The sequence below is a fragment of the Lactuca virosa genome, chromosome 5 (genome assembly GCF_052849685.1).
Source record: "Lactuca virosa cultivar CGN04683 chromosome 5, Lactuca_virosa_CGN04683_v6, whole genome shotgun sequence".
Classification (NCBI taxonomy): domain Eukaryota; kingdom Viridiplantae; phylum Streptophyta; class Magnoliopsida; order Asterales; family Asteraceae; genus Lactuca; species Lactuca virosa.
Window position 1 is genome coordinate 245,633,986 of NC_136430.1, and position 72,089 is coordinate 245,706,074.

Below are 72,089 nucleotides of genomic sequence, written 5' to 3' on the forward strand. Positions count from 1 at the left end.
CTAATGTTATGTGGTAGAGATAGCTTTTACAACTAATGTGATATGTGATATGTGGTAGAGATAGCTTTTATAGCTAATGTTATGTGGTAGGGATAACTTTTGTAGTTAACAGGATATGTGGTATGTGGTAGAGATAACTTGTATAGCTAATATGATATGTATTATGTGGTAGAGATAGCTTTTATAGCTAATATGATATGTGGATTGTGTGTGGGGTATGCTCTGGGGAACTCACTAAGTTTTGTGCTTACGGTTTACAGTTTTGGTTTCAGGTATCATCGATTTGGAAAAAGGAGGGCTCAGATTGATCGCAGTGCACACACTTATGATTTCCGCAATGAATGATTTTGGGATAAACTCTGATAAATGTTTTACTTAATGATGATTTGAAATGTTCGAAACAAATGGTATCAATGTTTTAGCTATATTAAAAATGAAATTTTTACCCTTGATTTTTGGGTCGCTACATTATTTGTCTATATTGAAATATATTGTATTTTTTGATCGAGAGAGCCTATGTTTTCACTGTTAACTCAACACTATCAATCTTACTTTAAAGAAAGATATGATGATTGTTTTCTCAATCAGATTCTACACTCTTCCAAAATTTTAATGGCTACTTTTATCGGCTTAAGTTAGTTGTCAAGGAACGATTATAATATAAAAACTTGGGGAACCTGCATATGCTAGTTAACCACTTCCACCAATATAGAATTTTAAAACGTACAAAGTATAAAACCTAAAGGGACACGATCTAAAATCCACAGATTCAATAAGAAGCATAATTAGAAAATGGTCTAAACATTCATGTGGTAAGCCTATAAGAGAGGTGTTGGGCCATTTGTCCAAGAAGGAGTGACATGTGAGGAATTTCTCTAGTTTGCTAAAAAATTTACCATCCTCTCTAATCTAAGTGAAGCAGCGACAACCCATAAAGAATATAAATAAATTAGCATCATTAATGGAATTATTGAAAACAAAGGAAATAAACCTCATAGAAGTTTGAATTAAGACGATCCTTAATTATCTAGACCTTTTTGAAATCCCCAAAGAAGATCTATATGCAAGTTAAGGATTTTTTTAGAGAAAAAATATGACTTCATAGCCTAGTTCTACCTATTAGTAATTGCCTTTATACATGGTTGATGGTTGAGACTCATCTTTTGACAAATTGATCAACCCTCATTATATATTATCTATTTGTAAAATATTTTAGGATCGAGTCTAACAATTTCCTTTTTTTACCTCAATTTCAAGAATTACAGGAACACCACTTATCAGATATCGTCTCTAAAAACACCAATTATTTTCAAATTAGATGTATCATTTTCATGTATGATGGTTTCCATCTCTCGTACACCAACCACCTCCAAAATCTTCCCGAATCTTGGCATCATCAACAAACAACACCCTCTTCATTATAATCATCAAGGACCTTCCATCTCTTCCTCTCAACTTCATCAAACAAAAATATTGGAATCACAATTAGTCTCATTACTCGACTCCTCCAACAATCTCAACCAAGCCAAGCAAATTCATGCCCACATCATCCGTAAGGATCTTGATCAATGCTCCTATGTAATTATAAATCTAGTTTGTGTTTTAATTGCAAAATTCGGCATCCCTATGGACCTATACCCCCTTCACATATTTCACCAAACCTGTTTTTGTTTACAACTTTGATACGTGGTTACTTTGTATAAGGACCCTTTATGGAGTCTGTAACTTTGTATAATCGAATGAAACGACAAGGGATTGGTCCTCCTGTGTCGTTTACATTCACAACTTTATTGAAAGATTATAGTGGTGGTGGGGTTAGTGTTAGTCTGGGTATGCAAATTCATGGGCAGGTTACAAGTCTTGGTATGTTTACTTATGATTTGTTTGTGGGTAATACTTTGATTGATATGTATGTTAGATGTGATGTGAGGAGGGTGTTGAAATTATTAAAATTTTACAATCTTAACATTGTGAAAATAAGTGTTGTTACTTATTATTGTATATGTTGGCATTGTATTGATTATTGTCATTGTTTAGCCGATATTGATTATTGTCATTGTTTAGTCGATGGTATTAATGAATGGATCACTTGGACCGATCTTGAAGTAGAAAATAGTTTTAGGGATGGTTTTGACAAGGTGTTAAAAGTGGAGGATTGAGAAGCTAAAGTTTACAAGATTCTGTCTCTAAACGTCATCTAGAGTTAGAGAAACTTAGGGTTTGTGAGTTCAATGTATGAGAGGTTTGAGTGTTTTGGTTTTGTATGTTGTTATTGGATAATCTTTATGTTTATTGATGGTTCTCTTTGTTGGTTTATAAAACTTGTATTTTTTTAACAGCTCATGTATTATATATCAAAAGGTAGCAAAAGCTAGCAAAGAAAAAACATTTGCAAAGGGGAAGGTAATAATTGGGTTTTATAACCAAGAAACCCAACTATTTTTAGCCTTCCTAGTCCTATTTATAAACCAATATAATGGATAAACTATCCACTAAGGTGTTATTTATTTTTTTCTAAAAAACCACTTCTGACCACTTATTGTTGCGCCGCGCAGCACAGGCGCATCACTTGGCCCTTCACAACTGTTTGTTTTTCAGAAGACTTTTGACTTAAAAACTGTTGTGTGTGTTGCGTAGCGCAGCACTGGACCATCTGCTTCAAACCTCTTCACACCTTACTTTAACTTTTTGCAGCAGTCTGTAGACGTTAAAAAACAAACAGACTTTTTATTACATGTTGCAGCCGTTTGGTCCACCTCTTCTGCTATAGTGGGTTACAGATGTGGGCCGCAGACTTCAGACATTTTCGCTTCAGTAAGTTTCCCCAGAATACCCACATTTGTTATCTGTTATGATTGGATTATGAATCTGTGAATCGCATGCTAGTTAGGGCTAGGGGAGATGCATATATATGTTGTATGAGCTGGTAGACATGCATGCTAGTGCTGAGTAGTCAGCAATAAGTTGGCATGATATGTGGTGCTTGTAGCCATGAGAATATCGAGTAGCAAAATACTCCGCTCATAAAGCTCGCGAGCTTAATTGAGTATTTTTAATATTACATTTGTACCCTTTATTTATTTTTAAATTAGTAAAATATTTCAATACTTTTAACTTTTAAGCACCGGTAAATAAATAAGGACTTAAGTTGCATTTTAAAACTTTTGAGGATGTTTCTTTTGATGTTTTGGATGTGTGTAAAATGCAATGAAATATATGGTTGATGGTACATTGACATTAGATGATTTATTTTGATTTTTTTGTTATTTCGAACAATATAAAAGCATGTTGAATGTTTTTAATTTTTGATGCTTTTAACTTTTTTTTAAAATAATTTAGTGGAGTTTAATCGAGCTCGATAGTATCGAGTATTTCACGAGTCGAGTTTGAGCTTCAAATTTAGGCTCGAGGGGAGTTCGAGTTGAGCTTCGAGCTTGGCGATACTCAGCTCGACTCGACTCGTTTACACCCCTATATTTCGGTCCACAATTGTCATTTTGTAATTGGCTTCTATAACATAAACGTGCATTAATCATTTTATTCTTCATTATACTTTTGGGAACAATAAGAACAAAAAGAAATTACCAACCAGATGTTATAATCAACTCAACCAATAAATCAATTATTTTATTTTTGATTTACGTTTGTCGGATCAAGCTAGGGATGACATTATAATCTTCTTTTGGATCATCCGATTATGAATCCATGAACGAAAAACCAAAATTACAAGATATGTTCTTTTCTTTTTTATTTTTGAAAAACTCAATTATTCAAATTGTTTTTAATATTAAAAAGAGATAATTACTTATCATGGCAACAAATTTCCATGAATGAAAAACCAAAATTACAAGATATGTTCTTTTCTTTTTTATTTTTGAAAAACTCAATTATTCAAATTGTTTTTAATATTAAAAAGAGATAATTACTTATCATGGCAACAAATTTCCATGAATGAAAAACCAAAATTACAAGATATGTTCTTTTCTTTTTTATTTTTGAAAAACTCAATTATTCAAATTGTTTTTAATATTAAAAAGAGATAATTACTTATCATGGCAACCAAAATTTGTAATTGTTCACATTTTTTTTAACAAATTTGATCAATATACATACATAAAATGCTCAAAAAGATCATTACAGATTTTCCAAATTACATTTAGTCACATTCTTTTTTTTTTTTCAAATTTGATCAAGAAACAAGAAAGAAATTATGAGCAATAGCTTATAGGTTTTCACTACTTCTCCATCATTACACACAGTCACACACATCATATATTGATACATACGCAAACAATACATCATACCATACACGTTAGTTATATTGAATAAAGTGAAGAAGTAAATACGATACTTGCAGTTATGAAATTCTAGAAGTGAATATCCATCCAGCAAAGTGCATGATGATCCTTGAAAACTTATTTCATTGAGATATTATATACCACATTCTATGATTTGGAGTAGGTCCCTTCCCTATTAGTTACCCATTTATAATCATGAATCAAAATTGGTAATGAGTGCAAAAATAACCAAAATTGGTAATTACTACTACTTCCTCCCTCTGTTGAGTCTCTGCAAGTGATAATTGAGGGTTCCCCAAGGTTTTCTTTTTTTGCCAGTCTGCAATGCAAAATAATAAGAAATATGAAATATGATATGAAATTTAAAAAATTAGAGAGACCTGGGATTCCAAACAGGTGTCTAGTAGTTGTCGTTGACGGGTGCATTTTTCATCAGAGTTATGATTAAGTGACAAACACCCAAGAAATGTAATCATATCCTTCATACAAGGTTTTGAAAGTCCACCAAACTTCTTTGCGTTTATATGCAGCTCACCAGCTTTTCGCCCCATCTTTGGACTTTGATCAGATCTACAACCAATAACCTAAGTTGCATTCAATGTATCAAATAAGCATCTAAAGAATTTCATTGATAATTGAAGCACAAACATATACACAATTGGCCTTAGAGGGTGTTTGGCAAAGTTCATATCAGATACATTCACATTCACATTCAAAGTTCTGATTTCATATCAGATACAGTAGTCAATTATCATTTCAAAGTTCTGATTTCACATTCACATTCAAAGTTCTGATTTCACATTCACATTCAAAGTTCTGATTTCATATCACATTGAAACTTCTGATTTCATAACCAAAAAATCATGCAAATAGACAGCAAATTCATATCAGATGCAGAAGATGGAAAAATCGACAGCTCCAATTCAAATAAAAAAATCGACACAACACAAATTCAGATAACCAAAATATCGACACAGCACATGGTTTTGATGCTAGGGAAATCGACAGCAGCACAAATACGAAGGAAAGCAGAAAGAGAGGAAAAGATGGAGATTCACGGTATCTTACCTGTGGCTGCGACGATCTCCGTCCGGTGGGGACGAGAAGGCTAACGGCGGCGAGCAGGGGAGGGGTGCGATTCACGGTAGACAACAGCAGCAGCGATGAACAGATGCGATGGAGAACGGATGAGCGATGGAGGCGTTCTTGTGTCGATGTTAACGTAGGTTAAAGGCTATATTGGTCAATTTGTTATAGGGTGAAATTAGGAGTTTTTGATAGTTTAGGGTAAAAGACTTATGGAAAAGAACAAATTACGCGAATGATCCTTTAGGTTTTGGTTTTTTCCCTAACGTAGTCCCTACGGTACTTTTTCCCCTCAAATAGTACCTACGGACGATAAGTTGCACGCGTTTGGTCCCCGAGTTGGATGTTTGTCCATTCCAACGTTAAGCTGCCCCCATGTGACTTGCACATGAGGGTATTTATCTCATTTTACCTTAAACGACTGAAACATCCCAAAAATACGGTCCAAAAATTTCGTTTTAAATTATTAAATAAACCATAAAATATTGTTGAGGAATAAAAATCATAAGTCGTGTCAATCCCAAAAAAATCATATCAAAACCAGTATCAATGTATCCAAAATCACATATAACATATCAGAGTAAAAATCTCAGACTAAGTTGTGGTGTGTCATGCGATCATCCCGAGCCCTTCCATTACTAGTGGAAGTGCCTGAAACCAAAACTGAAAATCGTAAGCACGAAACTTAGTGAGTTCCCCAAACTACCACATACCATACACATAACAAATAACATATCTTTGGGACTCCGCCCAGCTGCATCGGGACGAATCCCGGCATCGGGCTTACCCCAACATTAGACCACGTCTAGCATCGGGCCCCGCCCGGCATCGGGCTTGCCCCAGCATACAACATCTCATAAGCATATAACATAAACATGTAAATATAACATATTATCATAAACATATAAACATTTATCGGGCTTGCCCCGACATCGGACCGGGGTCCGGAACATATAACACATAACATATAAGCTAAACATACATCGGGCTTGCCCCGGCATCGGACCAAAGCCCGAAACACATAACATATAAGCTAAACATACATCGGGCTTGCCCCGGCATCGGACCAAAGCCCGGAACACATAACACATAACATATAAGCTATACATATATCGGGCTTGCCCCGGCATCGGACCGAAGCCCAGAACACATAATACATAACATGCATGAATCACAAAGACATCAAGCATACATAAACGTTCCTCGGGACTGCCCCGACATCGGATGGTAATCCGGAAAGCATATAACCTAGATCGGGCCCTGCCCGACATCGGACTATAGCCCAGAACTACTAACATCTAAACGGGTCGGCATTGTGGTCGTAGACCCGTTCCTACTGGAGAAAACTCACCTTGAATGCTAGCTGTGAAATCTCGTCTGAGGAATCCCTGACGGCTGCTCCAACGACTCCCCGGCTATCAATTTCACAATAACACTTAATCAGAATATGATAATCCTTCTTAGGGTAAAATGACCATTTTACCCCTGGTCAAAGTCAACATCCTGGTCAAAGTCAAAGTCAAGGTCAACTCCCAGTCAACCCAACTCATCGAGTTATCTCCCAACTCGGCGAGTTCCTGTACTACTCGAACTCGTGGTCAACCGAGTCAACTCATCGAGTCCCTTCGCAGACTCGTCGAGTTCTACCTGGCATACTATCGGGACAACTCGACTTCAACTCACCGAGTTCTCCTGTCTGTTTGGGCTATCTTAATGGATTAAGCCCCTACACTTCAGATCCAAGCTCCATACTTCACATAAACCCTGAAAATGTCCTTTTAAGGGTAAAGTTTCTGACTTTACCCCTTAATACCACTTCTTAAAGGGTTTAGCTCAAACCCTAATTCATTGGGACCTAGAACTTGGTCCTTAAGCCTTCCTTACACCAAAATCAAGCTTACAACCTCAGATCTAACCCCTAACACTACTTAGACACGTAAAGTTCCCACCTTTTTCCCCACACGCATGGCCTTTTGGGCTAAAAGGCTAATATGATACTCTATGGCTTGCATGGGGCTCCAATGGCATAAAGTTTGCACCTTTATGCCATAACAGCCCCTCTAGGTCCTAGATCTGGAAGATTATCCACTTGGGTCGTCCATTCTCCAAAGGTTATCATTCTTGGGCCAAAACCTTCATAAAAGAGGAAGGAAGAGATCTAATGAACTAGAGGTCAAGATAGAAACTTGATTACCAGAAAATGTAGCCAAAGAAGTGTAGTTTCTGGATCTACTCTCTTCCTCTTGAGCCTTCTAACTCCTTCTTCTTCTTCAAGCTTCAAGAACACAAAAGATTGCTAACAAATGGCCCACACACTCACAAGATGCTCTAGGGTTTCGTGGATTAAGGTTTGGGACAAGGAGGCTGTAAATGAGGCTAAGGGGTGGGGGTTAAGGAGCTTAAATAGGGTGCAAAACCCCAAAATTAGTGTTTCACTCTGCCAAGCCTACTCGCTGAGTCGAGGGCTCTTGACTCGTCGAGTAGGTGGCTGAAATCCCGCACATAATCTGCCTTCTACCCGACGAGTTAGGGCCACCAACTCGTCAAGTTCCTCTCTTAAAATGAATAAATAAATGAATTTAATGCATACCAGGAACCAGGCGTTACAATTCTCCCCCACTTGTCTTAGACTTCGTCCTCGAAGTCTGCTGCATCTGAAAACCACTCTGGGTAGTGTTCCCTCATCTCCTCATCGGGCTCCCAAGTCCACTCTGAACCCTTGCGGTGCTGCCACTGCACCTTCACTAGCTGAACAACCTTGTTCCTCAAGGTTTTCGACTTGCGATCCAGGATCGCCACCGGTCTCTTAATGTTGTTCAGGTTGTGGTCAACCTGAATGTCCTCCAAGGGTACAATCGTTGAATCATCCACTAAACACTTCCGCAACTGGGAAACATGGAAAGTGTTGTGGATCTGACTGAGCTCTGTTGGTAGATCCAACCGATAAGCCACCCTGCCCACCCGGGTTGCAACCATGAAAGGACCAATGTACCTGGGGCCTAGCTTGCCCCGCTTTCAGAATCGGATGACACCTTTCCAAGGTGACACCTTCAGGAGGACCATGTCGCCCACCCAAAACTCCATGTCTGAACGCCGCTTGTCGGCGTAGCTCTTCGGCCGACTCTGAGCAGTCTGGAGCCTGCTCCGGACCTGCTGGATCCGCTCTGTACTCTTGAGTACTGATCAGTACTCCCCATGACTCTCTGACCGACCTCACCCCAACAGATTGGGGTCCTACACTTCCTCCCGTATAACATCTCGAAGGGAGGTCGGTCTATGCTGGCGTGGTAACTGTTGTTATACAAAAATTCCGCTAATGGAAGATACGTATCCCAACTGCCACCGAAATTGTAACACTTGTTCCAGGTATTACTTAATTTATTTAATTTTTAGACTATTGGGCATGGACTCGGCGAGTTGGGAGTCCAACTCGTCGAGTAGAGACAATTTTATGGACACGGGATCGGGACCTACTCGACGAGTCGGAAGGCCCCGACTCGGCGAGTAGGAGCTGGAAGAGAAACCCCTAATTTTCAGGGTTTGCACCCTATATAAGAACATTAACTCCTAGGGCTGGCCTCCTTACCAGCCACCCCTGCCCAGAAGAAACCCTAGATCGTTTTCTACACTTGTTCATGGAGTTTTGAGAGCTTGAGAGTGATTCTTGAAGGAAGTCTTGAAGAGAGAAGTACCAAGCTTGGAGGAGTGACCTTCGATCCAGAAAGTCTACATCAAAGGCTGCATCTTGGAGGTATAAAGTCACAACCTTGACTTGTTGATTAGTAGATCTTATTTCTTATAGTCTTAGCCTAGTTTGGGACTATTTTGGGATTTGAGCATGTTATGAAGTTATGGCTTCAAATCTGGACATATCAGGGCATTTGGGGACTTAAAGCTTCTAACTTTATCAAGTCCTTGCCCTCATTCATGCTCCAAGTCCTTTGACAAGCTTTGGTTAAGTTTTTTCAGCCTTGGATGCCTTGCTTGCACGTAAAGTTTGCAACTTTACGTAGTATCTGCACTAGGGAAGGTTGGATCTGAAGTTTGGGACCTTAGATCCCACTGAAAAGGGCTGAACATGAATTGGACTGAAGGAACTCGTCGAGTCCCTTGGCTGACTCGACGAGTCGAGTGGGGTTTACTCGTTTTCGGCTTCATGAGTTTTCGGTTGTCATGAGTTTTCGGGTTCACGAGTTTTCATTTGTCATGAGTTTTCGGTCTCATGAGTTTTCGGAGGGACTCGGCGAGTTACACAGGTAACTCGGCGAGTTGATGAGTTACTCAGGTACTCGGCGAGTTGTTGGAAACACTCGACGAGTTGAGGTCAACATGGACTGTTGACCTTAATTGCTGACGTTGACCTCGGACCAGGAGTTAACTAGGGTTGACCATTCGGTATTTCAGGCCTTTTTGGATTGGGCCTTATTGGGCTTTGTGGGCCATTTTGGGTTTGGACTATTATTCGGGTTGTGGGTCGTTGGACCAGTTAAGGAGGGATGTTTTGATTAGGAGTAAGTTATTGGGCTTTAGGGTAAGGCCCATGCTATGGTTTGGGCCCAATTTGGAAAATTGGGCCATTGGTGGACTTTTATGAGTGTTGTAGTTTTGGGTTTCTTTAGTTTTTGGGCTTGGGCTTTAGTTGTGGATCATATTGGGCCAGGGGTAGAATAGTCATTTTACCCCATGTATGGATTGAGGATTTCAGCATGGAACCCAATTGCTAATAGGGTATATTTATTGGTATTGACAGCTCGAGAAGTGGACAGGGCAGCAGCCAAGGATTTCATTCGGGAAGCTTCTGCATTCGAGGTGAGTCTTCTCACCATACCAATGGGTCTAAGGCACCAAGGTCGGCCCATTCTATGATATGTGGTATACATGTTGTGTAGTGATATGTGACTTATTGTGTAGAGATATGTGGTATGATTGCTAGATATGCTTGGTATTATGCTAGTTATATGTGTGATGCTTGTAGGGAAGACCATGGGGGGAGCCCATGGCGCTTGGATGTAAGACCATGTGGGGGAGCCCATGGCTTTTCAAGTAAAGACCATGGGAGGAGCCCATGGCACTTGGATGTAAGACCATGTGGGGGAGCCCATGGATTTCCAGCTAAAGACCATGGGGGAGCCCATGTCACTTAGGTGTAAGACCATGTGGGAGAGCCCATGGCATCCTGGAGTAAGACCTTGCAAGGAGCCCATGGTATCCTTATATGTTTGTATGCATGGCATATGTGGTAGAGATAGCTTTTACAGCTAATATGATATGCGTTATGCGGTAGAGATAGCTTTTACAACTAATATGATATGCGTTATGTGGTAGAGATAGCTTTTACAGCTAATACGATATGTTTTATGTGGATTGTGTGTGGGGTATGCTATGGGGGACTCATTAAGCTTCGTGCTTACGGTTTACTGTTTATTGTTTCAGGTATCATTGATTTGGAAAAGAAGGGCTCGGATTGATCACAGTGCACACACCTATGATTTCCGCAATGATTGATTTTGGGATAAACTCTGATAAATGTCTTACTTAATGATGAATTGAAATGTTTGGAATAAATGGTATCCATGTTTTAGCTATATTGAAAATGAAATTTTTACCCTTGATTTTTGAGTCGTTACTAGTTGGTATCAGAGCCTTGGTTTGAGGGATTCGGACATACTTTCGGGTGTGTATGAACTCAGACTGAGGATCTGTAAAGTTTTCAAAAAGAAAAAAATGTTTTCAAGGAAAAAGTTTTCTAAGACAAGAAAGGGTGTGGTGCATGCAATCAGCCGAGCTCAAGTAAGTTTCCCAGAATACCCATATATGTTATCTGTATGAATTGATTTATGAATCTGAGAACCGCATGCTAGTTACGGCTAGGAGAGATGCCTTTATATGTCGTATGAGCTGGTAGACTTGCATGCTAGTGCTGAGTAGTCAGCAATAGATTGACCTGATATGTGATGCTTGTAGCCTTGGAGATACTGGATGTCATGCTTGTATGAGAAGGATTATTGGTATTAGTAACTGCTAAGTGTATGTTTTTAAAATTGTATACGGTTAGGATCTTATAGCCTTAGAATAATTGATTTGGCCTTATTTCCCGTTCCTCGTCTGGTTGTGGTCCTAGGGTAGAGTCTATTATTCGAAAGTCTATTAGATCCTTTTCTGTGTATAATTTGCATGCATAAGGAAGCCGACAGTGAGGATGGATGGATGTGGATAGCACGAGTTGCGATATGTGGGCTGAATGTTCTATGATAGTCTGTTGGATCGGGGTGCTACTGCACGAATGCTGCTTGCTTTGTGCTTTGTGGAACTCTTGAGTGATGGGAGTTAGCTACTAAGTGGATATGACGATATCCAGGAGGTGGATGGTTGGCATCATGAGGAGTTCTTCAGCAGCTGATGGCAGCATGAGGTTGGGAACCTAGGAAAGCCTAGGGTATGCTCCAGTGAGTTAGTGGGGCGATCAAGTGAAGTTGGGAACCTATGGGAGCCTAGGAGTTGCTTTGGTGGGTATTGTGATGCTGTTTAGCGGATATTTGGTGCACTAGTGGAGTAGGTGACTTAGAGGATTCGGGAGGATTGTTGAGGAAAGTATGGATAGGTGTGGAAGGTAGTATGGGCCCGTACTACTGAAAGCACATGATCCATACTCGAATCAGTGGGAGTCTTAGAGAATCTAAAAAGCTATTGGGAAAGAGAATTATTGGTTATGCTCTGATAGTGAGGGTAGCTACTATGCAGAATGCGGATGAGCACGCAAGGAGAAGGACCAGGGTTTGGTCCTGGCTCCGGTGGTAAGCCAGTTAGCGGAAGGAATGCTAGGGTTATGAGTTCGCCTTGGATCTTTTGTATCAGGCGGCAAGGATTGATTGTGCAATCTATTACACTTTTGGGACTGGAGACTATGTCTTGGGGGTAATGTGTAGCCCGGCTTAGAGCAGAGGTTGCTCCAGCTATTTCAGTTCAGTTGTTGACGATTGAGCTGGTGAGTGTCACAGGGTGCGAGACCCTGAATGTTGTGGATCCCAGAGCCCGAGGGCGGAAGATCGATTCAGAGTACCTCGAGAAGAGAGGTTCAGTTTATGTGCATTTAGTGGAGGGTCTCGGGAAGAGACCCAAGAAATTCGGATCAGCTTTTGAGTGGCCAGCAGGTCGGGTTCAGTGCAACGCATGTGACAACTACATTATGGAGGTTCGTTCCAAGAGTTTGGAATGTCATTGGGATTGGAAGGAAGTGTTACCCCATGTCCTCAGGGTGGTCGAGGTAACACAGGAGGAGGAGGCCAGGATTCCTTCAGATGTTTGCGGAAATGCTATTTTCTGCCATTTCCAATGGATATCAGGAATTTGCATCGCTTTGGAATTGTGATAAGTTGGATCTCGGGTCGGTTATTTGCTAATGTTTGAGTTATCAAGGGTTGTCAGATTCCAGTCAACATGCAGAGGGATCTTTGAGAGATCTTTGGACGGACGAATCTCGCGGGGCGGGTTCCGCGGGTACCGTGATTGCTCCGAGGCATTGTCAGAATCTGTTCAGTGATCTAGGTTGCTACAGGTGTAGCAGGTTCGGCCACGTCAGCAGGGATTGCCCATAGGGGGCAAGCCCGTTATATTCTTGTTGTGATCAAGTGGGCGACAAGGAAGTCGACTGTCTGATGATCAGAGAGGAGCAATGAGTACATCTGCTCCAGTTATTTTGAGGTTGTTTTCTCCGTTGGTGGTTGAGTTGATTATGTTCAGGAAGAGTCATATTCCATCTACATACCATGGATCTTAGGTGGAGTAGCACGAGGTCGCCTCCTTATATACAGTAGATTCCCAGTGTTCGAATGTCATCGTGGGTGTAGTCGGGGCTGGATCAAGGGCTTGTGCGAGAGAATCATGATTAGTTTTCAGTAGCCTTAGTATTTTGTGATTGGAAGAACCTTCGGGATCGCCGAGGGAAGAGAGAGTTGTTGTTGAGGTTTTAGTTAGACTAGCCGTTCGTTGAACTCCGAGATCTGAGCGTGATTTCACTTTTAAGCGTCTGAAGTCATTGATGTTGTTGGGATACAAGAAGTGTTAGCTGGTTTTCAGGAGTTGTGTTGTTTTGGGAAGAGTTACTTATGGTGCACTCGTTTCATGAGGTCCATGAACGTGGCTGGAGCATTGGTGAGCCCAAACGGCATCACCACAAACTCATAATGACCATAGCGAGTCCTAAAAGTTGTCTTCTGCACATCCTCGTACCTGACTCGCATCTGGTGATAACCCGACCATAGATCAATCTTGGAAACCAAGATGCACCCTGTAGCTGGTCAAACAAATCGTTGATCCTCGGGAGGGGATAACGGTTCTTCATCGTTACCTTATTCAGCTCCCGGTAGTCTATGCACATCCGATGCGATCCATCCTTCTTCCTCACAAATAGGATCGGTGCTCCCCATGGTGAACTACTCGGTCTGATAAATCCCTTGTCTAGCAGCTCTTGCAGCTGTGTAGACAAGTCCTGCATCTCAGGAGGAGCCAACTGATATGGTGCCTTGGCTATCGGAGCCGCACCAGTGACTAAGTCGATCCTGAACTCAACCTTCCTCTCCGGAGGTATCCCAGGTAAATCTTCCGGGAATACATCCGGGTAATCTCGCACGACCGGTACATCATCCACTGTCGCCTTACCCTTGTCCCGAGTATCCATCACATAAGCGACGTAACCTGCGCAACCCTGATGAAGGTAACACCTCGCGCTTGCTGCTGAACATAAAACCGGTCCATGCTGTGGCCTCTCGTCCTGAATCACTAACCCTCCCCCACTAGGAGTCCGAACCCTCACTAGTAGCTATTTGCAGTCGATCACTGCCCCATTGGGGTTCAACCAATCCATACCTACTATAACCTTATTCCCTCGCAGGGGAATAGGAACCAGATCCACTGAAAACTACTCATCGAATAACTGTAATGTACAACCTCTGTGAACCCTAGCAACCTTGACGGTCCTGTCATCCGCTATCTCAACATCTAATGGACAGCTCCCCGAGAGCTCTACTAAATCGCTTGCTAAGTACGAGCAACACAAACGATCGGGTAGCCCCCGAATCAAACAATACGAGAGCAGAGATACCGTTCACAAGGAACGATCCTATAATAAAACACATAAACATAAGCAATAATCAATAAACATAAAGAGATAAGGAGAAGACACATACCCATCACCACGTCAGGAGTTGCTCGTGCCTCCTCTGCAGTAAGCTGAAAAGCCCTGCTCCATGATGTGGGTGCCTCAGCCCGGCCCTGTCGGCCATCCGTAATCCTCAATGTAGCAGGAGAAGGTGTTGGCACCTTTCCCGCCGCTGCTAAGCTCATACATTAGGACCGCTTGTGTCCCCTCTGATTGCACTGGAAGCAAATCAGATCTGATGTTGTCGTGGTGGTGGTGGTAACTGTGCAATCTCTGCTCAAATGACCAACTCGGCCATACTTGTAGCAGCCTGAACTCCCTGTCTTGCATGTTCCCTCGTGCATCTTGCCGCACTTGCCACAACGGTCGCGGCTCTGCTGGCTCCTAGATCTATGACCCGGTACCTTGGGCTCTTGCCCGTACTCCCTAACTGAGCCTCCTCGGGTTTCCTCTTCTTCTCCATCTCAAAATCCAACTCCCTCTCTCGAGCCCTAGCAATCATGTCTTCCAGCGTCTTGCAGCTGGATCGGCTCACAAACTGGCGGATATCACTCTGCAACATCTCATGGTATCAGGGCTTTTTCATCTCCTCGTCCGCCGCGTACTGCAGAACGAGAAGGGCCCTCTCCCTAAACTTGGCGATGATCTCCGCCACAGTCTCTGTCGTCTGCTCCAAATCCTAGAATTCCCTAGCTAACTGTTGCACCTCAATCACAGGTGAAAACTCGGCCCTGAACCTGGTCGAAAAATCACTCCAGGTCATCGCATCCAACACTACATCATCTCCAATGGCTCTCCCAACCTCCTCCCACCAGTCACGTGCCCTGTCCTTTAGAAGATAGGACGCAAGTCTGACCTTGCCCCCATCAGGACATCTGCTGGTGCGGAATACGTTGGCGACATCCACCAACCATCTAGTGCTAGCAATGGGGTCCCGAGCCCCATGGTAGTCAGGAGTTCCACAAGCACTGAACTCCCTGAAAGTCAGCGTACGCGACCCCATCATGACCGCTACCTCAGTGCGGAAAACGCTCAACTTCTCATCCAGAAGCTCCAAAATACCTTCCTTGACCAAACCAAAGATCACAGGAGTCTGGTCTAGGATAGTACGTGTGATCTCAGATGAGATGAACTCCCTCGTCTGCTCGTAAAGCTGCTCGACTCCTATGCCCGAGCCTGATCCCTCACCAGTGCCTGAAGTGCCAACTGGCCTAGTGCGTAGCGTCACCATTCTGAAAATACACCATAACAACATCAGTATACTCATCATATCTCGAGGGATCTAACACTCTACAAGTTTCATGGATTCATCTCAGCCTTCCTTGACTCGAGTACGGATCCTCTGCTTTCAGTAGTACGGGCCCATACTACCTTCCACATCTATCCGTACTTTCCTCAAGAACTGCCTTGACTCCACCAAGTCCCTTCTACTACTACTGCTCTCTGCTAATCTCATCCTAGGCTTGACCTAGGGTAATCACCAACCCACTCTCCGCCATCAGCTGCATAAGAAGTTCTTGCTATCTCCCCCTAACTAGCTCGCGAATACCATTACGTATCACTAAGACTAGATAATTCTTCGAAAGAGAAGTTCTACCCTACAACGATTAGACTCAAACGAGAGCTACGAAATAAGGCTAAACCTAACCTTCTGAAATTATTTAATCCTTGCAATATGTAACTTAACATATTCGTTTACTAGTTAGTAAAAGTTAACTAGAACTCCTAAAAGCACAAAGCAAGAAGCATTCGAGCATCAAGTAAACATAATCAAGCATATCGAATTTAGGCCATCACTAACTAATCTGTACTAGCATGCGTTTCATAGAGCTGAGATACATATAACAGGCACATAAGCCATCCTTCCTAGATCCTTAGTCCTAATCTAGCATGCAGTTCTCATAAAGCTGATACACATAATACAGGCACATAAGGCATCCTTCCTAGATCCTTAGTCCTAATCTAGCATGCAGTTCTCATAAAGCTGATACACATATCAAAATAACTTGTATGGATAGTTTGGGAGACTTACTTGAGCTCGGCTGATTACATGCACCACACCCTTTTCTCTTTTCAAAGTTCTTTTTCTTTTTCAAAATTCTTTTTGTAAAAATGATTTTCTTTTGAAAATTTTCATACCATGTCCTTAGTTTGAGTTCAAACACACCCGAGAGTGTCCAAATCCCTCAAACCAAGGCTCTGATACCACTTTGAAACATCCCAAAAATACGGTCCAAAAATTTCGTTTTAAATTATTAAATAAACCATAAAATACAGTTGAGGAATAAAAATTATAAGTCGTGTCAATCCCAAAACATCATATCAAAACCAGTATCAATGTATCCAAAATCACATATAACATATCAGAGTAAAAATCCCAGGCTAAGCTGTGGTGTGTATCATGCGATCATCTCGAGCCCTTCCCTTTACTAGTGGAAGTACCCGAAACCAAAACTGAAAACTGTAAGCACGAAGCTTAGTGGGCTCCCTAAACTACCACATACCATACACATAACAAATAACATATCTTTGGGACTCCGCCCAGCTGCATCGGGACGAATCCTGGCATCGGGCCCCGCCCGACATCAGGTTTACCCCGACATCAGACCATGTTAGGCATCGGGCCCAGCCCGGCATCGGGCTTGCCTCGACATATAACATCTCATAAGCATATAACATAAAAATGTAAACATAACATATTATCATATACATATAAACATTCATCGGGCTTGCCCCGACATCGGACCGGGGTCCGGAACATATAACACGTAACATATAAACTAAACATACAACGGGCTTGCCCCGACATCAGACCAAATCCCGGAACACATAACACATAACATATAAGCTAAAAATACATCGGGCTTGCCCAGGCATCAGACCAAATCCCGGAACACATAACACATAACATATAAGTGATACATACATCGGGCTTGCCCCAGCATCGTACCGAAGCCCGGCACACATAACACATAACATGCATGAATCACAAAGACATCAAGCATACATAAACGTTCCTCGGGACCGCCCTGGCATCGAATAGTAATCCGAAAAGCATATAAACTACACCGGGCCCTGTCCAGCATCGGACCATAGCCCGGAACTACTAACATCTAAACGGGACGGCATTGTGGTCGTAGACCCGTTCCTACTCGAGAAAACTCACCTCGAATGGTAGCTGTGAAATCTCGTGTGAGGAATCCCTGACGGGTGCTCCAACGACTCCCCGACTATCAATTTCACAATAACACTTAATCAGAATCGGATAATCCTTCTTAAGGTAAAATGACCATTTTACCCCTGGTCAAAGTCAACATCCTGGTCAAAGTCAAAGTCAAGGTCAACTCCCAGTCAACCCAACACATCAAGTTATCTCCCAACTCGGTGAGTTCCTGTACTACTCAGACTCGTGGTCAACCGAGTCAACTCGTCGAGTCCCTTCGCAGACTCGTTGAGTTCTACCTAGCATACTATCGGGACAACCCGGCTTCAACTCGTCGAGTCTCTTACTGGAATCGCTGAGTTCTCCTGTCTGTTTGGGCTATCTTAATGGATTAAGCCCCTACACTTCAGATCCAAGCTCCATACTTCACATAATGAAAGAACCCCTTTCATACTTGACAATATAGTTACTCCAAAACATGCTACATGCATATTCATAAAATAGTATTTTACATTGATAAAGTGATTACAAAGGATATGATACAAACCGACTATGTTTTAAGATTTTACATAACTACCCAGGATATTGTAATTTTATACAAACATAACTGAAGTACAAAAGTACTATTACAAACTATTCTAAAATCTTCTACCAGTATATCACTATACTGGGTGCTTATCTCCTGCAAATTAGTTAAACACTGAGAGGGGTAAGCGGTGACACTTACTGAGTTCAATAATAGATACAATATAACGTTATGCCATATATATACTGTAATATGCCAGAAGCAAAAAGGAACAAGGAACAACAAAGGCATAATGCGAAAAGCTTTCCATATTAATGAATGAGACATAACAAATTCCATACTTGATATAAAATCAATAAAGTTTCAGCACAAATGGCACAGTAAATACTCAAGAATATCATTTTGCTAGAATATTTAGGCTTTCAGCCATATCTTAGCATACTACCGAAGCCAAAGTGATGCCTATGTCATACACTTCATGGTCAACGGTTCATACCAATACCCAAGTGATGCTTATGTCATACACTTCAAGTCAGAGGTACAACCTTGCTATAAAATAGCAGATACAACAACTCGAGATGATAACATGGAAAAGCACATAGCACATATAACACATAACATACAATTGTTCCTATATATTAAACTCACCGAGAAATAACCGGGGGTCAAAATAGTAATTTGGGCAGCACTTCGGCTTTAAATATGACTTTCTTCGTTGAAAACCGGGAGTTTTCTTGAAAACCGGGCTCTGCGAAGGTAGAGCTTCGAAACCGAAAAGATAAATTTTTTTTCGGGCTTCTCGGGAATCTCGGGGCGCTTTTCGGGCTTTGGAATAAGTACCGGGGCTTCGGGGGAAGCCAAAATACCAAAAATATCAAATTTGGGGTGAAAAGTGGCAATTTCCCAAAATTCCCCGGGTAATCTCGCAAGGCTGGTATTTATAGGGGAGGAGATCCGGAGCTTCGGATCCGAGGCTGGGAAGCGAGAGGCTCGCATGCGAGGCTCGGACCAGCTGTCAGCAGGGTGAGGTTCGGTTCGGACACCTGCTCGCTTCGGATTGGGCCTCCTCTTCGGTCGAATCAGAAGCCTACACGCGGGTCGGATCACGTGGGTTTCATGCGCGGATCACGTGGCTTTCTTCGGACACCTGTGCGACACGCGTCGCTCCTCGGGCATGCCACGCAGCAGCTTCGGACACGTGGCCAGCTCCGAGCGAGGGTGACGTGGCAATCACTAGTCATGCGATTTTTCTCGAAAATTGTGCCAAATCTTGTAAAATCCATAACATTCTCATACGGGCTCCGTTTTTGACGTTCTTTATATGCACGCGTAGAGAAAATTATGCTCTACAACTTTCATTTAGACTTCGTTGGAAAATTTTGACTTTATTTTTATATTATTATTTTTAACAGACCGGGACTGGTAAATCCGTTAAAAATTCATAACTTCTTCATCCGACGTCCGTTTTCGTCAGACTTTTTACCGTTGCACTACTAATGACGAGATCTTCGATTCTAGTTTAGTTTGTGTCGGCTAAAAATCACTCGATCTAAAATTCGAGTTTTTAGCTGTCTACTGCTAAGCTGAAACTTGTAAAAATCATAACTTCCTCATACGAAATCAGATTTTGGCGTTCTTTTTATCGAACTTCTCGGTTTAACGAATACTATGACTTTCATTTAGATCACTAAGGCTAAAAAGTAGTTTATCAAAAACTCACTTTTTACGTCATTCGGCACCGTGCCGGTTTTATCGCGGATCTTCGATTGGTCATAACTTCTTCGTTATAACTCGGATTTCGACGAGGTTTTCGCCTACGTGTTTCTAACGATATTATCTACAACTTTCTATAATAAAATTTTACTTATTTCAAATTTTATATTTTCACTAAATTTCACTATTTGACTTTTAATTGGAATCTCATAAGACTTCCAATAATTTATGAGTGATTCTAAACATAGTTTTACTTCATTTCTAGTAAAAACTATCTGTTAGAACTTAACACTCAATTTCTCATAATATTTCATAATATTATTAACTTTTTAATTTACATAACACGATTTCAAAACGTGTATGTTACAAATACCTCCTCCTTTTGAGGATTTCGTCCCCGAAATCACAACGATTTAGACAAATGAGGATATTTCGCTCTTATCTCATTCTTATTTTCCCTAAGTATAATTTAAATCTTATCAGTGGTGTCTTGAATCATTTCAGGACCACCAAGGATTTTCTGTCCTACATTATGCCAACATAATGGTGTTCTCAGTTACTACCGAACTCTAAGACATATGCACGAAGCATATCTTCTACTGCTTGGATTGTTCTCTCCATCTATCCATCTGTCTGGGGATGATAAGCTGTGTTGGGAGCAACTCGAGATCCCAATTCACTTTTCATACTCGCCCAAAAGTGAGAAGTGAAGCGAGTATCACGATCGGAAATAATCTTTAGTGGCACCCCATGTCTTGCAACAATTTCGTCTATGTAAGCTTGTGCGTATTTCTCCATTAGAACCGTTGTACATATGGCGAGAAAATATGCACTCTTATTCAGTCGGTCGATAATTATCCAAAGGCTATCATTCACAGTTTTCTTCTCCTCTTTCAAGGTATTAACTATATAAGTCGGATAAGTAGAATATCCCTTCGACATAAATTTACGAGTTTTTAAGAAAGAAATTTATTATTTTCACCATAGACCTAAATAGAATCTTCCCTTTCGATAGGGATGCATATCATCTCTTCGTAGCATAAGAGATCTGCGTAGTTCTTTAACAACCAACCCATGTCGAGAATAATATCAAAGATAGGAATTAGGTTAGCAGGAAGATTATAACTTTCAATTCCTATAACACTATCTCTATAGACTTTATCAGCAAGTAATAATATATTTGCTATGTTATCTATATGAAATGATTGGACAATTTGCATAACAAGCAATTTGAAAATAATGTGCGAATTTATAAGGCACGAAAGAATCTGAGGCATCACAATCAAATAAGATGTGAGCAGATCTAAAGTTTACGAGAAAATTACTAGTCACAACATTCGAGTCCTAACTTACTTCCTCTGTGGTAATCTAAAATGTACGATATTTAACTTTTGATTTGACAAACGATTGTCAAACTCTTCAAACTTCTTAATTACTAGCGGTGCTCACACCTGCACCCGCTCATCATTCTCTATTGGGCCTTCGATCCTAATCTTTGAGTTAAAACTCAATTCTCATTGCAAACTCCTGCTCTTTCTTGGTTTATAGACTAAACCCAAGATAAGGTCTTTACTTTTGCTATATCAACAACTCGTATGGCCTTATTCTAATGACCTTTGATTTTATAACGCACAAGACACATAACGAACCAAAATCTTGTATTAGAATCAGATCGAATAAATCAAGCTGATGGAATAAAGAAAACAAAAAGAGTTTGATCAACACGTGGATGCTTCGGAATAGAAAGAATAGCACCACGTATCTCTAATTCGTGCTTTCAGACATATACATCTTTTAGCTTTTGGCACCTCCTCCTTTTTAGTTGGAGTACTCTTTGATTGTTGAACAGAAACTTGACTCCCCGTCATTTGAATAGTAAGAATAGGTCGGAAACATTTCTTGTGGCCAGTAACACCACATAGCAAGTCACATCTCTGGCTAATGATTGCTCAATTCTTTAATGAAGATTGTTATATTTCTATCGACTACCTCGACCATTTACTTCTTCAGTATTCCTACTGAAGTTTCGTCACTATATAAGACATGGTTCTCTGAACCAATCAACTCCTTTCGCGGATTTATACTAATCGGACTCGATTCTTTATGACATTAAGATTTGAACGATACTTAATTCCTTAGTCATTACCGAAACGAAGGTAACGACACACATGAATAAAATGGAATCATTTACTAGCTTCTTGGTAACCTTGTGACTTTTCCTGATCCAAGTGTGAGTCATGTGCTTCCAGTAGTATAGGCCTCTACTACTATTCACACCTACTCATACTCGTCCCAAGTATTGTCTCGCAGTTCCCAAGTCACCATTCAAAAGTTTTCACAAAGCAACTTATCACACATGAATGTGTTCAAACAAATACATACAACAGTTTCTCCTAGACTCAACTAGGGTTTTCACGTTTCTATCAAACATATATTGGATTACCTATACTCGCCTTCTAGGATTCTTCTCATGCATATGCTCAATTTAATATATCCTAATACTTTTCCATAGGTCGATAGAAATTTTACTTCTATTTCTTCATATAAACTCTTTCTCGGGTAGTGTCTACTCTACAAGACATACTACACCCAAAATTTTACTCTAGCAGTGTAGAGACAAACGGTCTTCAACTACCTGCATCATCTTCTAATTTATGTAATTCACCATGCACATTTGTTCATTTCAGTATCCTTTCATGACATCGTTATTCTTGTATCTGAGTAAGTCTAAGTCTACTTCATAGGAGTCTATCCTAAGAAGTCTGCATTATAGTTGCATCTCAGCAAGCTCTACTAGCTTCAACTTGGTTCTCTGTCATTCCTAACTACAACATCTCTTCTCATATAATAATATGAGTGTATATCTTCTTCAACTAAGTACTCTACCTTACTCTAACAAGTAAGCCACTCAGCCTTTTCACAACCAAATAACCTATTCCACTATCCTAATCTTGTATGTTAAAGTCGGCTTAACACACAATGGAACTTCAGTAAGGATATGATAGAAGTCAATCATCACTCAGTATTATGAAATACTAAGTCTAAGCATCCTGTATAGGGTTACTACTTGAACTACACACTTCATCATAAAGTCTTGGCCTAATAAGTCTAAAAACTTCATTAGCCTTTCCTTTGATCTTCATTTAATTCTTCTAAATCTTGGACTACATTAATTTCAATACTGTTGAAGTATTTATCACCATCCTCGGTTCTTCCGACTCTATAAACTATCACTGCTTTAATCTGGACAGCGGTGGAACAACTTCATCGGTTATGCCAAAACATTTATCTTATCCAAATGTATTTCAAACGCACATCTTTCTTCCAAAGATGTTATTATATTATCTTATATATTTTAAATGCATAATACCACTCTGTTGGTATTAATACACTATTTACGATTACACTTCATATTTATTATTTCACGATATCCTTCGATCGTTCATCAATAAACTTATCAATATCAACTATCATAAGTATCTTTATTACTTCGAAAAGTTTCATGTAAATTCTATTACGAAAATTCTTAGAATTCTGAACATAAAATTTTCTAAACCAAGGTCGGCAACAGACCTTAAACTTTTCTCAAATAATAGCAATATAGGTATGAAACCTAAAGCATGCTATATTTACTTATCATTTAGCAGTTAATAGAATATAAGGCATATCTCCTCTTAATATTCTAGTGCTTACCCCATTAGGTATTCAACCTAAAGTATACTAGATACATATTGTATCATCACTTAACAATTCATGTCTAAATCTAGAAATTCTCAAAATTCCAGTTTACATAAACTAATTCTCTAAAATTTTTGAAGTAACTTAATGTCTTAGAATGCTAGGGTTTATCACTACCCAATACCCCACTTAAGTGTTTCCTATGGTTTGTATCCATATATTTACAATGATTTAGTTCATATATTGAACTTCCAATAGTTTAAGTCTAAATACCAATCCATGGAATTTAGTTCACTTAAACCACTGCTCTGATACCATGATTGAAAGAACCCCTTTCATACTTGACAATATAGTTACTCCAAAACATGCTACATGCATATTCATAAAATAGTATTTTACATTGATAAAGTGATTACAAAGGATATGATACAAACCGACTATGTTTTAAGATTTTACATAACTACCCAGGATATTGTAATTTTATACAAACATAACTGAAGTACAAAAGTACTATTACAAACTATTCTAAAATCTTCTACCAGTATATCACTATACTGGGTGCTTATCTCCTGCAAATTAGTTAAACATTGAGAAGGGTAAACGGTGACGCTTAGTGAGTTCAATAATAGATACAATATAATGTTATGCCATATATATACTGTAATATGCCAGAAGAAAAAAGGAACAAGGAACAACAAAGGCATAATGCGAAAAGCTTTCCATATTAATCAATGAGACATAACAAATTACATACTTGATATAAAATCAATAAAGTTTCAGCACAAATGGCACAGTAAATACTCAAGAATATCACTTTGCTAGAATATTTAGGCTTTCAGCCTTATCTTAGCATACTATCGAAGCCAAAGTGATGCCTATGTCATACACTTCATGGTCAACGGTTCATACCAATACCCAAGTGATGCTTATGTCATACACTTCAAGTCAGAGGTACAACCTTGCTATAAAATAGCAGATACAACAACTCGAGATGATAACATGGAAAAGCACATAGCACATATAACACATAACATACAATTGTTCCTATATATTAAACTCACCGAGAAATAACCGGGGGTCAAAATAGTAATTTGGGCAGCACTTCGGCTTTAAATATGACTTTCTTCGTTGAAAACCGGGAGTTTTCTTGAAAACCGGGCTCTGCGAAGGTAGAGCTTCGAAACCGAAAAGATAAATTTTTTTTCGGGCTTCTCGGGAATCTCGGGGCGCTTTTCGGGCTTTGGAATAAGTACCGGGGCTTCGGGGGAAGCCAAAATACCAAAAATATCAAATTTGGGGTGAAAAGTGGCAATTTCCCAAAATTCCCCGGGTAATCTCGCAAGGCTGGTATTTATAGGGGAGGAGATCCGGAGCTTCGGATCCGAGGCTGGGAAGCGAGAGGCTCGCATGCGAGGCTCGGACCAGCTGTCAGCAGGGTGAGGTTCGGTTCGGACACCTGCTCGCTTCGGATTGGGCCTCCTCTTCGGTCGAATCAGAAGCCTACACGCGGGTCGGATCACGTGGGTTTCATGCGCGGATCACGTGGCTTTCTTCGGACACCTGTGCGACACGCGTCGCTCCTCGGGCATGCCACGCAGCAGCTTCGGACACGTGGCCAGCTCCGAGCGAGGGTGACGTGGCAATCACTATTCATGCGATTTTTCTCGAAAATTGTGTCAAATCTTGTAAAATCTATAACTTTCTCATACGGGCTCCGTTTTTGACGTTCTTTATATGCACGCGTAGAGAAAATTATGCTCTACAACTTTCGTTTAGACTTCGTCGGAAAATTTTGAATTTATTTTTATATTATTATTTTTAACAGACCGGGACTGGTAAATCCGTTAAAAATTCATAACTTCTTCATCCGACGTCCGTTTTCGTCAGACTTTTTACCGTTGCACTACTAATGACGAGATCTTCGATTCTCGTTTAGTTTGTGTCGGCTAAAAATGACTCGATCTAAAATTCGAGTTTTTAGCTGTCTACTGCTAAGCTGAAACTTGTAAAAATCATAACTTCCTCATACGAAGTCAGATTTTGGCGTTCTTTTTATCGAACTTCTCGGTTTAACGAATACTACGACTTTCATTTAGATCACTAAGGCTAAAAAGTAGTTTATCAAAAACTCACTTTTTACGTCATTCGGCACCGTGCCGGTTTTATCGCGGATCTTCGATTGGTCATAACTTCTTCGTTATAACTCGGATTTCGACGAGGTTTTCGCCTACGTGTTTCTAACGATATTATCTACAACTTTCTATAATAAAATTTTACTTATTTCAAATTTTATATTTTCACTAAATTTCACTATTTGACTTTTAATTAGAATCTCATAAGACTTCCAATAATTTATGAGTGATTCTAAACATAGTTTTACTTCATTTCTAGTAAAAACTATCTGTTAGAACTTAACACTCAATTTCTCATAATATTTCATAATATTATTAACTTTTTAATTTACATAACACGATTTCAAAACGTGTATGTTACACATAAACCCTGAAAATGTCCTTTTAAGGGTAAAGTTTCTTACTGTACCCCTTAATACCACTTCTTAAAGGGTTTAGCTCAAACCCTAATTCCTTGGGACCTAGAACTTGGTCCTTAAGCCTTCCTTACACCAAACTCAAGCTTACAACCTCAGATCTAACCCCTAACACTACTTAGACACGTAAAGTTCCCACCTTTTTCCCCACATGCAAGGCCTTTTGGGATAAAAAAGGCTAATATGATACTCTATGGCTTGCATGGGGGCTCCAATGGCATAAAGTTTTCACCTTTATGCCATAACAGCCCCTTTAGGTCCTAGATCTGGAAGATTATCCACTTGGGTTGTCCATTCTCCAAAGGTTATCATTCTTGGGCCAAAACCTTCATAAAAGAGGAAGGAAGTGATCTAATGAACTAGATGTCAAGATAGAAACTTGTTTACCAAAAAATGTAGCCAAAGAAGTGTAGTTTCTGGATCTAATCTCTTCCTCTTAAGCCTTCTAACTCCTTCTTCTTCTTCAATCTTCAAGAACACAAAAGATTGCTTACAAATGGCTCACACACTCACAAGATGCTCTAGGTTTTCATGGATTAGGGTTTGGGACAAGGAGGTTGTAAATGAGGCTAAGGGGTGAGCGTTAAGGAGCTTAAATAGGGTGAAAAACCCTGAAATTAGGGTTTCACTCTGCCAGGCCTACTCGCTGATTCGAGGGCTCGTGACTCGTCGAGTAGGTGGCTGAAATCCCGCGCATAATCTGCCTTCTACTCGACGAGTTAGGGCCACCAACTCGTCGAGTTCCTCTCTTAAAATGAATAAATAAATGAATTTAATGCATACCAGGAACCAGACATTACAAGGACCTTTTCTGAATAATCAACTTAATAGCTAGAACCATTAAGGTGGCAAGGTTTTGTTTCAGACATTGACTTTGACACTCTATCTCTTTCCCCAAGAAAACCTTTTGATCATCCCCTTTTATTCAATCGTGAGTTCTTATCGTCGTCCGACAACATAGTTGAACTGATTCAAGGGTGTGTCGATGAAAATGGTACTCACATTGTGGTCGTTACGTCCACGCTACACCCAACCACCTGAGCTATGTAAAGAATATGGTAAGCACAGACCTTGTAATGCTAGGTTTAATGAAATGTTGTACACATGTTATTTTGATATCCTCAATCAATAACATTTTGTTCTTGAATTTTCACCTCAGGTTCTATTTCAAGCTTTTGCACATTCAAGATAAATCATGGGGTTTCGTTCACAAATACCGTATGTGGAAGGTCGTACATAGATGACCTTGTGGATCACTTTGATTTTGTGGACATGGATGTGTTTTCAGTCCACGAGTTAGATGATATGATGGCAGTTTTAGGGTACAATGATGGAGGTATAATGTTTTACCATTTCATGATTCCAGAGACAGACTTAGATAGTGGATTGTTACCCCTTGGCACCGATCAGGAAGTCATTCAGTTGGCAAGGTATGTGCCTAATCATAAGGAAATTAATTTTTACATTGAACATGGGAAGACTAGAGTAGTACCTTACTTTAAGTCCCCATTGAAGGTTCGTATTGAGGAAGTTCAAGGGGATCATTCTCCTGAAATGAATAAGGTTAGAATGAAAAGGAAATCAGTTGGGTCATGTAGTAAAAAGTTGGATTGAATGAGCCCATTGATTTGTCAAAGTTGATTGTACCCTATGAGCCTGTGATCAATAAAAAAAAATAGTCAGTTGATCGAGAGAGTGATCCTTTTAGGGGGTACAGTTTGACACAGGGGATGATCACCAATCAAAAAGGGATGCTGATCCAGTGGATGATTATGAGGTAATGGGGGATGTAGATGCATAATATGGTGGGGAAAAAAATCTACATGATGTTGAGTTTTTTGAGGATGAATACAGTGGAAGTAAGGAAAGTGTTAGTGAGGGTGCTTGGAGTGAAGATGGTAAGAGTGAGGGTAATAGGACAGATGATGATAGTGAGGATGAAGACTTCTTTGTGGATTTAGAAAATATTCTAGATGATGTAGATGTTGATATGAAATATTTTCATATACATGTTGATGAAGATGTTGAGTGGGTTCAAAAAACGACCAAAGAAGCAAGTGGTAGTGGTGTTGACTTTACTGAAGGTGAAGATTTGGAGGTCATAGACCCAAAATCGTTTGATTCACCTATTGTAGGTGAAGATAACAACAAAGAGAGGATGTTGAGAGACATAGGAAAAGCAAAAGCTTGTTCTGAGGGTGTAGTTCATCCAAAGGCTTTCACATTGAGACAGAAGTTCAAAACAAAGAAAGATGTGAAAGAGTATATAAACAAACATGCAGTAGAAACCAAAAGGGATTTACATTTTGAAAAAAATGACAAAACAAGGATAAGGGCTAAGTGTAGAGGAGTGGTCCCAGATATGAGTGGTGGGCCATGGACAAAGTCAAGGACTGGATTCAAGGACAAAATAGTAAATATGAAAGAGGGTAAATATCCTTAGGTAGTACTGGTGTCTAGACCTAAAGAGACAGATGATTGGGTGGTGAACACCCTATTAATGAACATCGGTGTGTGCAATCAAGAACCATTAAAGCTTGCAACTACAAATTCATTGCAACAAATATTATGAAGCAAATTGAGAGTAATCCAACCATTCCAGTCAATGCACTTCAAGAAGATCTAATCCAGAAATTCGAGATGAACATGTATAGAATGAAGGTACATCGGGAAAAGGCATTGGCTCGGAAGCATGTTTTTGGGGATTTTCAGAAACAATATGCTATCTTGAGGGACTATGGACTAGAGTTGATGGAAAGAAACCCACGTACTAATGTCAAGATCGATTGTCACACTGAGCCAAATATAAATTTTGATACAAGGACGTTTAGGAGAATTTACATTTGTTTAGGAGCATTGAAGAAAGGATTTAAGGCTAATCTAAGGGATTTCATAGGGTTGGATGGTACTTTCATGAAAGGTCCCTATCCTGGTCAAATTTTGACTGCCGTAGGGGTAGATTCCAATAATGGGATATATCCTCTTGCATATGCACTTGTTGAAAATGAAACCACAGATTCATGGACCTGGTTTCTGGAACAACTTGGTGATGATCTGGAACTTTATGCTAATTCAAACTTCACTTTCATCTCAGATAGGCAGAAGGTACATATACTTCAAGTTAATTTTATATTGTTGTTATTTAGTCAACTAACTATTGAAATATTTAACTGGGGCATCATTCCTGCAATTGCCAAACTTTACCATCAAGCTGAGCATAGGTTCTATATGAAGCATATATATGATAATATGAAAACACAGTGGAAGGATAAGGAGCTCAAATAGTTGGTGTGGGCGTGTGCAACTGTTACTATTGTAAGGCATTTTGAGAAAGCATTAGAAAAGCTAAAAAAATTCAATGTTGAAGCTCATGATTGGCTGATACAGATTCCTCCAGCTCATTGGGAAAGATCTCATTTCTCAGGTTAGCACATCATCTTTAAATGATGTTTACATTTACTTGTCAATGTTAGATTCTGTGCTAATTTTGTATTGTATCACTAAACAGGGAGGGCACATACTAACATCTTGTTGAATAACCTGTGTAAGGTTTTGAATGGAAAAATACAAGGTGGTAGGGATAAACCTATCATTTATTGTTTGGAGTATATTAGAGAGTATTTGATGAAGAGAATTTGCAATGTCCAAAGAGAGATTGATAGATCTCATGGTCCTCTAACACCAACTGCCACTACTCTTCTTGATCAAATGAAAGACAAGCATAAAAGCACATGTGTATTTTCAAAGGGGTTACAACTTAAGTCACTACTCATTGGGGTGATCAGTTTATTGTGAATTTAGATGAAAAAACATGCACATGTAGACATTGGGAAATTACAGGCATGTTATGCTCATATGCAATAAGTGCAATATAGGACAAGATTAAACATAGAGCAAAGAATGTTCCTGAGTTGGAGCATTGGGTCCACCCATGCTACTGGCTAGTTACATGGGCAGAAGTGTACAAACACAAAATTGATCCTATAAATGGTAGATTGATGTGGCCCAAATCACCATGCCCAACCAAGTTGCTTCCACCCAAACACGTTGTTCAGGTATATCTTCATGTATCAATATAACTGCAGTTTCTGAAGAACAATAATTTAATCTTATGTACTTTTATAGGTGGGTAGGCCTAAGAAGAAAAGGAAGAGGGCATATGATGAACCTGCTACACGTGGGCATAAACTGTCCAAGAAGTGGACCACTGTCATATGTGGAAAGTGCAACAACAAAGGGCATAATTCACGAACTTTTAAAGGACAAGGTGGCCCTAATGACAAAAGAACTGGAGACACAGGAGGAAAGAAGTGAGGATGGGGGTGTTGTTAAGTGTTATGTCTTTTGATGTAATTTGCAACTTACTTTTATGGTTGTGTTAACACCTATGTTTATATAACAAACAATACTTACTTTGGTGTCACAACTAGCAAATTAGGGTTATGATTTCTATCCTTGTACAAGATAACTTCTTCGTGTAACCTTGTAACCCTACGTTTGGTATAAATCAAACTTCAATGTTATTTAAGTTTATACATCCAAAAATTGTGATTCAAGTCGAAACCTCCTTGTGTAAGCCCAAAACCTAATCAGATAAACCAAGACTACTCAACTTTGGACCTTAGTCAGTGACGAAAGTGAGGATGGGTGATTAAGTGACTAAGTTTATACATTTGGGTCCTCATAGAATCATAATACAAGAATACTCAACTTTGGGCCTTAGTATGTGACGAAAGTGAGGAAGAATCTTTGATATCGAGTGATGATGAAGTGACAACTGAAAGGGCAATAAAGATAGACAAAAAAGAAGTACAAAAGATGGATCCAAAGAACGGGGTAAAGAAGAAGAAGTGTGGAAAAAGGACAAGGTGTGAATCTGAAGACAATGCCGAAAGAAGAAGGAAAGACGAATTAAGAAGGGCATATAAGAGAAAATACATGCTTACAAAACAAAATACAAACCACAAAGGATTAAGCATGGCATCCCGATGAAGGATGACGCAGAAACGTAGAGCGGGAAGGAGTCCAGCTAAAGACTCCTCAAAAAGAAGCGCTTAACGGGAGGCAACCCGTTACAAGAGTTTGCTTTCTTTTTCTTTTCTCATTTTATTTTTGTTTTTGTTTGGTTTTGTTTGGACAAGTAGTTTAGGATTTTCTTTTGGTGTGTTTTCTTTTATTACATGGTTTGTTTTAGTCTTTTCAGAACTTGGATAAAGGGTTTGCACATAAAGGGTCTCGAGAGTGATAGAAGTATCAAGTCTAGGCGAGAGAGAATGGAGTCCGAGTTTAGAGTCCGGTCAAGAAAAGAGTTGGAAATTGTATAAATACTGAAGGAAAAAATGGATGAGTCTCGATTGATTAGTTTCCCAACAAATCAGAATCAACTTTGGAGCAGAATATAAAAAATTTTCCACCCAGCGATGGACTCGCCGAGTGCACTTACCTACTCGACGAGTCCCAGTGTAAAAAATTGGATTCTGCCTTTTCGCGCTACAACTCGGCGAGTCACAATGTAAAAACTTGGATTCAACCTCGCGACTACTATTCAAGGGGAGTTTGTTCCAATTCCCTTTTTACTTTTGTTTTCTTTATAATGCATAGCATGCAATGGGGACATTGCATGAATTAAGTGTGGGGTAGGGGATTGGTTACATTAGATAACTTAGGATCTTAATTTAGGCTTAATTTTAAAAATTTTGCATTAATATGGCTAGGATTAATTTAGAAAATTTTGGTAAAGCAATTAGGATCCATGCTAGTATTATGATTCTATGAGGACCCAAATGTTTAGTTGAGTCAATATATGTTATAGTGTATTTGTGGCCTCCCTTATTCTAGTGAAATCATGGGACAAAAACACAACCTCGCTTAGTTTGAGGGTCGCAATATGTTTAGCATCGTGTACCAGAAATCTATCCAGGAAGGTTTCTATCTTAACCAATAAGGGTTGAAGTTAAGCACCCCTGCTTAAGCATGTAGGATTTGAGTGAAAAAAAAGTGAGATATACATGTAAAAAAAGAGAGAGAGAGAGAAATTACCAAAAAGTTGAAGAATTTTTGGAGCTATCAAGTTTAAAGTTTGAAGATCAAAGATCAAAAATTCTGAAGAAATTCAAAAGTTGAAGATACCAAAATTCACACAAAAAGGTGATGAATTCAAAGTACAAATTGAAGATCAAATATCAAAGAAAGTGAAGAATTCAAGAGCTCCATTGTGGTATCTAAAAGTTGTAATTCTCTAGATTATGTATGCTTGGGTAGCTTTACAAAAATACCTTGAGGTTAAAATTTTTTTCTAAGGATTGATTCGGAGGGATGCATAAAATGAGCGTTGTTCAAAAGAAGTGGGCAAGTGTTTATGAGAATTGTGAGTATTTAGAGTATGGGGGTTCCTTAGGAAAAATTTTAGACACAAATGCATGCATTGAGGTCTTGGCATAATGGCTGGGTTTGATTAGGATTGTTTTATGCGATTTTAGTATGTTTAAAATTCAGTTTTGATTGGGGGCAAGCAAAAGTCAAGTGTGGGGATAATTTGATATGTGCATATATAGTCATATATTTTGTATAAGAATATTAATACTTTTTGACTATTTTAATGCAATTATGGAACAAAAGATGCTTAATTACGTTTAAATTATATTTTCAGTTCATAAGAAGTGCTCGTAAGCAAAAGGAAGCAGGAGAAGCTATCGGGAGCTTGGGAATCAAAGAAAAAAGAAAAGAGCCAAAAAACCAAGAAGGAATCGGCGAGTTGACCCTTGACTCGACGAGTTCCCACGAATATTCTCGAAGCAGAAGAGTCCTTGCCTTGCCGTACACGGGGATTTAATGAGGGACTCGACGAGTCAGTCCCTGGACTCGACGAGTCGCCTCTAATCTATAAAAAGGGGATTTCAGATCGATACCCGGTTTTTCTAAGAAATCATTGGAGGAGAAGCTACGATTAGAAGACCTGCTAAGGTGCTGGAAGCCATAGAATCAACCCTAGATCCAATTTTGTGAAGAATCAAGGCAAATTCAAGTCCATTCTTACTTATTCTTTAAGTTGAACTATGTTTGAGCTACTTGACTTCGTTTTTGATTTTTGTTTTACTGTAATCATGAGCTAAAACTATTATCTTCTGTTTAGGATAGATGACTTTATGATTATGGTATGATTTTATGGTTGGATTACTTTAATTTGGTGATTATGTTTTGTTAAGCTTGTTAAAGAATCTTATGTGTTAACTATAACTATTCTTCTATTAATTAACCAGTATATTAAGTTGTATGACCATCTCTTAATTGCTAATCTCATATGATTTATGTGAAAACATTGTTATATGCCTAGGAATACGAACGTGAAACCAGGGTTAATAGAGAATAGGTAAGTTAATGTGTGAGCTTGTGTGACGAACCATCAACAAGAGGTTAATTGAACGACCAATTTAATTAACCACTACAAGTCTTACTTAACCCGAATCAATAAACTGGAAAACCTATTAATTTAACAAACTGGCCACTATTTGAATTGATTTGTTTTCTAAGGATTAGAAATAGCGAACGTGAACCTAATCACACTAATCGGTAGCCAATGAAAAGTTAATCCATTGCACTTTCCATAAAATCAACCATAGGAATAAAGGATTCAAACCTAAACAGAAGTCTTCTTTATTATTGAATTTAGTTGATCTTTGCTTGCTTAGTTGGTAGTTTAAGTTTTAGTTAATTGTTTACGTTTCTAGTCTTGCAAAAATAGAGAAAAACCCTTCTTTTTACTTGTTTCATTTAGATGATATTAGTAATAATCTTAATTGTTTACCGTTCCTTGTGTTCGATACCCTACTTACCTGAACTAAGCTGCTAATTGATAGGTACACTGCCTTTCGTGTGTTTGTTTCTGTGTCTAAGTTAGTAGGATTAAAACTAGTTCGTTTCACACACATCAAGCTCCATTGTGTCCTCAAGAAAATTTCGAGCTCTACATCACCAAGAATCAACCTTAAGACTTCTTAGTAAGTTTTGAGTAAACTTTATTGTTTTGCTCCAAGTTTACACTAAGAATCCTTCCTCATACAACTCCATTTTCGTGTCTATGCTTCCTAGAACCACCTTGACTTCGAAAGCTTCTTCAAGAAAACAAGCTTGGACCGAAAACGTTCTCCATCTTTCTGTACAAGCCGAAAAAGCCCCCAAGGTGAGCTTCATACCCCTTATTTTCGAGTTTTCTTTCTTTTGGGGGATGATACAACTCTAGTCTTGTGTAAGATCTTTGTATATTTGCATGTATTTGTGTGTATGTATGTTTTTGTGTGATGAAAAGTTGATCTTTCATGCTTACACTCCAAGAACTCGAGATTTTTCTAAGTCTCAAGTTGTTGGAGCTTCGTTGTCTTGATATGGTTTCATTTATCTTGATGTTTGTCAAAAATGGAAACAAGTTGCTAGGTGAAAACTTGATTTTTCTTGATTTGTGTTAAAGATCACAAAAATATGTCCAAGAAAATGCTAAAACAAATTTTTGTCATGAAAACTTGAAAAATGGAAAAAATATGGAAATTTCATTCAAAATGGCAAATTTGTGAATATATAAATTTTTAACACAAATGGGTCATTTATGACCATTTCGGTAAAACTGGGTCATTTATGACCATTTCGGTAAAAATGTGCTATTTTTGACAACAATAGTAAAAATGGGCTATTTTTGACAATTATGGTAAAAATGGACTATTTTCGACAACAATAGTAAAAATGGGCTATTTGTGACAATTATGGTAAAAATGGACTATTTTCGACAACAATAGTAAAAATGGGCTATTTTTGACATTTATGGTAAAAATGGACTATTTTCGACAACAATAGTAAAAATGAGCCATTTATGACAAAAGTAGAAAAATGGGACAAACTCACTTTTCCACAAAAAATTGTGTGTCATAAGTTGTCTGTCAATGATTCTTTTTAAACACTCCTAGTAAACTAGTAAACTGTGTAAATTACGACATGGATTATTGTGTGTCATAAACTACAGTCGAAAATATACACTAGTAACATTATTTATAACGTTAAATAATGGGATTCAATATTTGCGTAAATTCTGTTAAGGCTCTTGTGAGACACTCCTTCACTCGTACCTACCTAGTGTACATCGTAAGTCCTGTAGTTATAACCAGAGTCTCCTGGAGGGGGAGTGGGATATTGTATATAGATCTATACGAGGTTGACACCCCCATACCTGAGTTGTTCGCTACAGCTAGACAAGCCAGTCTAGGGTGACAATTATCTTTAGAAATTGGCGCCTGAAGAACATCAAGACAGGCGCTTTAGTCACATTAGTATGGTTGTAACGACTCACATAGAGAATAACAATATTATTTTAAAATTTACGCAAAACATACACTCTACTCGTTTTATAAAGTACAAAACTACGTGTCGTCTATTTTGCAACTAATTTCACCACTCTGGTCCTAGGGTTTTAAGACCACAACTTTGCGTATAACAGAAAATGGATTTTCGGGGAACACTCTCTATATAATTTCAAACAAGGTAAACAAAGAATACACATGCAATTATACATGATTTGAAACGAGACTCACAAACTATTTTTACAGAAAATATTGGATTTTCTGGAGTTTACAAACTAATACAGAGTTTTCTTACAAATATGCTTATGAACTCACCAACATTCTATGTTGACGCTTTTCAAAGCAACTTGTATTCTCAGGAACTCAGTAAGCAGGTTTGCAGCTATGATAATTGTTGTATTTTTGAAACATCATACATTGTGTTATTTTTGGATGTAATTTCATGAACAAATACAAAGTTGTAACAATGCATGTTGGTATCAGTAATGTATGATGTGTGGTTGCTATGTCTCATTTATAATCAACTATTATGATATTACAAGATGAAGTCACCCGCCCCCGGACGTTTCCGCCGTCCCGGTTCGGAGGTGTGACATCTGGGATCCTATTTTTGTATGATCATGCATGTTGATCATGAATCTTTGTACACATTGGTAAACTATGAAACAATGTGAACTGCTGTTGTCATATACAATAGCATTTTTGTTAAATTGGTGTTCTTTTCAAATAATATTTGGGATATTCAAAGTGTATGCACAAATGGAAACAATGCAACACACATAAGCCATGCTATAATAACCTTGTTCTGAAATTAAACCATTTGATTACACAAAGACTATAACATTAAGACAACATTAACCACAACATAATTTCCTGCATTCAAACTCAAAACTGACACAAACACTACATAAACCATGCTACAATTTCCTGTCTTCAGACTCAAAATAAGACCACCAGTACATTAACCCTATGACCACGACAATACTTCCTGCATTCAGACGCCACATTCAGACGCAACTTCAATCATGCTTCAAGTAAAGAATTGCAAAAAGACCCCAACTGAAGAGAATGGTTAACTTATACATTCTAGCTTGCATGATAGCTTGTTGAAGGGATTCTTGGAGCTTGTTCATAGACTTGAGTAACCCAGGTATCACTTTCATCGATCTAGGGCATATGGATCATCAAACCACCTGATCCAACCACACCTTCTCTCATTACGAAGACAATACCAAAATCGCCTTCCAGGGTTGCAATCTGACCAGGAAGTGACGATGGCTAGATCACAATTTCCACAATCACATATCGGCATTTTCCACAGCTTTCTTTCTCTAACAGTAGTAGTGATCGATTGAATTGGGAGGAAGAACAAGAAGAAGTAATATAGGCGTTAATAAATTGTTCAGAAAATGTCCTTTAGGGTAAAATGACATAAATACCCTCATGTGCAAGTCACATGGGGGCAGCTTAACGTTGGAATGGACGGACATCCAACTCGGGGACCAAACGCGTGCAACTTATCGTCCGTAGGTACTATTTGAGGGAAAAAAGTACCGTAGGGACTACATTAGGGAAAAAACCAAAACCTAAAGGACCATTCGCGTAATTTGTTCTATGGAAAATGATTTCTTGGAAGTGTCAAACAACTATAACTTTGCTTTTAAAAAAAGTCTTTATCCAAACATTCTTTTTGATTTATAAAGGTGGGAAATGATAATAAGTCAAAAAACTTCTTTTTTAAGCTTTGCCAAACACCTTCTTAGAACCAAACCAGAATCAAGCAGAGGGAAGAGAAATGGTGAGACACGAACTCGAATTGAGGGAGTCCACCGTCTTCTACTCTAGCGTATCGAATGAGTCGAGCAAAACCAGCAAATCGAATCTACCAGAGGGACGAGAAATGGTGAGAATGTGTCTTTCGATTGAGAGAATAAAAAACAAACCCTAAAAACGAATACTTTCCACCATTAGTTCTTTTAACGTAATTTTTAAAAAACAAAGGCACCAAAATATAAAATTTGAATATATATATATATATATATATATATATATATATATATATATATATATATATATATATTTATAAAAAGGCAGGTACCCGTCGGTATCAGTTCCGGGTAACCGCCGGTTCTGGATATCCGTTATTGGAACCAGAACCGGCCGGTATCGGTTTTGTAAAAATAAAAAAAAAATAGAACAGGAACCGCTTAGGGCGGTTCCACATCCTTAGGAACCGGAATCGGAACGCTTAAGACAGTTCCATTTCCAGAACTGACAGTTCTAAGGCGGTTCCGGTTTCGAAAGCAGGTACCCACTTCCGCTACTCATCCAATAGAATTATTAAGGTAATTAACTTTTCGGTTTGTTCACATCTGGGTAACTATCCTTTTTTTTGTACACATCTAAGTAACGAACATTTTGGAAATGTTCACATATAACCATTATGATCGGCTGTAGCAGGTTTCATCCGGTCATAATGGTCATATGTGAACACTTCCAAAAAGTTCGTTACGTAGATGTGTACAAAAAAAAGATAGTTACCCATATGTGAACAAACCGAAAATGTAAGAGTGAATTACACGAATGGTCCCTGTGGTTTGGGTAATTTGTGCGTTTGGTTCCTAACTTATTTTTTAACTCGGATGATCCCTACTGTTTATTTTTATTGTGCGTTTGGTCCTTGTCTTACCTCAAAATACTATTGTCCCCTTTTTAATTAATTTTCTTATTTATGTATATTTTTTTTTATATATTAAAAAAAATTAATAGACTCTACATATCTCTCCTCATCCTAAACCTGAAACCACATTTGAGAAATTTAAGATGGGTCCCACCAGTCATCATCTATCTCTCATCCTCCTCAACTTTTATTTTCTTTCCATCTTTAGTGACATATACGTCTTCACCATCCCTTCTTTTTTCGGTCCTTCAACTCCGACGAACCAATGCCACAACCCACTGTCTCTTTGTTGAATTTTGCACCACCACAGCCCAATAGAAGGCTTGTGGTGTTGGTTCGCCAGAGTTGAAGAACCGAAAAAAAAGGGATGGTTAAGACGTCGATGTCACTAAATATGGAAAGGAAATAGAAGTTGAGAAGGAAGAGAGACGGGATGGTGACTAGTGGGACACAGCTTAAATTTCTCAAATGTAGTTCCAGGCTTAGGGTGACGAGATACAAATATGTGGGGTCTATTAATTTTTTTAAATATATAAAAAATAAATACATAAATAAGAAAATTAATTTAAAAATAAATTAAAAAGGACACAATAGTCTTTTGAGGTAAGATAAGGACCAAACGCACAACAAAAATAAACAGTAGGGATCATCCGAATTAAAAAATAAGTTAGGTACCAAACGTATAAATTACCCAAACCACAGGGACCATTCATGTAATTTACACTTACCTTTTCGGTTTGTTCATATCTGTGTAACTATCTTTTATTTTGTACACATCTTGGTAACAAACTTTTTAGAAGTGTCCACATATGACAATTATGACCGGATGTAACCTGCTACAGCCGGTCATAATGGTGATATCTGAACACTTCCAAAAAGTTTGTTACCTAGATGTGTACAAAAAAAATATAGTTACACACATGTGAACAAACCGAAAAGTTAATTACCTTAATAAGTCTATTTCCCCTACATTTAACCCAATATGTTTCCTTAGAGTTTAGCCCAATACAAATGTACAATCTATAATTATATATATATATATATATATATATATATATATATATATATATATATATATATATATATATATATATATAATTAATTAAACGAGTTATTTTTGTGTTGGGTTCGAGTTGAAAGTATTAACCCTAACATTACCCATTTAATTTTCATGTCGTGTTGTGTTAACCCATTTAATTAAACGTGTCGAATCTCTAACCCAAACTCGTTTATTTCGTGTCAGGTTTTGGGTCATGTCGATTTTTGCCACCTCTAATCCAAGATAATCCAAATGGTCGACCACCAAAGTTTTATTAACCATATTTTTTCATTTTTTCTAAGTAGTTTTGTTTCAAAACATATTCCAAAATGTATTCTAGCATGTCTATGACTTTTCAATACACGAAAAAGAAAATCATGACTTTTCAACACAAAATTGGTTGTGGCATGCATGCAAGACTAGGTCATGTGAACTTTGACAAAATTACAAATATATAAAGAAGGACCTTGTTATCGGCTTACCACATATTACAGGGAACAATCAACTATGTGAGTCGTGCATAATGGGAAAACATAGTCTAAAACCTTTCCCAAATTGTTCCAAGTTTCGTCAAAAGAAACCGTGGAACTTATTCATGGAGATTTATGCGGTCCAATCTCAACATCGACCATTGCTGGAAATACCATCGACCATTGCTGGAAATAGGTATATCTTTGTTTTAATAGATGATTACTCACGATTCATGTGGTACTACCTTATGAAAGAAAATAGCAATGCAATAACCTATTTCAAGAAGTTCAAGGTTACTATAGAAAAAGAAACAAATAACTTAATTTGTGTGTTTCGGACGGATAGAGGTAATGAGTTTACTTCACAAGAATTCAATACACTTTGTGAAGATCAAGGAATGATAAGACATCTTACAACCCCATACACGCCACAACAGAACGGGGTAGTAGAAAGACGAAATTGTACTTTTATCGAGATGACACAAAGTATCTTAAAAGAAAAGCAAGTTCCAAACTACCTTTGGGGTGAAGCAGTTAATCATGCAACCTACATCTTAAATCGGATTTCAACAAGAACAGTGAAAGAGGAAACTCCATATGAGCTATATTACAAACAAAAACCCAACATTCAACATATACGAGTATTTGGATGTATTGCCTATGCAAAAGTAGATGGAACAAATTTAAGGAAGCTAGATGACCGGTCAAGAAAGACGATTCACCTTGGATCAGATCAAAGAACAAAAGCATACAGATTGTATGATCCAATGTGTCGCAAAATTATTGTATCACGAGACGTAATTTTTAACGAAGACGCAAATTGGGATGAGAAATATCTAAATGATTCTAACTCAACCCATAAACCAGAAATGTTTTGGGATCAATGGTCAGGTATTGTAGATACGGGTGAAGGATCGGTAACAAACGGGACAAACCTCAGTATTAGTGAACAAACAGAAAAAGGAAGTGGTGAAAGTGAAAGTGAAGTAGAACAGCCAAACGTTTCCAATGAAGATCAAGAACATGATGATGAACATGAAGACCGTGAAGCTCCTCCTTTACGAACGTCAAGTCGGACCATACAAGCACTACGCAGATATGATGACTATGAAAGAAATTTTCTAGTCGAGAACATACAACTACTTCTTTCTTTAAATTATGATGAACATTCCAACTATCAAGCTAGATGGAATTCTTAAATGAATGAAGTTTCAAAGATTTGTGCAAGAATAAGTTGTGTATCGAAGATGTATTGCATCAGATTTAATTCTGGTCGGAGTTTATGTAGACAACCTGGTGGTTACAGGAACAAGCATAAGCATCATATCCAAGTTCAAGCAAGCAATGGCCACAAACTTTATCTTGATATGATTGATCTAGGTGTGTTAAGATATTATCTTCGTATTGAAGTGTATCAAAGATGCAGGAATGCACGATTGTAATCCAACTACTTTTCCTATGGATTCAAACATGAAATTCTCAATGAATTCTAAATAGGAAGACACAGACGCCACAGAATATCGAAATCTTGTGGGAAGACTAAGATACTTATTTCAAACACGACATGATCTTACATACGCAGTGCGCATTACAAGCAGGTATATGCAAACTCCTAAAAGGTCACACATGCCAACAATAAAACAAATTATGAGGTATATAAAAGGAACTTTGGGATATGGTATTAGATATACACGAGAGTAACCAGTAAAGTTGGTTAGTTGGATATAGTGATAGTAGGCACAACATCGATATCGATGATGGAAGAAGTACAACTGGACATGTTTTCTTGGAAGGTCACCTATAACTTGGTGTTCACAGAAACAAGAAACGGTGGCATTATCTTCGTGTGAAGTAGAATACATGGTTGCATGTGCAGCATGTTGTCAAGCAATTTGGTTATGTGATTTGTGTTCTAAGCTACAGGAGGTGGTAATAAAGATTGATAACACATCAACAATCGCATTGGTAAAAAAAATCTGGTTTTTCATGGCAAAAGTAAGCACATAAAGTCTCGTTATAACCACATTCGAGAATGTTTTGAAGAGAAGGAAATCCTGGTGGAACATGTAAGTGGGAAGGAACAGTATGTAGACATTCTAACAAAGGCTCTTGCCAAGATCAAGTTTATCGAAATGTGCAAGCTTCTTGGAGTAGAGGACCTCTCAATTTCCATTCAAAAATTAAGGGGGGTGAATGTTGGTAATTTTCATAATGCCCAAGGATCATTGGAGTCCTTATCATAATGTCGTGATTAAGAAAAGTCTTGGAGTACAAGTAAGTATTAGACTAGGTTTAAAAATCCTTGGTTAATTAGCTATCTATATGTGAGGTACAGAGGTGTGTATATATATATATATATATATATATATATATATGTATATATATATATATATATATATATGGTTAGAGTTGATTGTCAAGTTATGACATTACAAAGAGAAAAGGGTTGTAATCAAAGTTTGAGTTAGTTCTTTGAATATAACAAGTTATTTTCCTGAGTTTTTTCTGTTTTATATTCCAATTAAAATTGTTAGTTTGGTTCAATTGGTTTGGATTATTCGGTTTTCAATTAATTTGGTTTGGTTAACTGAATAAGGATACTTTATTCGGTTTGATTTTGGTTAAATTTTCATTATTTTGGTTAAACTGAAAATACCGAATAACATATTTTATTAATATTTAATTTCATATTTTTTAATTTAATATTTAAAATTAGTTACTAAAAATCATTTTCAGCGCAGAAATGTTTCAGCCCAAAGCCTAAATCGGGCAGCCCGCTTATCTAGTTAGTTTCCAACCCCTCTCTTATAGGGCTGTTCACTATTTGGATAAAACCGAATTGTCCAATTGGACAATTTGGATTGGACTATTTGGTTCGGATATTCGGATTTTTGGATTGGTTTTCAACAAAACCGAATTATTGTTTTGGACTTCGGATTGGTTTTGGTTTATAAAATAAGAGTCGAATAGTCCAAAAAAACCGAATAAAAATTTATTATTTATTTATTTATAATATATATATATCTATAGTTATCTATTAATTTTGTAATTTATTTTTTCAAATAGGTTCAAAACGTTTCACCCGATAAAAAAAAACATCAATATGTATTATCTCTCAAAAGTTTTCTATGTATAAAATATTTAACTATAATATATCTTCTTCGTAATTGTTTATAAATTTCAAATCACAACCAAATAACTTGTTTTCGCTTCTTGTGTAAAATTGGATAATATTATAATTATATGTCGTTTTAAAATGTTTCGGTTTTTGAAAACCGAATTATAAAAACCGATCCAACCGAATTGTAATTGGATCGGATCGGATCGGATTTGAATTTAGTTTAGACTATTCGGATCTATGTTTTCAAAACCGAAATCAATTTGGATTCACCTGATTGGATCGGATCAAACCGATTCATCCAAACGAACACCCCTACTCTCTTATACGATCTAAGGTCTAAGCTTTTTTTATAGAAAAAAAAAATCAAGACTTTCCTTATCAATTTATTTGATGGCTATTAATTTATTTGATTTAGTTTTCTTAATGTTCTTGTTAATCTGTTTTCACATAATGAACTCATTTTTATTCAGGAAACCAAACCGAAAACTTTATTTGGTTTGGTTATTGTTAATTTAAAGACGCTAAAAAACCAATTAAATCAAACCGAAATGTAAAATCCCTTCAGCCACTACAACAACAACAACAATCAACATCTTTATTAACTTCACCATACAAACTACAAATTTCCATTACACATTTGTTGTGTAACTATTAACTATGGACATTATAACCCCTGGCCTGTGGCCTCTACTCTACCCTTTTGTTGCCTCCATCACATTCACATTCACATTTCACACCACTAAACTTCAAGAAAAATGATCGATTCATGATTGCATAATATAACTATCTAGCACTTAGCACCTCCTCATTATATTGGCCACATTTTCTCCAATCTCTGTTTTTGTCTGCTCTGACACTGGACCATCTCCAATGTACATATCAAAGAAAGCCCCTGAAGATTAAATTTTATCAAAAATACTACCTTTAATTTTTTTAAAATCAAAACAACAAAAGTTAGGTTTCTTAAGTTGTAACACAAAAAAAAAAAAAAAAAAAAAAAAAAAAAAAAAAAAAATAGGTAATAGACCACTCACTGCACAAATCCCTACTACGAACTGCACCAATCCGTTTGCCTTCAACTGCATAAACATCAGTACATGACATCACATGACATGACAGAACAAAACATGTTGTACTGGGACTAAGACTGAGACTACTGTCAATGGGGGATATGGACCCACTCTCTCAATCTCTTGTGTGCAAAAAAGACGTAAATGCCCTCCTTATCCTCTCATCATTAAAAATAGCCCTAGAAAACTTGATCAGTCCAATCATGTAAAGTATTTATTATGGTGAGAGAAAGAGAGAGACTCACTCTCGGTTACAAGATGTCCATCAGCTGTCCTCTGAATTTTTATTGTTGTTCCCTGAACATTGATACCATGTATTATTATTTATTATCTTTCTGATAAAACCAAGGGCAAATATGTAAAAACAACAAAATGTAGAAGAGATTACCGCTCGTATTGGAATATCCTCTGAAAAAAGAGAACCAAAACTTCTTAAGCAGTCATAATCAGTATCTGGATTCATCTGTAACACCAATAAATTTTTTTAAAAAAAAAACACTCAATGGTTATAATTTATTAAAAAAAAAAAAAAAACCATCAACTGGAATAATGCTTCACCTTAATTAATCGGGCTCGAAGTGACTTCTCAAAAGCACTGTAAGAAACAAAAACAAAAATTTTCAAATCAGAAAAGATGTCGCTTTTTTTCTTTTTCACAAAAAAAAAACGATTTTTTATTAGAATTATGTGACTTACTCTCTAACTGTACTGATTTTAAGTCCATTGTAGCTTACCACAAGCCTAACTGTCATGCTTATGTCCTCCCTGCAGCATATCACATCAGATCTCAAATACTTGAATTATATGATAAATTAAATTAACCATACTTTATTTTTTACAAAATGTAAAGGAATTATAAATTATAGGTAAAAGATTGTCATTCATGGCATAATAATACCTGAGAAGATCAGAATAGAAGTTATGATGCTTGTTGACCTCCTCTTTGGGAAGAGAAGCATACTTTGACCCCAACTTCTTACAGATATCATAAGGGTGAACATCTATGGAAATTTATATAACAACTGAGAACAAAACAAACTAACAATTTAAATGAAATTTTTTAGTATACTTACAAAATCCAAATGCATAGAGCTTCAAAGATTTTATTTTAATTATTTTCATTGTTTTCAATCCAGTTCCAACAAGAACCTGAAACATAGATACAGGTTGTTGTTTATAACAAGTTGCCAAGATATATAAAAATTAATAACAACAAAAATTGGAATTCAACCTCTGTATTTAAACTGGAATTACTCCCTCCAAAGATGTTATCCAATAAAGTTGGGAATTCAATTCCAGTTTTTGGTTCAACTGCAGGTGATGAACAATTAAAATTTCCATGAAGATCACCACATTTATGTTGTTGAACTTCACATGGAACATGATTCATATATCTCCCCACAACTCCATTGCCATTTTCATGTGAAACAGCAAGATAATTCCTAGATTCAAAAAAAATACCCAATTCACAAAAAGGATGATTCATGATTGAATGTATTCTGAAAAGAAGAAGAGCTTACATGTTGTCAAGTGGTGGAACTAAATTACCAGCTAAAGATAATGCAGGAATAAACTGAAGCTCTTTAGCCTTTCCCACCAGTTGTTTAATTGCAAACCTTGAGAACTTGTTAAAAAATTCAGGAATCTCAAGTGCTTTTTTCCTATAATTGCAGAAAAATCCAGGGAGATCATAATTGTTTTGGCCAGAAAAATGATATCTTTTATGGCTGATATTTGAATTTGAATTTGAGCTACTAGAACACCATAACATTACAGTGCCTGTAAACTTTGAAAGGTTTCTAAAAGTTTCTTGAAGAGCAATACTTCCAGGGGTATACCAGTTTCTAGAATGATGAGGTGAAATGTCAACCAATGAACTTATATGGTAGATATATCGACTAGGGGAAAGAGCTTCCATTGGAAAGAACTTAGGCCTTCCCTCATCAAGATCCATAAGAGCAAATAAGGGTTTTGCAAGATCTTCTTCTTGCGTCTACTTCAAGAATGCAGAACTCAGAGATGATTTCAGATGAAGATGGAAAGAAGATGAAACACCTACAACTGCAATGGTATCAATCAGAATGGAAAGATTTATGTGAAATGCAGATGAATAAGGAGCGGAAATAAAACATCTGATGATCGAAAATAGCACCATTGTAAATTAAATTTCATGATGCGTGAACTCTGTATTGAAATTCATGTCAAATTTGTAGCCGACTGGTATCATATTTGGCATCAATAATTCAATGGCATTTCCTTTTTCCCAATTTTGTAATGGATGGAGGTTTATTCCCTCTGTTCAAATGTAAAATTACTATAAAGCTGACCAAATTGACACCAGTTTACCGCAAATTAAATGGAACATGGCATTCATATTTCCTATTAAAATCGTAGCCTCATCAAATTGTATCAAACCTAAGAACAAAATTTGAATGCAAATCACAAAATTACGAAGAAAATTATGTACAGCCTGTTATATAACACAGAAAATTAACCAAAACAATTAAAACGAACCTGAAATTACCACGGAAAGCAATGCACCAAAAACAGAGGGTCGATCACGCTTTCGTGTCCAAAAAGAACAGCTTTACTAGGGTTTTTTCAACAAGAATCGAATATGCTTTTTGCTAGGAATGATGAACGAGAGTTTCATACGGTGAATAAATGATCAAAACTTTGAATCGTCTTTCCGTTTTTTTTGCAAGAGAAAACAAAAATCCTAAAAACTAATAAAGATTTTAAAGTTTTTCTTCGATTTTGTTTCCGTTTTGCCAAATAAATTGGGGTTTTTCTGGAACTTAACGAAGGAAGGAAGATTCCGGGTTCTGTTAAAGCGTGCAAAAGTATCTCTCTTTCTTGCATCTCTCGGACAAACAACATGAATTATAATATATATATATATATATATATATATATATATATATATATATATATATATATATATATATATTTAAAAAAACTTGGCCCAAGGTTTAGACTAATTCGAAAACTTACCCTTTCGGTTAGGTAAACTATGTCCAGAACGCCCTATTTAGGGCTACTTTTGTTGTGTTTGGGAGTGTTTTTCAAAATAACTTATTCATTTATTGGTTTTTTAAAAAGCCAAGTTAAAAAATATTTAGTAAACATAAACTTTTTAATGTAATAATGATTTTTTCAAAAAGAGATGAATTTTTGGCTTTTCCAAAAAATCAATAAATTGATTGAAAAACACTCACAAACACCCCCTAACACCCTATCTCCAGTTTTAAAATTAAAGAAAGGGAAGGAAATGAAAGGGAAGGAAAAGAAATGGGAGGAAAAAGAAAGAATTTTTTTCTTAATTAGTTGTGTTTTCGAGTTAAAAGGAAAATAAAGAAACGTTATTTTTTCAAGTTGGAAAGAAAGGAAATGAAATGGACATTTTTACATTTTTGCCCTTTGTTGATATATATATATATATATATATATATATATATATATATATATATATATATATATATATATATATATATATCAATTACCCTTTATCTTTTGTATAAAGAAAAATGTTCTAAGCAAGTATTTGTTCCAAAGCAACTAATAAAATGTTCTAGTCATAACAATGTTCCAAAATAATCACTAAACATGTGAATCAACAAGTAAATGTTCCAAAAAACATGTTTGAATACAATGAAATCAACACGCTGCAAAACAATATCTAATTTTTGAACTTCATTCCCGTTCTCCTATCATTTTACCTAACTTAGTCATTCTCATCTAAAGAGGACAACACGTTGGTGCTTTTTCCAGACGCTCCACCAAAAAAATGTATGCATTTGCCAATTCATCTAATCACATTCTCATAAGCTCTAACTCATTGTAAATTTCTTCTTCCAAATAAACACGGGGACGGGAGCTTTCCAAAACCTTACAAGAAGTAGCCAATATATAATTATTGGTAAAAATGATAGGCAAATGAAATATAATAAAAAAAATAAATCTCATGCTTCAGGCTTATTTTATTTAAAAATAACATCAAAAACAGATTAAGAAGTTAAAACTAAAGTATTACACAAGCTTACTTTAATAAACTCCTCCCATACTTTATCTTCTGCAACAAGTAACTTGGTTGTTCGGTCCCATGAAAATCCACTTAAAGAAACTCCTCAAAAAAACATCATAAAATTAAGCAAAATGGTCTTTAAGTGTTTTCAATCGATTCTTCAAATCATCTTTCTTTATGGGGGCGACGCGATGAGGTCTCCAGTTGTTGGACACGTATGTTAGAGGGACGAGACACGTGGCAAGAGAGAGCAAAACATGGAAAAATTGGGGTGTAAGCATGGATGTGATGCGTTCATAACATTGGCATGATGCATTGTCATGGCCGGTCTATGGGACACGCATCATAGTTCAGTGCATGTGGCGAAGTCTTAGGAGGGACAAATGGTCGCTTCGGGAAGATCACGTCACGATTTAGTGTCTGGATCAAAAATATATATGTTAAACATGTTCATTCAGCTAACCTTTTTATGATGAAAATCAGAATGAAATTCAAGTAAAATAGAGCCGAGAAAGAGATGAATATTAACGATCCTATGAGGATACAAACCCCCGAACGGGTTAAAGGTATTAACAAAGTGACAAGTAGAGAGGCAATGTAGAGTTTAAGATCAAAGCAAAAGTTAGTTTTCACTAACTAATCAGGCGAGTAGTCTCACTTTCTTTTTAGATGGTTGACATCATAATGTATGATGAATGTTGTATTATATGGGGGTAATTATATATATGGTAGTTATTATAACTCATGTAATGTATGTCCAGTATGAGATATTATGTAGTTGGATGAATTATTAGTGAGTCTTATGGTTTTTGTAAGACATCATTATTAATGGTGCTAGATGACTTGTGTGATGTTGCAAGCAATACGATGAAACGTGTTAATGTTGCAAGTAAAATCATGTAACTTGAGATGTTACATGTCAATGCCTATTCGTTATGTTAAAATGATTATTTGATGTTATGTAGTAAAGCTAGTTTGATATAGGGGTGTTGTAAGTCAATATCTATTGGGTGTGTTAAGTGGTGTGACTTGTAGGGTATGGAGTTATTTAATAACTTGGTGTAGCAGACATATGTGTCTAACTAACTCAGAAGTAATAGACTGATGGAGGAGAGCATTGTGGATGATCGTGATTACTTCATTGTTGGAGCGGATTCGTGAGGCACATGCCGATGCTATGAAGGAAGAACACCGGAAGAGCGAGAGCATTGTGGGTCAGGTGGCTTCCTTCGATTATGATAACGTGGATTATTGACTTTGCATCGGCGAGTTTGGGTTCCATATTGGGGCGGTGTACGCTAGATTTTGATGGAGGAGGCTCACAATTCGAGGTTCTCCATTCATCTCAGGGCGACAAAGATGTATAGGGATCTTCATCATGATTATTGGTGGCCCTGCATGAAGCAGGATGTGGCCTGGTACGTGGAGTGGTGCTTGACTTTCAGGAATGTCAAGGCCGAGAATTAGCGACCTTACGGCAAGATGCAGCCATTGGAGATTCCCGTATGGAAATGGGAAGACATCACCATGTATTTTATCACGAAGCTTCCCAGGACTGAGCGTGGAGTCGATTCGATATGGGTCATCGTGGATCGTTTGACCAAGAGCGCGCATTTCATTCCGGTTCAGGAGAGTATTTCTGCAGAGAAGTTGGTTGAGGTTTATATCAGGGAGGTGGTGGCACGTCATGGGGTTCCGGTATCAATGGTTTCTGACAGAGATGTCCGATTTATTTCTAGGTTTTGGAAGAGGTTTCATGACGAGTTGGGCACTCGTCTCCTTTTCAGTACAACATTCCATCCGCAGACCGATGGTCAGAGTGAGCGGACTATTCAAACTCTTGAGGATATGCTGCGAGCGTGTGTGTTGGACTTTGGAGGGAGTTGGGATATCTATATTTCGTTAGCAGAATTTTCGTATAACAACAGTTATCACACCAACATTGATCGACCTCCTTTTGAGATGCTCTACAGGAGGAAATGCAAGACCCCGATTTGTTGGGGCGAGGTCGGTCAACAGGTTATGGGGAGTATCGAGGTGGTAATCAAGACCACTGAGCTGATTCAACAGGTTCAAAGCAGGCTCTAGAAAGCTCAGAATCGGCAGAAGAGTTATGCCGACAGGCGCCAGTCACACTTAGAGTTCCAGGTGGGAGATATGGTTCTCCTGAAGGTGTCACCTTGGAAAGGTGTCATCCGGTTCAGGAAGCGGGGCAAGCTGGGCCCTAGGTATATTGGTCCTTTCAGGGTTTTGGCTCGGGTGGCCCGGGTTGCTTTTCGCTTAGATCTTCCATATGAGCTCAGTCAGATTCATAGCACATTCCACGTCTCTCAGCTACGGAAGTGCTTAGTGGATGATTCCACAGTGGTGTCGTTGGAGGATATTTAGGTGGATGACCGCCTGAATTATATTGAGAGACCGGTGGCGATTTTGGATCAGAAGATGAAAACCTTTAAGAACAAGGTTGTCGCGCTGGTGAAAGTGCAATGGCAGCACTGCAAGGGTTCGGAGTGGACTTGGGATCCCAAGGATGAGATGAGGGAGCACTATCAGGATTGGTTCGCGGCAGCGGACTTCGAGAACAAAGTCTGATTCAAGTGGGGGAGAATTGTAACACTTGAATCCTGGTATGTTTCGTTATCGCCCTTGTGTTATTTAAAAGTTGCATTTTGGACCTTGACCAGTACGCGGGGCGTACCACGTGGTACGCTTAGCATACAAACAAAAAAGTCAGTACCAAGGGTGTCACAACGAGCATTTTTGCCTAGGAAATTCTATCCATGGATGATCAACTCTCAAAGTATCTTGTAATTCAAAGTTAGATGATATACATATTACTCATTCAAAAACAACTATTCAAATCAAAACTCACTCATGAAGCCCTAAACCTAATTCAATATACTACATTCACTCGATTTTGGGTTTGTAACCCTAACTTCTCGGTTCAAACCCCTACTGGGCTAGGAATCACTTATTGGGCCTAATGGGCCAATAAACTCACAACTTGATTATTTTGGGCTAAAAATCCTCATTTGGGCCCTAATTGGACCCACATTCATTAAACTATAACATTTTGGGTCATAAGACTTTTTATGGGCCTTAGTGGACCTAAAATGTCTCACTTTGTTTCATGGGCCTTATTGGGCCGTAAACAACTTTCTTGAATTTTATTGGGCCGTAAAACCAATTCCTTTATCATTTTGGGCCGTAAACCCATAAAGAGGGCCCAATGGGCCGAAAACCATTATATTTGGCCTATAATTTCAAGAATATTCAATATAAGCCCAAAAACACTCTTTTCTTTCACCCTCACTTTCATTCTCGGTTTTAAAATAATAATAATAATAAAATAAAACTAGTTTGAATTAAAACTTGACACCTCATCTTTAACTAGAGGATCTCCATGTAAATTACATCACATACTTCCAAGATTAAGCACCCTAATCCATCATGTATTAACCACCAAACTCTTCTCCTTTCTCTCTTCATATTCACGGCCGAGACCTCTAACACCCTCACATCTTCCACTTTCAAGCACCAAAATTCTCTCTAGGAACTCCTAGAACCTACTCATCCTTCCTCTCCAAAATTTTGTTTGTGCTAGTGTGTAAGTTCAAGAGCACTTCATCTAAAAATCCACTCATCTTGGTACTACTTCCACTCAAGAGGTTTAACTTCATGTTCATGTTAAACTTACTTCTCCTAACACTTCATTTCATGATCCATGTTCCTTAGAAACCCCATAAGTTCGAGATCTACTCAAGGGAGCTTGCTAGGGCCGAAATCCCTCTCATATCTCTTCATCAAAACCGATCCAAACCCCAAAGTGAGTTCATACCCCCTATTTTTGGTTTTTACTTGGTTTTGGGGGAGAATACAAGTTGCTTTGTGTAGAGCTATGTGTATGTGTGTTTTTCATTATTTGTGTTGTGATTATGTGTTGAAATCTTCATAAACTCGAAAAATATGCTAACACATGATGATATTTGTGAAACAAACTACTAGATGCAACATAATATGAAAATGAAAGGATTATATCATTTCAAGGATGTTTGAAACTAAGAAAAATCGTGTAAAGGGCTAAAAATTGACAAAGTAAACAAAAAGTGAGGATCTTTTGTCAACTCACGGTTTTAAGAGGATTAAAAGAGTCATTTTGAAACAAAAAGGGGGTCTTTATGATATTCATGCTTTTAAAAGGGCAAAAGTGTAGATTTTCACAAAATGGGCCTTCACGGTTTTATGGGCTAAACTTGTAAAATTTTGGCTTTTATGATTTAAATTGTCATTTTAGACAAATTTGAGCCAAAAATGTAAATTTTCGGTTAAAAGGGCTGAAAATGTAAATTTATTTAAACTTGGGCCAAAAAAGATAAATTTATACACAATTGGCCGAAAATGTAAATTTCCATAAAATTGGACCAAAAAGTGCTAATTCTAACAAAAGAGGGCTAGAAATGCTATTTCGTTTAAAACAAGCCCTAAAATATAAACTTTTGGTCTTAAGGGACCTAAAGTGTCATTTTTACCCAAAAGGTGCCTTAATTGTAAATTTTCGGTTTTAAGGACCAAAAAAAATATCTTTTTACAAAAAGTGGGCCTTTTATGTCATTTTGGTAAATAATTGAACTAGAACGAACAATACAATAACAAACGAGTTAATTACGACAAACTCACTTCTATTGGGCCTTAGTGGCCCACTTACATGCATATTGGGCCTTAGTGGTCCATTACATGCTTATTGCGCCTGGAATATACATCAAATGTTTATTGTGCTTTTGTAGCCCATATACATGCTTGTTGGGCCTGGAATATACACTTACAGGTTATTTGGGCCTCTGTGGTCCATTTATATACTCGTTGGGCCTTGTAACCTTATAACATATTCGAAAACATTAACTACTACATTAAACAGTGTGATACAATATTCGTGTGAATGTAGTTAAGGTTCTTGTGAGACACGTTCATTCATTCGTATCTACCTAGTGTATAACCTTTAGTCTGTAGTTATAACCAGAGTCACCTGGAGGGAGAGCGAGAGTTTGTGTATAGATTTATACGGGGTTGACACCCCACACCTGAGCTGTTCGCTACAGTTAGACTAGGCCAGTCTAGGGTGATAAACCTTACCTTAAACAAGTCGGCGTCTGAAAAACGTCATGACGGGCGGATCAGTCATTATCAAGTATGGTTATAACGAATCACAAAGAAATTAACTCCATTGTAAATTTACGGAATACATAAACAATTCTACAATTAAATTTTATACAAACACCAACTTACGGTCTATGTGTATAAATTCTACCACACTTTTGCAAGCAAAAAATATCGGATTTTCTGGTAAAAACTTATACTATACACCACCTTTTACTAACACAGAAAACATGGGATTTTCTGGAATATTTTCCTTATACATTTTCAAAACACACATGCATTAACACAAGATTTGATACAAAGCGTTCAAACTGTTTACTCCTTTTACATAAAATATCGGATTTTCTGGTGTTTACAAAGTGATACAAATTTTTCATACAATTACACATATGAACTCACCAACATTATATATGTTTACCGTTTTCAAAATAACTTGTATTCTCAGGAAATCATTAAGCAGGTGGACATCAAGGTCATGTGGAAATTTGTTGCATTTTGTTGCTATTATAAACATTGATATTTTGGGATGTAACTCTTGTAAACAATTACAATGATGTAAACTTAGTATTGTTGTATTATTCTTGTGTGATGATGGTGCATGCTTTGTTTCAATTATATTCACTATGATGATATTACAAGATGAAGTCACCTCAACCCTCAGACGTTTCCACCATACTCTTCGGTTTGGGGGTGTGACAAAGGGGCGTACTGTCACAACTAGCATTTTTGGCTAGGCAATTCTGTATGCATGTAATCAACTCTTGTATAGTTTGTAACTTTAAGTTGATATTATGTACTATGCTCATTCAAAAACAACTATTTGAATCAAAACTCACTCGTGAAGTCCAAAACCTAATTCAATACATTTCATACATTCAACTGTGGGTTTGAAACCCTAATTTCCCAGTTCAAACTCAGAATGGACCAGGATCCTCTTATTGGGCCTAATGGGTCAGTAAACTCTCAATTTGGTTATTTTGGGTCAAGGAACCCTATTTGGGCTTTAGTTGGACCCACATTCATTAAACCATAGCATCTTGGGCCATGATGGGCCTAAAATGACTCACTTCATTTTCATGGGCCTTAATGGGCCGTGAACAACATTCTTGAACTTAAATGGGACGAAAACCCACTATGTTCACCCTTTTGGGCCGTAAACCCATCGGAGGGCCCAATGGGCCGAAAACTTCCACATTGGGCCTTGTAATTTCAAGGATATTCAAATTAAGCCCAACATCTAGCCTTCATCTCTTTCCTTCTCATTCTCGGCACACAAAAAAAAAGGAAAAAGATGGATTTATTAAGATGACACCTCCTTATTACATGGAGGGTATCCATGCTAATTATATCACAAACATCCAAGTTAAGCCTTAATCCTTCATGTAATAACCACACATCAAATCCCTCATTTCCTATTCTTCTAGACTCGCCCGAGAACCCCAACACCACCCACACCTCTCTCATTTCTCAAACACAAAATCATCTCTAGAGCTCTCAAGAAGATTTCATCTCCATTCTTCCAAATTTTCGTGAATTGTAAGTGTCCATCAAGAACACTTCATCCAAAAATCCACTCCTCTTGGTAAGCTACTTCCACTCAAGGGGTTTAACTTCATTTTCTTGTTAAACTTACTTCTCTTAACACTTCATTTCATGATCTATGTTCCTTAGAAACCTCATAAGTTCGAGATCTACTCAAGGGAGCTTGTTAGAGCCGAAAACTCCTCCAATCTTCTTCCAAAACCGATCCATCAACCCCAATGTGACTTCATACCCCCTATTTTTGGTTTTTACTTTGTTTTGGGGGAGAATACAAGTTGCTTTGTGTAGATCTATGCGTTTAAGCATGATTATGTGTGTTTTACTATGTTAAATGTTGTGTTTATGTGTTGTAAACTTCATAAACTCGAAACATGCTAAAATATGATAATATTTGTAGAACATAACACTTGATACAACTTATTATGCAAAGAAAAGGTTTAAAACATTACAAGGTTGTTAGAACTAAGAAAATCGCATAAGAGGGCCAAAATGACAAAATAATCATAAAGTGAGGTTATTATATAACTCACGGTTTTGAAGGGACCAAAAAGGATTTATTTGAACAAATATGAATCTTCATGGTTTTTATGGTTTAAAAAAGGCTTTAAGTGTAAACTTTCACAAAATGGGCCTCAAATTGGTCCTTCACGGTTTTCAAGAGCAAAAATTGTAAATTTTTGGCTTTTATGTTTTAAATTATCATTTTAGACAAATTTGAGCCAAAAATATAAATTTTCGGTAAAAAGGGGCTGAAAATGTAAATTTATTTAAACTTGGGCCGAAAGGTTAAATTTATATACAATTGGGCCGAAAATGTCAATTTCATAAAATTGGAGCTAAAAGTGTTATTTCTAACAAATAGGGGCTAGAAATACTACTTCGTATAAAACAAGCCCAAAAATACAAACTTTTGGTCTTGAAGGACTTAAAGTGTCATTTTTACCAAAAATATGCCTTAATTGTAAATTTCGGTTTTAAGGGACCAAAAATGTATTTTTACAAAAAGTGGGCCTTTTATATCATTTTGATAAACAATTAAGCTTAAACAACCAACGTAACAACGAACGGATTAATTACGTCATTTACACTTTTAATTGGGCCTGGAATATACATTACAAGTTTATTGGGCCTTAGTGGTCCATTTACATGCTTGTTGGGCCTGGAATATCCATTACATGTTTATTGGGCCTTAGTGGTCCATTTACATGCATGTTGGGCCTGGAATATCCACTTACATGTTTATTGGGCCTTAGTGGTCCATTTACATGCTTGTTGGGTCTGGAATATCCATTTACATGTTTATTGGGCCTTCGTAGTCCATCTACATGCATGTTGACTTCTCACATTCACGTACATACTCGTTGAGCCTTGAAAACTAAATACATTCATGGAAACAATATATAATGTGCAATTCAATATTCGCATAAATTCAATTAAGGCTTGTGTGAGACATTTCGCTTGACACCTATTTAGTGTACAACCGTAGCCTGTAGTTATAACCAGAGTCTCTTGGAGGGAGAGCGAGCGTTTGTGTATAGATCTATACGAGGTTGACACCCCACACCCGAGTTGTTCGCTACAGTTAGACTAGGCCAGTCTAGGGTGACAAAACTTACCTTAAACAAGTCGGTGTCTAAAAAACGTCATGACGGGCGGATCAGTCATTATCAAGTATGGTTATAGTGACTCACAAAGAAATTAACCCCGCTGTAAATTTACGGAATACATAATCAATTCTACAATTACAATATTATACAAACACCAACTTACGGTCTTGGGTATTTATACTACAACACTTTTGCAAGCAGAAAATATCGGATTTTCTAAGAAAAACTTATACTACACATCACTTTTTACTTACGCAGAAAACATGAAATTTTTTGGAATACTTATTTATACATTTTCAAAGCACACATGCATTAGCACAAGATTTGATACAAAGCGTTCGAACCATTTACTTTATTTACAGAAAATATCGGATTTTCTGGTGTTACAAAACGATACAAACTTTTCATACAAATACACTTATGAATTTACTAACATTATATATGTTGACCGTTTTCAAAATAACTTGTATTCTCAGGAAATCGTTAAGCAAGTGGACATCAAGGTCATGTGGAAATTTGTTTCATTTTGTTGCTATTATAAACACTGATATTTTGGGATGTAACTCATGTAAACAATATCAACGATGTAAACTATGTACTATTGTTTATTTCTCGTGTGATGATGATGCATGCTTTGTTTCAATTATATTCACTGTGATGATATTACAATATGAAGTCACTCAAGCCCCTCGGACGTTTCCGTCGTTTTTCTCCGGTTCGGGGGTGTGACACGTACTAAAGGATACGCTTAGCGTACTGATGCGAGGATTGGTCGTGACTCTGGACACATATGTGGGGCATACATGCATGAACGCGGGGCGTACGTGTGAGTTAATGAAACCCTAATTTAGTTTGATACACCCTATATAAACACCTTAAGTCATTAGGGCTGGCCTCTTTACCAGCCCTTAAGCCTTCAAAACCCTAGAAAATTTTCCTTAGCCTCCATTGTTGTATTTTGAGCTCATTATGTGCATTTTGGTGTGTTTTGGTTCATATTCAAGAAGAAGGAGTTTGGTGCAAGGTTGTGAATCAAGGAAGAGCTTGCAGATCCCTATTCTCTACTTCATTTCCAAATTATTTGAGGTAAAAAGCTTTGATCTTGTCCATTAGAAGCTTAGATCTATTCTATACGAGTTTTGGACCCTTTTTGGTCCCATGAATGAGATCTAGTGGTTTGTCACCACTCCAGGAGCTATGAGTTGCCACTCTTGGTGTTTCTGAGATTCAAGGTCCATAAAGTTGGCACCTTTGGGGTTTAGAATCACCTATGCATGAGATTATGTCCTTTAAGTGAAATTAAAGTGCTATATCTTGAAGTTGGGTTCTTTTGGGGCATGCAAAGTCACCAATTTAGTGACTTTATGGTTATAGACGCTTATTAGGAGTTAGATCTGTGGTTTGGACTTCTGGTCTTAAGCATTAAGTGCTTAATGTGGATTTTGGCTTGATGGGTGAGTACGATGGGCGTACAAGTCTGTACGCACAGCGTACAAGCCATTTAGCGTGTACGCTTAGCGTACAGCTGAGTACGCCCCGCGTACTCAGTCTGAGGGGTCGTGCGTTTTTGGGCTTCGAGGTTGGGCTTTCCTTTTGGGCTAAAGTGCTTCGGCCTTGTTGGGCCATCTGAAGACAAGTGTTTGGACTAAGAGAAGGAGTGGGCTTTAGGGTAAGGCCCATGTAAGGGTTTGGGCCCAGCTTGGAAAATTGGGTCATAAATGGGCCTTAGATGATTAGTTGGATTTTGGGCCTTTATATTGTGAGTTTGGGCCATAGTCTTGGATCAAACTGGGTGAGGGGTAAAATAGTCCTTTCACCCCAAGTATGGATTGTTAGTTATGGATTGGAACCCAAATGTTAATTGGGTATTATTTTATATGGATAGCTCGGGGATTCGTCGGACCAGCAGCCAGGGAGTTTCAGTGAGATTCAGCAGTCGAGGTGAGTTTCCTTACTGGGTTTAGCGGGTCTAAGGCATCAATGTCGACCCTTATCGTTTATGTTAGGATGCTAGGAGTTTGCGTGGCCCTTGCATGTGTTATGTGTTGCTATGTATACCGGGCGGGGCTCGATGTCGGGCGAGGCTTGATGATTTAATCGTATGCTATTATTGTATGATCATTGTAAGTGTTAGCATGATTATGTGATATATATTGTATGTGTATAGTGGGTGGGCCCGATGTCAGGCGGGGCCTAAGAATAACATATCTGTATACCGAGCGGGGATCGATGCGGGGCGGGGCCCGATGGAAGGCGAGGCCCGATGTAGGGTGGGGGCCCAGTATGTGATTTATTATATATGGTATGGGGTAGTTTGGGGAACTCACTAAGCTTTGTGCTTACGGTTTTCAATTTATGTTTCAGGTACTTCTGGTTCCAGAGGGAAGAGCTTGGGATGACTGCATCGCACACACCGTGTAGTTCCGCTTTTGTAATTTACTCTGATTGATAAGATGTGTGATACACTTATTTTCACTTGGATTGTAATGATAATCTTTTTGGAATACTGTTTTGTTTAAATTAAAAATGAAATTTTTGGGTCATATTTTTGGGACGTTACACCAACCCAACATACTAATGCAGGAGTCACAAAGACAACTAGCATCCTACACAGTATGGTGAGAAAACTCACCTGACTTACGAAGTCAGCTAAACCACAGCTCACTGCCACGCAACCGGTGCTACAACACACAAATGGTCCAAAAGGTTATATCAAAGATGAGAAGGTGTTGCTTGCTTGATAATTGCACAAATTCTCCTTCTACTTCCTTCAAAGAGCACCAAAACCACCAAAATGAGCCAAAACCACCAAGAGGGATTAGGGTTAGGGTTTCTGAGGTTTGAGAGTGATGGAGGCTGAAAAATGAACCCGAAATCCGAGTTTAGGGGGCTTAAATATGAAGGAAACCCTAAAAGATCATGGGCATTGGTTGCAACCCTTGTCACGTCGTGACCAACCTCCAGATACGCGTTCTTCATTTGCCTAGTCACATCGTGACCTCCCCATGGTCACGTCGTGACACATGATTCTTCCTAAAAATCATGTCTTTGACTTGTTTATGCCCTATTCTGATCCAATATGAAAAACGGGTGTTACAAACCACATAGTTTTCGGTTCTAGATTTGTCACGGATGCTTACTTGGGTGTTGTTTGGAGGCAATATTTATAGTGTTGGCTCAAGAAACAAGGTTTGTCTCTTAGCCATGAATTGTTGTACCATGTATAAGGTATCTCCCTGACTATGATAACCCGAGTGTTGGCTGAGTGGAAACCTACTAAAAGATTTGACAATAACTCCTTCAAAACAGTATTTTGTTGCATATTAAGTCTTTAACAATCCATAGGTTTCTTAAGAACTTGATAAGAGGAAGGTACGATGTAGACATCCTCCACACAAATGTGGTAATACTGTTTCTGTTGATGACCACAAAAATAACAAAAAATACAAACTCACGCCGAAATAATATCTTGCATGTGAAACATCAGCCCAAAATGAATAATAAACACTTGTGCGTGACTAAAATACATATACAAACCATAAAATTGAAAGTAAATGGAGTCGAGGATAACGGTTCCAATTATGTCCTACGTCATAATCATGTTAGAGTTCAAACGACAAAACCAACAGATTATACATAAGTCAAGGGACTAATTTTGCAACGCATTCATATTATAGGAATCTAAATAGAAACTTGATTCATAAAAGCTCGGGGGAAAGGTGAATACCGACACGCTTTCATGGGACCCTTGGATTTTGTTGAATTCTCTTTGTTTTTAACCATCGCCGACCAGCTATGTTCCTGTCGCATATATAATTTTTTTTAAACAAATAGTAATTTGATTTATAACACGAAGTAATTTTATGCAGTATTTGTGTTTAATCAAACCTTAACAATATCTACATATTACAACACATGACATGAGTTGGGTTATATATAAAAAAAATTATAACAAATATAGCATATGTTAAAATTGACCGAAGTTATACTTATAGGATACACATTAAAAGCATGTAAAAATGAATATAAAAAAGCATAACAATCGAATAAATATCGTAATTTCGTACAGGCATGATCGTGGCTGTGAATAAAGAAAGAGCTTGAAAATCACAAAAGAAAAAGACAAAATTGCCACTAGAAGGAACTCGTATGACCAAGACAAGAAAAATAAGGGTATTTCGGTCATTATAAGAAAAGTTGAAAACGTCTAGAATATATATGATAATATAGGCTAGATACATAGCAGGGATGAACCCACGTATCTTTATTGGTCAGGAGAATTAAATTCCAAGTTGTTGGGAGGTATACTCTTACCAAACTAGTCCGGGTCCTAAAATTTTGAGGTTCTCATAAAATATGTTGTATGTATATTAGTATACTAGGTATGAAACCCGTGTACTACACAAGTTTATTAAAAATAAAAATTTAATATCAATATTTAAATATTAAATATTTTATAAAATAACACTTTTACGTAACATAATGTAATCATTTGAAACATTTATAAAAGAAATCAAATATTCTTTAAAACATTTATGAGACTTTATTATCAAATTAATAGAATGATTATCTTTTCTTATAAAACTCATTAGAAATTTATTTTAAAAAAATGGAAATTCTCAAAAAATGACAAGTGGAAAATTATAATTCTAAAACTCCCACAAAATTACATGTGGCAAAACTCTTGAGAATTTGACAAATGACAAAATTACTAGGTGTGAAACTCGTGTACTACACAAGTTTATTAAAAATAAAAATTTAATATCAATATTTAAATATTAAATATTTTATAAAATAACACTTTTACATAACATAATGTAATCATTTGAAACATTTATAAAAGAAATCAAATATTCTTTAAAACATTTATGAGACTTTATTATCAAATTAATAGAATGATTATCTTTCCTTATAAAACTCATTAGAAATTTATGGAATTTTATTTTAAAAAAATGGAAATTCTCAAAAAATGACAAGTGGAAAATTATAATTCTAAAACTCCCACAAAATTACATGTGTCAAAACTCTTGAAAATTTGACAAATGGCAAAAAAAACTTTCATTTATTAGAGAGGATAAAATCAATATAAGCCCCAGTAAACTAAAAAAAAATATCAACTATGGTCAAGGTAAAAAGAACAAAAACTTATTTAAGTTAAGTTACCTTACCATTTGGCTTATGATTTTTCACTCTATAGTTTATTAGTCATGCACAAAATGATTTTTGCAATTTATTTTAATGTAGGGAAAGAATTTTCTTTGTCTCAAACCAAAATATCTTTGGACCCACTCTCAACTTGAATCAGTCTCTCCATCAAATAGCAAAAAGATAAATATATAATCATAATGATATTTTAGAAAGTTTCATTTGATTACTATTTTAAACATTGTAGGTAAGATTCGCTTTTGTGTATATATATATATATATATATATATATATATATATATATATATATATATATATATATATATATATATATATATATATATATATGATTTGCAGAACTGTCAAGTACGAGATTCGTTCATACTAGAATAAAGACGATGCGGATTATACTACAGATAGACGACTGAAGTAGCCTCACAACAAAATGATTTCTTCATCATCGATTTGCCTCGATTTGCCTTATGTATCTTATCATGAAAAATTAACTTTTTATATAATACTTAAAAATGATTCATTAAATATAAGATTTTGTATTGTTTCAAAAACTATATATATAAGATTTTGTAACTTGTAAAGTCGATGCTCTCAAGTCCCTTTGTAAGGCTTGGTCAAAACAATATTTTAAGCTATTAAGTATTTAAAAAAAAAGATGTGGAACTGAATTTTATGGACATGATACTTCGACTTGGGATTTAACATAACAAAACATAGTCCTGAGCAAAAATTGCACATACAAAATCAAACATACTGAAATTGGATCTCGTTACACACACAATGCCACAAAACAACAATAAAACTGAGAATAATCCCATAAATTAGAGGGTGGAACTGAATTTTATCTTCAAGATTAACCGTTTGAGGGTATATGATTGAAAATCCTATACTGTATTAGTGTGCATAAGGTGGAGAAGAAAGACAAGACATTATTAACTATCAATGGAGAAAGATTAGACAACACCACATATAGATCATAATACAAGTTCACGATCAAAATAAAAAACATACGAGTTCACAATCAAAATAAAGAACACAAATTTTTACATGATTTGCAAAACTACCAAGTATGAGATTCTATGCATAGAACGGACCTCATTATCAGACTCTAACTCAAAAGTTGACATTATAAAATGATCAAACTTGTCGTTTATATCCAATTTCTAATAAATTGTTATAAACTCCTTTTCACTCTTCTATCCATGTGTGACAAGTTGTTGCATTATCAGCACTTACTGGGTTTATAGCAATAAAAAGAATACATACATGTCTACACCAACACTAAAAGGAACATAAGATAGCCAAAATGTGAAGACCCTAAAAGGAAGTTAAAATATGAAAGGAGATGTATATATAATTATAAAATCCGACAATTTTATATTATATATTACCAAGAAAGCTACATACATGGAGAAATATATGTGAAAATATCCCAGGTAATACATGAAAAAAGGGGTTGGGTCTAAAACGAACCAATGAAACCATATTTCTTTAACCTGTGAAATACCAATGATAATAATAATAATAATAATACCGATTAATTGTCAAAAAGAATTTTGGTGAAATGAAATGGAAATATTGACATTTTTAGCCTTTGAAAATGATGATGTGTCACAATAAGCCTGCTTCAAAGAGGTTTCTCCTTCTTAGGGTTTCATCTACCAATTTGAATGTTTTCTTCACAAGTTTCTGGTCAAGAGCAGTGGTTCTGTAGATCTTGAACACACGATCCTGGTGATCACATGTCACGTTCTGATAGTACAACTCTTCAAATTTCTTCTTCACAAACCTACAAAAAAAAAAAAAAATTATTTGTATTTGGATTAAGTGGATTTTTTGTACTTTAGAGAAAAATGAAAGTAGAATCTTTGAAATAAATGCTATGCTTACTCATATGCATGTTCAACTTGTTGCTTTCCTGTTGAAACCGGCTGATAATCTTTGAACCAATCACATACGTTCAGGGGCACCTAACAAATCAACTCTACAATCTTAGACCAAAAATGTAATTTCTTTTTTAGTTTTTTTAATAAAAACTATTAATATTTAAGTACCACTTACTTTTGAAACCTTTTTCTCAAAAATGTCAAACTTGTTTAGAAACAGCATGAAAGACGTTTTCTGCATATACATTATTAATTAATATTGCCTTAAGTTATACTAATAAAAAGACGAATTAAAATTCAAAAGTGAAAAACATATATTGATATTTTTTTTACCTCGAAACATTTTTGTTTGAGGACCCATTCAAAGAGTTCTTTCGTCTCCATCATCCGATTCCTGTTTTCATCTTCAAACAACGTTTGATCATACCTACAAAACCGTCAAAAAAAAATGTAATACAAAAAGACGTATATACCCTTGTAGTTGAAAAATAACAAAGTCAGATAATAATAATCTTACTCGCTAATAGCAGCGCAAAATATGACAGCTGTAACACCTTCAAATAAATGAATCCACTTCCTTCGCTCGTTTCTCTGCCCTCCAACATCAAAAAGTCTATATACTTCTCCGCTTTTTTTGTTCTCCCCAACAGGGCTACATTCGTCCATTTTTTTTTATCACATTAATAATGGATTTACATTTACAATATCACATAATGGGGGTATTTTGGTCTTTTACCTGAACTGGATTTCTACAACACCGGTTGTACGAACACGCGCATGGAGAACATCCTCCTGCTCATAAATAAACTCGTTAACAAATAAATTAACTTTAATTATAGCAGTGAAAATTGTATAATGTGATTTGTTAGATACCTTGGTAGGAATATAATTTGGATCTGATAATCTCTGCAAATTTTCCATGAAATAATCAGCACAATCTGGAACTTGAAGTTCATTCCCACGAGCATATGTTTCCTACAATGCACAAATTGTAACAATTAGGGTTTGTTTTGTTGGAATTGAATGGAATGAGTAATTACATTTCATTTCAATTATTTATCTGTATTAAATGTTTCAGAGATACCTGTATAGCTGGATCTTTCCATATCTTTAAAATCTCCTCAACGAGTTCTTCAGTAAGACGTGGATAATCCAATCTCCCTCCAATTTCCGATAGTTTCTCTCCAATTTCCTATTACACAAAAGTTTAATTCTCCAATTTCCTATTATATTATCGAAAATCTAGTGAATTATATATAATTGGGGATTTTTCAAAGTACCTTATTGTCAACAGATAAGCCATACTTTGAAGCACCTCCTTCACTTAGAGCCAACTCTTTTGCCCCATCGTGTAAAATCTATTTAACACATGTCAAAATTCACATCAACACAACAACCAAAGGCATTCTCAAATCTCAACATCACAAAGATTCAGGCAATTTTTAATTTTTAAATTTTAACACACGTGTTTCTGTTTCTGTTTACAATTTGCCAAAACAAAGGAATATAAAACCTAAACACACCCTTTCAAGTATTGCATACTTTTATTGTCTGATAGACATTTGCATGGATGACTGAGGTGTAGCTCTGAAGCTCTCTCTCATCAAAGCCAGTTTGAAACAGTAGTTTTATCTGCAAAAAAAAAGTTTCTCCACCCTTTAAAATATAAAATTATAGATAAAGATTATATTTTTAAATAGATTTGCATAATGATATGCTACCTGTTTGAAAATAGTAGACTTCCCTGATTCTCCCGCACCTTAAACAAAATCAATTCCAATTCATATGATTTAAACCAAAAACATTTAATTATAGGATTAAATGTAAGAAATAGCAATGTAGTACTTTCACTTATTTGTTTATTATATTTATAGTTATATTTATACCAAGTAATAGAAGCTTCTGAATATGTTTCTCTGCCTTTGTTTCTTGCTCGATACGCCTTTCTATTTCTGCTGCCTGAAAAGTGAAAACCATAACATTAATTTTGTCAAATTGAACATATATGTGGAGTCCAAGATTGTTTCTCCAAATTCCAAAAGTGCCCTTATGGAGACAGGGTGGCTCCAGACTCCAACAGTTATTACAGTTGAAAGGGCAAATTCACTACCTGCACATTTTCTTCAGTGTTAGCTTGATTACCATGTTTGTGTCTACTGCAGAGTAAGCCCATGTTCTTAACTGCAGTTTTTATACCAACTTAGATTCAAGTTGCATTTTTCATCAGAAGATTCGTTGGATATTATGATGCTTCTAGAATACAAAGTTCACCTGAAATCAACCACGTGTCACGATGAATTTGAAGATTTATGAATGAATCCAAAATATAAAAAATTTGCATCTTTTGTTTCTTTGCTATGATTCGCGTAATTATAAATTAGCCACTAAAATGAGAAACTTGTGAAGTGAGTAGTAATAATGGAAGAATCTATCATTTATGATGAGTGATTATCTACAAATTCTTTCTTCTAAAAGATTCACTTCACTATTGGATACAACTATGAACTCTTTAATTAAATAAAAATGCACACAGAAAGTAGTTCCATTTCTGTATAAAAACAAAGGGATAATGAACATATGTTTTTTGTTAAGTTATGGACAAGTGGTTAGTTGGCTTTCAAACTAGGTTGAGGTTTCAAGTTTGGATCAATCTTAACATCCTCTAGGATCTATATTGAAACAAATCATATGTAATTTTATTGGAAATAAAGGATCTTACAAGAGTTCCACAATTTAATCCAATCTTCCATTCTTTCCTAACCATTTCCTACCTAACATCTCTCAAAATACTCAGGTGCAAATTGCAGGTAATTAAACTTTCAAATTTCCTGAAAGAGAAACAGTTCAATTATTGCCAAAACTGACGAAGTACTCTTTCCCTATAATGTTACGTAATACAATTGATTACTCATGTTGCAGGAAATGCAAAAAGACCTGATGAACTCAATTTTATAGCAGTCGCAAAGGAAAGGAAGTTAAAAAGGTACTTCAAATCAGGAAATCGCAAGTTTTATTGCATCGAACTAAAAATTATTCAGATTACCAAACGAAGTACTCAATTAAAACAACTTAAAGAGAAAAGCTAACTACAAACGCGTAAACACATCAACGATGACTGCAAAACCCCAGAAAACAAAATCATGTTAATATCCGTATGAAGAACAATGCCAATGTCTAGAAAATAAAGTTCATAGAAATACATTCAGAGCGATAATTACGCTAACAAACGAACAAATTTCCCTTCGGAAATCATCAACGAAAAGCGGCGCTTCAAATAAAATGCGGAATCAAACAATTGCCAACAAAAAATAACACACAGAACCTAAACTTTAACAAGCTTAAAACAATCGATTTGTACACAGAATCAAGCTGTCCATAGAGTGTATCTAGCAAGCAAAGACGCTAACCAAGATGAAACTGTAGGATCCACCGAAAGAGATGAAAGAGAGGAAGCTTCACAGTGATCTGTTCTTGAGAGAGAGAGAGAGAGAGAGAGAGAGAGAGAGAGGGTTGGAAGTCCCAAAGTGGAGTTTTTATGGAACCATAGTTAAGTTAAAGCTTTGACCATAGTTGTAGTAGAAGTCACTCCAAGCAAATGAAATTTATAAGCTAAATATTAGTTCTTTGTTCTAATGGTAAAATAATTAAAAATTGATAAATTAAATTGCCTCTTATTTTTTATGTCTACAAGTATTTTTATCCACTAACATTATGACACGTGTCATCATTTTACCATTAAATTTAATTTGATTTGATATATTCCTAATATATTCTTAATGAGATAGTTAAAAAAAATATGGAATGGTGACATTTGTAATAATGTCAGTGGATATGAATATTTGTAGGCATAAAAGGTAATAAGCAATTTAATTTCTTTTAAAAGTTATAAGTTTAAGAAGTAGTCAATAGTTACAGATTGAGCAGATTTATTTGAATCAATGAGATACAACCCTAAATAAGTGAATCTGACTGAATAATAGGGATATCAGAGATGTCAAAACCGAGTCAGAAGATTTTAAATATGATATCAAACAGTAACTGAATCGGATATATAAAAAAATATCAAACAATAAGTTGGGATATTATGTTAAAATAGAAAATTAAGTTACTGTTACTTTCTATTTTAAGCTTTATTCTCTGTTTTAATATGTCATAATTGGTACTTATTAAATTTTACACTTATGAATATGCTAAGTATATATATATAAACAATATTATTTGTACTTTTTTATAATGTTAAATCCCATTAGTTTAAGCGTCCGTTATATATTTTATGAATCTTAGCTTGTATCACTTTTGATTTTCTGTTCATTTAAATAATGAAAACAGTATTATTTCGTGGCAAAGTTAGTCGAGTCGGTTTTATGTTAAAAAAGATTATTAAGTAAAACTGCAGTAACATATTGTTCAAAGACAAAATGTAACGTTAATACAAATAAACCATTTTTAATGACCCTACATCCAACTTTCTAAAAAAATATAGTAATCACAATCGGTATGTATAAAAACAAGAATGATGTGATGATATAATAATGAAATATGAAATAAATGATAAAACAAAAACAAATATGAAAGTTAGAACCAATAATAAAAACAATTAAATTAAATGTGTTTAACTTTATCCAAGTTGTGGACCAACAGATATTTTAATACGCTTTTTATTCGAATATTATTTTAATAATCAAATAAAATATTTGATACGTCTATAATTGTTCAAAATTTAACAAGTATAGTCGTTTAATTAAGATATCACACTAATCATATGATTATATAGAATGAAATGTTTTATTAAAGTAAAATAACACATTAACCCAACAAAGTATATTTCGAATTTGTCCATTGACAACTTAGATGTTCATCTGTTTTTTTGTCATTGCTACCTTTTATAACAGGTTTTATAAGTCATATCAACTTTGTTGTATGTTTTTTATTTAAAACAATCATGTTGACAACATTTTCCATGGAAAGGTGTTAATCCAGTGCACGTGAGATACACAATCAAGCAATGTGCATTGGCTGCACTATCTCTTCTTCAATATCCTTGTATCTCATCAGCTACAAATCAAACACCTATGTCGTCCATTCTTCTCTCGCTACCGACTGACCGTGGCATGTCCAGATTCCCACTATTGTCCACTATGGATGGGCATTTTCTAGAGAGAAGCTCCACTAACAGGACCCCGAAAGAGTAGACGTCAAATTTCTGGGTGGGCCTACGGTTGTTGCCGACAGTTTAGGTGCACGGTAGTCGATGGATCGTGGAGCGGCAGTTGGAGGGGTGAAGGAGGAGAGGCCGCAATCAGAGACACAGGCGTTGTCGGATTTGTCGAGGAGGATGTTTGTGGATTTGATGTTGACGTGGATGAGTTTAACGGAGGTGTCGGTCGTATGAATGAAAGCTAGCCCTCTGGCTACTTCGGCTGCTATCTTGAGCATTGTTGACGAGTCCAATGGTGTTCTTCTTGCCCATGTTTCCTATTTCATATATAGCACATAAAATACATTATTGAATTTTAATTCCTTTTATTTTGTAATCATCAAATTTATTATTCTAAACGTAAAAATTGGTTATATTCCCTTCTTGATTTTGAGTTTTTAGTTTTTAGACCAACAATGGAGATGATTACATCCCTACCATAAAAATTAATCAGAGGCCATAAAATATGTGTTATCATACCAGTAGGTTGAAGGGGAAAGAAAGTATTAGTGTTTTTGTGAGTTTAATTGTTTTGAATAAAAAAAATACAACAAAGTTGATATGGCTTATAAAACTTGTTATAACATGTAGCAGTAACCAAAAAAATCAAGTCAACATCTACTTTATGCTCCCATAAAGCACAAAAAAAAGTTTTGGGCTCAATGGGCAAATTCAAAATACCTTGTTGGGCTATTGTGTCATTGTTCCTATTATTAACCCCAAAATACGTTACGGTGATATCAAGTCACTAACCCAAAATACTTTTTTAACAAATATAATCGTTTAATTAACTTATTGTGTATCAACCCTATCATCTTTTAATATATTACTAAAATTATATTGTAATTTTATATAAAGAAATATATAGGGTTAATGTTAGTGTAGCGTCAAAAACTATTGGATTTGTGCTTATTTGTTCATCAAACTTATTTTTTAGTATTATATCCTTAAAATGATATATGATCTATTAAATGAGACAACGATTATATTTGTCTTCGATTTAGTGGCCGTAGTGCTTAGGTGGACCTAATTAAGTAGCTTACTCTTATCCACCTAAGTGCTATTTCGGCTTAGCTTATTAAAGAAGACTCTCCCGACCCCACCTAACAAACCCTTGGTAAATACGTAACATATTCTTCATTCCATTTTACCTCAGGCCCTGAAATCGAAGAACCTAAATTAAACCACCAAAACGACTTCTTTCTCTAGTCGAAATTGTAACATACACGTTCAGTTATCGTGTTATGTAATTTTAAAAGTGAATAATATTATGAAATATTATATAATTATGAGTATTGAGTTCTAACAGATATTTTTTACTAGAAATGAAGTAAAACTATGTTTAGAATCAATCGGAAAATATTGGAAGTCTTATGAGATTCCAATTAAAAGACAAATATCGAAATTTAACGAAAATATAAAATTTGAAATAAGTAAAATTTTATTATTGAAAGTTGTAAAGAATCTCGTTAGAAACATTTAGGCGAAAACCTCATCGAAATCCGAGTTATAACGAAGAAGTTATGACCAATCGAAGATCCGCGACAAAACCGGCACGGCACCGAATGACGTAAAAAGTGAGTTTTTGATAAACTACTTTTTAGCCTTGGTGATCTAAATAAAAGTCGTAGTATTTGTTAAACCGAGAATTTTGATAAAAATAACGTCAAAATCTGACTTCGTATGAGGAAGTTATGATTTTTTCTAAGTTTCAGCTTAGCAGTAGACAGCTAAAAACTTGAATTTTAGATCGAGTGATTTTTAGCCGACACAACCTAAACGAGAATCGAAGGTCTCGTCAATAGTAGTACAACGGTAAAAAGACAGACGAAAACGGACGTCGGATAAAGAAGTTATGAATTTTTAACGGATTTTCCTGTCCCGGTCTGTTAAAAATAATAATATTAAAAATAAAGTCAAAATTATCCGACGAAGTCTAAACGAAAATTGTAGAGCATAATCTTACCTACGCGTGGATATAAAAAAAACGTCAAAAACGGAGCTCGTACGCAAAAGATATCAATTTTCGAAGTTTTTAATAAAAATAAATGAAAATTCGAAGCCTTATCCGAAGGGTACGCCCAGCGTACTTCGCACTTGCAGGGCCTCGGATCAGCCACGTCGCCGGTATTCGCTCGGATGCCACGTATCGGGTAAGATTGCCACGTCCGAGACCCGGGTTCCGATCAGAGGACACGCCTCGCATATAAGCCCCGCGTACGAAGGCTACGCCCCGCGTAGATGTCCGCCTCGCAGTACGCCCATCGTACAGAGGACTTACGCTCAGCGTAGTCAGCAGCTTCGGTCCCCTATAAATAGAGACCGAGGGTCTCCGGAACTATGTTACATTTTCTCATTTCCTTTCACTCTAAAACCCCTTTTGCCCACTTTTAACCCCCAGGAGCCCCAGTATCATTCCCGACACCCGAAGCAAGCCCCGACGCTCCGAAGTTCCCGATAAAATTATATTTACAAGCCGAAACTCTGCCCGTGTAAGGCCGATTTTCATCTAAAATTCCCGGTTTCGTCACAAAAAGTTATATTTAGAGCCGAAGTGCTGCCCAATTTACTATTTTTACCCCCCGGTTATTTCACGGTGAGTTCAGTATATAGGAACAATTGTATGTTATGTGTTATATGTGCTTTGTGCTTTTCCGTTTTTATTATTTCCGCTATTTTGATAGCAAAGTTATACCTTTGACCATGTGATCAGTGAAAGGACTTAGATTCACGGTGGTACTGGTATGTAGCATCTGGCCATGTAGAGCATGTCTCGTAATAGAATGACTTCTATTCTATGGTATTGGCAGAAGGTTAGACAGGGCGTGAAAACCTGAAATCTACCTTAATGTTAATCAGAAATTGTTTGTCTTCAATGCCATTTGGGCCGAAGCGTTATTGATGTTTATCAAGTATTGAAATTGTTATATCTCAATGACTGTATATCTTTGAATCGAGTCATTGATTGATATGAAAAGTTTGTCACATGATTTCTCATATGCCTTTGTTGTTCCTCTTTGCTTCTGCCATATTGATATATATATATATATATATATATATATATATATATATATATATATATATATATATATATATAGCATAACGTTATATTGTATCTATTATTGAACTCACTAAGCGTCACCGCTTACCCCTCTCAATGTTTAACAATTGCAGAAAATAAATAAGCAGTATGGTAGTATACTGTTGGAAGATTTAGAATAGTTTGTAATAGTACTTTTGTATTTCGGTTTATGTTTGTATAAAATTACAATATCCTGGGTAGTTATGTAAAATATTAAAACTTAGTCGGTTTGTATCCAGTCGTTTGTAAACAAGTTATCAATGTAAAATATTATTTGTGAATATGCATGTAGCATGTTTTGGAGTAATAATGTAGAATTTATGAAAGTGTGGGTCTTTCAGAAACTCCATGACGAATTATGATCTAAATATCTATGTTAACCTAACTGCTAAAATATATTGTTATTTTCTTGTCGTAATAGAGTGAAAGAAAGAATGTTATGAAGCTTCGAAAATCCTGCTCGATGGTTTTTCAACTGTCCATATTGACTAGTAAGTTAATAAAAAGTACTTTTGATGCATTGATTTATTATATTGTTCATACA

General features: G+C 36.7%; 4 protein-coding genes across 7 annotated transcripts; 1 reads left to right on the forward strand and 3 right to left on the reverse strand.

The window, feature by feature from the left end:
• Positions 1-4,208: 4,208 nt before the first annotated feature.
• LOC145113358 (uncharacterized) lies at positions 4,209-5,538 on the reverse strand. Of its 2 annotated transcripts, none has more exons than XM_079049462.1 (3): positions 5,367-5,538; positions 4,679-4,868; positions 4,209-4,617 (listed from the first exon to the last, which is right to left on the reverse strand). In XM_079049462.1, the coding sequence occupies exons 2-3, from the start codon at positions 4,847-4,849 to the stop codon at positions 4,546-4,548; spliced, it is 243 nt and encodes an 80-aa protein (XP_078905588.1). In that variant the 5' UTR covers positions 4,850-4,868; positions 5,367-5,538; the 3' UTR covers positions 4,209-4,545. The 2 variants fall into 2 exon arrangements, with proteins under 2 accessions (XP_078905588.1, XP_078905587.1); XM_079049461.1 differs by having other exon boundaries at positions 4,679-4,882; positions 5,367-5,537.
• A 23,199-nt stretch (positions 5,539-28,737) lies between these two features.
• LOC145112570 (uncharacterized) lies at positions 28,738-30,483 on the forward strand. The gene is made up of 5 exons (XM_079048721.1): positions 28,738-29,274; positions 29,557-29,593; positions 29,678-29,904; positions 30,045-30,224; positions 30,295-30,483. Exons 1-5 carry the CDS (start codon positions 28,738-28,740, stop codon positions 30,481-30,483), a joined length of 1,170 nt encoding a protein of 389 aa, XP_078904847.1.
• A 12,909-nt stretch (positions 30,484-43,392) lies between these two features.
• Positions 43,393-46,756, reverse strand: FAP2 (Chalcone-flavanone isomerase family protein). 2 transcript variants are annotated; one of them, XM_079053596.1, is made up of 12 exons: positions 46,408-46,756; positions 45,732-45,954; positions 45,414-45,554; positions 45,125-45,335; positions 44,967-45,042; positions 44,792-44,894; positions 44,590-44,658; positions 44,452-44,488; positions 44,282-44,356; positions 44,139-44,190; positions 43,858-43,902; positions 43,393-43,715 (listed from the first exon to the last, which is right to left on the reverse strand). In XM_079053596.1, the coding sequence occupies exons 2-12, from the start codon at positions 45,845-45,847 to the stop codon at positions 43,618-43,620; spliced, it is 1,023 nt and encodes a 340-aa protein (XP_078909722.1). In that variant the 5' UTR covers positions 45,848-45,954; positions 46,408-46,756; the 3' UTR covers positions 43,393-43,617. The 2 variants fall into 2 exon arrangements, with proteins under 2 accessions (XP_078909722.1, XP_078909721.1); XM_079053595.1 differs by having other exon boundaries at positions 45,414-45,954.
• A 15,978-nt stretch (positions 46,757-62,734) lies between these two features.
• On the reverse strand, positions 62,735-66,817 carry LOC145115418 (G protein alpha subunit 1). 2 transcript variants are annotated; one of them, XM_079051710.1, is made up of 14 exons: positions 66,674-66,817; positions 65,377-65,537; positions 65,153-65,225; positions 64,988-65,025; positions 64,809-64,898; positions 64,547-64,624; positions 64,351-64,458; positions 64,140-64,241; positions 64,003-64,058; positions 63,784-63,918; positions 63,600-63,693; positions 63,442-63,501; positions 63,271-63,350; positions 62,735-63,169 (listed from the first exon to the last, which is right to left on the reverse strand). In XM_079051710.1, the coding sequence occupies exons 2-14, from the start codon at positions 65,437-65,439 to the stop codon at positions 62,992-62,994; spliced, it is 1,155 nt and encodes a 384-aa protein (XP_078907836.1). In that variant the 5' UTR covers positions 65,440-65,537; positions 66,674-66,817; the 3' UTR covers positions 62,735-62,991. The 2 variants fall into 2 exon arrangements, with proteins under 2 accessions (XP_078907836.1, XP_078907837.1); XM_079051711.1 differs by lacking the exon at positions 66,674-66,817 and adding an exon at positions 66,625-66,646.
• Positions 66,818-72,089: the final 5,272 nt, after the last annotated feature.

Excerpts from the sequence above, each read along its gene's own strand:
- LOC145112570 (XM_079048721.1), top strand. The coding sequence starts at position 28,738 with ATGAAGCAAATTGAGAGTAATCCAACCATTCCAGTCAATGCACTTCAA. Across the intron at positions 29,905-30,044 it reads ACAAGCATAAAAGCACATGT|GACAAGATTAAACATAGAGC; the intron begins GTATTTTCAAAG and ends AGTGCAATATAG. Across the intron at positions 30,225-30,294 it reads CACCCAAACACGTTGTTCAG|GTGGGTAGGCCTAAGAAGAA; the intron begins GTATATCTTCAT and ends GTACTTTTATAG.
- LOC145113358 (XM_079049462.1), bottom strand. The coding sequence starts at position 4,849 with ATGGGGCGAAAAGCTGGTGAGCTGCATATAAACGCAAAGAAGTTTGGT. Across the intron at positions 4,618-4,678 it reads ACACCTGTTTGGAATCCCAG|ACTGGCAAAAAAAGAAAACC; the intron begins GTCTCTCTAATT and ends TTTGCATTGCAG.
- FAP2 (XM_079053595.1), bottom strand. The coding sequence starts at position 45,847 with ATGGATCTTGATGAGGGAAGGCCTAAGTTCTTTCCAATGGAAGCTCTT. Across the intron at positions 44,489-44,589 it reads AAAATCAGTACAGTTAGAGA|TGCTTTTGAGAAGTCACTTC; the intron begins GTAAGTCACATA and ends TGTTTCTTACAG. Across the intron at positions 43,903-44,138 it reads TGGACATCTTGTAACCGAGA|TTGAAGGCAAACGGATTGGT; the intron begins GTGAGTCTCTCT and ends ATGTTTATGCAG.
- LOC145115418 (XM_079051710.1), bottom strand. The coding sequence starts at position 65,439 with ATGGGCTTACTCTGCAGTAGACACAAACATGGTAATCAAGCTAACACT. Across the intron at positions 64,625-64,808 it reads ATGTCTATCAGACAATAAAA|ATTTTACACGATGGGGCAAA; the intron begins GTATGCAATACT and ends TGTGTTAAATAG. Across the intron at positions 63,919-64,002 it reads GTTGTAGAAATCCAGTTCAG|CCCTGTTGGGGAGAACAAAA; the intron begins GTAAAAGACCAA and ends GGACGAATGTAG.